The sequence below is a fragment of the Paramormyrops kingsleyae genome, chromosome 1, assembly GCF_048594095.1.
Source record: "Paramormyrops kingsleyae isolate MSU_618 chromosome 1, PKINGS_0.4, whole genome shotgun sequence".
Lineage (NCBI taxonomy): Eukaryota > Metazoa > Chordata > Actinopteri > Osteoglossiformes > Mormyridae > Paramormyrops > Paramormyrops kingsleyae.
Window position 1 is genome coordinate 63,910,485 of NC_132797.1, and position 66,866 is coordinate 63,977,350.

The 66,866-nt window shown below is 47.7% G+C and overlaps 3 protein-coding genes and 2 long non-coding RNA genes across 15 annotated transcripts in view; 2 read left to right on the forward strand and 3 right to left on the reverse strand.

The window, feature by feature from the left end:
• Positions 1 to 509: 509 nt before the first annotated feature.
• On the reverse strand, positions 510 to 4,038 carry LOC111849467 (uncharacterized). 2 transcript variants are annotated; one of them, XR_002839534.2, is made up of 4 exons: positions 3,313 to 4,038; positions 2,970 to 3,069; positions 1,722 to 2,872; positions 510 to 1,055 (listed from the first exon to the last, which is right to left on the reverse strand). It is a non-coding gene; the product is annotated as an uncharacterized lncRNA (long non-coding RNA). The 2 variants fall into 2 exon arrangements; XR_011993610.1 differs by having other exon boundaries at positions 2,970 to 4,038.
• A 25,802-nt stretch (positions 4,039 to 29,840) lies between these two features.
• LOC140578878 (uncharacterized) lies at positions 29,841 to 32,675 on the reverse strand. 2 transcript variants are annotated; one of them, XR_011983175.1, is made up of 4 exons: positions 32,423 to 32,675; positions 31,699 to 31,840; positions 31,003 to 31,176; positions 29,841 to 30,183 (listed from the first exon to the last, which is right to left on the reverse strand). It is a non-coding gene; the product is annotated as an uncharacterized lncRNA (long non-coding RNA). The 2 variants fall into 2 exon arrangements; XR_011983174.1 differs by lacking the exon at positions 29,841 to 30,183 and having other exon boundaries at positions 30,436 to 31,176.
• A 15,452-nt stretch (positions 32,676 to 48,127) lies between these two features.
• LOC111849489 (uncharacterized) lies at positions 48,128 to 52,501 on the forward strand. 3 transcript variants are annotated; one of them, XM_023822401.2, is made up of 6 exons: positions 48,128 to 48,327; positions 48,804 to 48,992; positions 49,825 to 50,051; positions 50,449 to 50,540; positions 51,231 to 51,340; positions 52,339 to 52,501. In XM_023822401.2, the coding sequence occupies exons 2-6, from the start codon at positions 48,822 to 48,824 to the stop codon at positions 52,402 to 52,404; spliced, it is 666 nt and encodes a 221-aa protein (XP_023678169.2). In that variant the 5' UTR covers positions 48,128 to 48,327; positions 48,804 to 48,821; the 3' UTR covers positions 52,405 to 52,501. The 3 variants fall into 3 exon arrangements, with proteins under 3 accessions (XP_023678169.2, XP_023678170.2, XP_023678172.2); XM_023822402.2 differs by having other exon boundaries at positions 50,452 to 50,540; XM_023822404.2 differs by having other exon boundaries at positions 49,933 to 50,051.
• A 54-nt stretch (positions 52,502 to 52,555) lies between these two features.
• On the forward strand, positions 52,556 to 60,283 carry map3k19 (mitogen-activated protein kinase kinase kinase 19). 5 transcript variants are annotated; one of them, XM_023822358.2, is made up of 8 exons: positions 52,556 to 52,724; positions 52,865 to 52,952; positions 54,260 to 54,471; positions 54,830 to 54,873; positions 55,234 to 57,465; positions 57,755 to 57,859; positions 58,175 to 58,872; positions 59,664 to 60,283. In XM_023822358.2, the coding sequence occupies exons 2-8, from the start codon at positions 52,915 to 52,917 to the stop codon at positions 59,755 to 59,757; spliced, it is 3,423 nt and encodes a 1,140-aa protein (XP_023678126.2). In that variant the 5' UTR covers positions 52,556 to 52,724; positions 52,865 to 52,914; the 3' UTR covers positions 59,758 to 60,283. The 5 variants fall into 5 exon arrangements, with proteins under 5 accessions (XP_023678126.2, XP_023678125.2, XP_072573677.1 ...); XM_023822357.2 differs by having other exon boundaries at positions 52,556 to 52,952; XM_072717576.1 differs by lacking the exons at positions 52,556 to 52,724; positions 52,865 to 52,952 and having other exon boundaries at positions 54,373 to 54,471; positions 55,260 to 57,465.
• A 650-nt stretch (positions 60,284 to 60,933) lies between these two features.
• ccnt2a (cyclin T2a) overlaps positions 60,934 to 66,866 on the reverse strand; it is a 7,192-nt gene continuing 1,259 nt past the window's right edge. The window contains exons 2-10 of one of the 3 annotated variants that reach the window (XM_023822361.2): positions 66,766 to 66,847; positions 66,330 to 66,458; positions 66,029 to 66,089; positions 65,471 to 65,533; positions 65,180 to 65,225; positions 63,496 to 63,659; positions 63,241 to 63,311; positions 61,886 to 62,948; positions 60,934 to 61,781 (exon numbers count right to left, since the gene is read on the reverse strand). In XM_023822361.2, coding sequence (XP_023678129.1) covers positions 61,714 to 61,781; positions 61,886 to 62,948; positions 63,241 to 63,311; positions 63,496 to 63,659; positions 65,180 to 65,225; positions 65,471 to 65,533; positions 66,029 to 66,089; positions 66,330 to 66,458; positions 66,766 to 66,847 — 1,747 coding nt within the window. In that variant the 3' untranslated portion in view covers positions 60,934 to 61,713. Of the gene's footprint in view, positions 62,949 to 63,240; positions 63,312 to 63,495; positions 63,660 to 64,814; positions 65,226 to 65,470; positions 65,534 to 66,028; positions 66,090 to 66,329; positions 66,459 to 66,765; positions 66,848 to 66,866 lie in introns of those variants that run through there. The other 2 variants (XM_023822360.2, XR_002839539.2) reach the window with 2 other exon arrangements.

Consider the following 66,866-nt stretch of genomic DNA (forward strand, 5'->3'; position numbering starts at 1 on the left):
ACTGCTGCAACCTCACCTGGGCCCCTGAACCTTGCCATTCACTTCCTTCCACCAGCAGCACACTCAGCAGGCCCTAGCGCTGTGGAAGAGGACTCAAACCAAGACATTTCAGAGTCTCAACCAGATATAGTGCCTATTAGAAAAATCACAATTAAATTTTACACTGTGAAATGACAGTACAATCTTTTCCTCTCAGAAATGAAACACCGGCTCACATTTCTTCTGCTTGTAACAATAAAGAAAAAACATTGCTCCCATTACAACACAAATAAGCCAGCTTTTTATAAAGGAGTCCATAAAGACATGTTACAAAGGGACCACAAATGCTCAGTGGAGCAGATAAGGAAGAAAATATGTAACATGTTGGCAACCTACAAAAAGTGTTAAAACAGGAGTCTCCAACTCCGGTCCTGGAGAGCTACCTTCCAGCAGGTTTTCTATCATACCCGGCTTCTGATGAGCCACACCTGTTCTCAGGTAAATACTAGGAACAGGTGTAGCTCATCAGAAGCCAGGTAGGATAGAAAACTTACTGGATAATAGCTCTCCAGGACCGGAGTTGGACACCCCTGGGTTAAAGACAGATGTCAGACTACTGGAGCAGCAAGAATCAACTGGGACTGTTACACAGTAAGTAGAATAATGTTTACCAGTCTTGATATAAATGTTAACATTATGCCATTTTAACTGTACACTACTAATTAGGTCACATAGTATGAGTCTTCCAACAATTACTACAGAATTTCTAGCTAATGTCACTTTGCTGGACTTAAACCTGTCTTTGTTTCCACAGATTATAGGTGAAATATTTGGCCAGTCAGGAGTTGGGAGCGCCCCAGAGGGCACGATACCCTCCACGCCCCTCTCTACCCCTCAGCCTTCAGCACCAGAGCCTGATCCTGCTGTTTTTAACCAAAACAGCTACAGACGGGGCCACGGGTAGGAAACCAGCAAGTCAAGCTGGATCATTCTTTGAGTCATACGAAGTCAATGCTGACCGGAGAACAGCTGTGCTGGAGTGCCTTGTGCGCCCAGATTTGGAGAGGTTCAGAAGGCTGAAGGAGAGGAGGAGGAGAAGCTTTGAGAAGAAAGTGGAAGAGCTCAGGGTCCACAGTGTAACAAATACTTAAAGCAAATAGAAATGAAAAGCACAACATTGTACAAAGACAAAGACTGTGCAAACCAAGACAAAAAAGTAGCAGCAGTGTGGCACATAGTAATGTGTAGATTAATACAATGTATGGCCCTAGTATACGTACATCAGGTTTATCAGAATAGCAGCATGACTTACAGTACTGAAAGCAGTGTGTGATAATATATGTTTAAGACCAAGTGTAAACCGTTTCCAGTACTTTTGGTCTATGTGCAAACTGGACATTACAGTAAAGTGGCTGTGCATGTGTATAAGTTCTGCACAGCAGTTTAAGAGGTGAATGAGGCAGTGTGGAAGATCCCAGGGGGGCGCACAGTGTTGAGGAGCCTGACAGCTTGGGGATAAAAACTGTCCACCAACCCGGCAGACCTGGCTCTGATGCTGCAGAATCTCCTCTCCTCAGGAGAGTGAAAAGTCCATGTGAGGAGTCCTGCACAATGCGGCCTTGTGAACACTGCACTTGTGAAATTTGTGTTGTAGTGAAGGAAGAGGCACCCCGATAGTGTTCTCTGCTGTTTTAACCATCCTCTGCAGGCACTTGCAATTGAATGAATTGCAGTTGACGTACCAGGTATTGATGCAGCTGATCAGAATAATATTGATGGTGCTTCTGTGGAACGTGGTGAGGATGGAAGGGAGGAGCCTCGCCCGTTTCAGCTGCCGCAGGGAGTATAATCTCTGCTGGGATTCTTGGTTATGGAGGAGGGGTGTCTGTTCATGCAAGTTCCTCAGTAATGTGCACACCGAGGAACTTGGTACTCCTTACGATCGCCACAGCTGACCCGTTCATGCTGAGTGGAGTATGGACAGGAAAAGTCTTCCTAAAATCCATAATTATCTCATGTCTTCTCAATGTTGAGAGATAAGTTGTCTCTGCACCATGCAGACAGCCGTTCCATCTCCTCTCTGTATGCAGTCTCTGCTTATCAGTCCCAGCACAGTAGTATCATCTGCAAACTTGATGATGGGATTGGTGTTATGACTGCATACAGTAGCAGCACACAAGTCAGCAGGGTGAAAAGCAGAGGACTAAGTATGCAGCCCTGCAGAGCTCCTGTACCGTGATGCTGTTGGAGGTGTTGCAACGTAACTGTACAAAACGAGGCCTCTCTGTCAGGAAATCCAAAATCCACTTGCAGAGAGTGGTGTTCAGCCCTAACCCACTTAGTTCCACAATCAACTTTTGAGGGATGAATGTGTTAAAGGCAGAGCTAATATCTATAAACAGTTGCTTGCACATGTAACAGGCTGAGGTGCGTGTTTGGCTTTGGTTTGGCCTTTATAAACTATTGCTAAATTGTGTCTCTGTAATGAACTGCCTGTTCAGTTAGAAGCTGAGGTGGATAAATGTCATCATCCAGGACCTCATTGTTAATTATGTCAGGTTGTATACTGTAGGATGCAGCAGGCACACACTGCTGAAATAATCTTCTGAATACTTACCATTTGCAGGTATTTCAGTCGGCGGAATCTGGATTTTAGAATTCCAAATACCTGTTCAATGACCACACGAGCACCGTTCAGTTTCCTGTTATTTTTTTGCTGGTCTGTGAGGTGTCCGTTGTCCCGGTATGGCTTCGGCAACTGAGGCAAGAGTGGGAAGGCTGAGTCTCCCATGATGTGCAGACCCTTTGGCATGAGGGATCAGGGATCCTCCACCAGAGCTTGAGCACTTTGGTGTTCAGGGGATTTTGGTAAACAGGACCAAGTGTGGTGATCCTGGGGTAGTAAATATGAGAAAACAGGTCATTGATAACATGGAAACATTGTTATAATAAACTATAACAATACAGTAGCCTCAAAATGTCATACACACCTCTACTTGTCCTTTAGAAAGCCGGAAATGACTCCTAAACTCTGACAGATTGTATAGAGGGATGACATCATCCACAAACCCAATAATTTTTGGAACACACCTAGAGAAAGGGATACAATAAATGCATTTTCTTCTCCTCCCCTCGCGGGTTGAGCTTTCTTTCTTTATCTAGGCTAAAATCACGCCACTTATCTTAAATTTGAGTAAAAATATTATATTACAATAATGAATCTGAAAGTTGTGGAGTTGTTAAGATTTAATCTGCCCTGTTCCGTGAGCCGAAACTAAAGGGATGAGGTTTTAAATATGATATGATGCATATTTTTAGACAGTTTCAAATTACCTTTGCTGTTCACCGAATTCTTCAATCAAAAACGGGAATTTCCACGATGTCGATTTCGTCTGCCACGAGAAACGCCAACGCGGCAAGATCGGCCATTGCAGTCAGGTCTGACACACTACAAGGAGTAGAAGCAGGGACGGATTTCGGACTGGGCCAGCGGGGCCGCTACCCAGGGGCCCTTGGGGTGCAGGGGGCCCGTGGGGCCCCTAGCCCAAAACAATTTGCAACGCTTATCAACAATGTATTTTCGTTTGTCTATTTTAGAGGGCCTACATTCTTTGATCCTCTGCCTACAAGGGCCCCTGACCCTATAGGGCCTCTGATGGAAACATGGAGGGAGGGCGTTTGGCTGCCAAGGGCCCTTGAATTGTGGTGGTTGTGGTGGTGGTGCAGGTGGTGGTGGTGGTGGGGGCCCTCGCGAACGTTTTACCCAGGGGCCCACACAACCCATAATCCGTCCCTGAGTAGAAGTTGTCCGACTTGGCTGCAGTCAATTTATACTCCACCCCTGCAGATTTCACATCACGTCAGCTGCAGACAGACCTAAGACCAAGTCGAACGTACCCATAGATTTTTTGAGAAAGCAGGAGTCAGACAGTCCCTGTAGCAACTGGGGGTTAAGGGCCTTGCTCAAGGGCCCAACAGTGACATCACTCTGCTGACCCTGGGATTTGAACTGGCAGCCTTTGCATCACAGGCACTACTGAGCCCTAACGCGCTTAGCCACACCCCATCCGCACTTCATACCATGTCATGGGATTGGAGCCTCACATCCCAGGGTTGAAATGCTCCAGTCCCCTTGACACCTGAATGTAACCCAGATATCTTCAGTTAATACTCATCTGCATAAACAGATACCATTGCAAATGGTATATTGCATAATTTACTGCAGAAAAAAAAGCTGTCTGATAAACAAATATGTAACGTAACAACCGTTCATGGCACAAGCTGACAGATGAAAAATGAAATAAGCTTTAATTTTTTTTGCCTTTTCCGCCCACCCACCTACCCTGGCCTGTGCATAGAGAGAGGAAGTTCAGTTCCAGCTGTCTGGAGGCTGTGGTGTCAGTGAGTGGGAGGGAAGACAACAGCTCACATTCAGGCCAGCTCTGACTCACCCCGGTGGGCAGAAGAAGCTGCGGACGCCCACATCCACGGCTCGCATCCCACTCGCACCCGGCTCTTTGTCGGCCTGCAGGAAAAGGACTCTGTTTTCTCTTTCTGTTGTCTATTTTAATCAAGCTGAACTCAGCTTGCTATTTTAAGAGATTGGAAACAGTTAAACAACCAAAGCTGGAGCACAGGGCTCCCCCACCCCCAGCACTTTAAGCCGGTGCTGTAGCAAAGCGTATGTTAGGGGCCACTTCACACAGTGATGGTTACCTGATGACAGTGACCATAATGTCACTACTGCCCCCTGCAGGTGAGGTTACTGCTGGCACAGCAATGACCATCACATGTTTGGGTGCTATGGGTAGTACAGTGTGATTCGACAGGTGTTTACCTCAGCTGGGAGGGGCATAAGAAAACCCACACCTTAGTGGGAGTCCCTCCACTACCCAACACACATTTGACACCAGAAGAGCAACTGCCAGGAGAGCACGGTCATCATCCTTTGGGGGGGGTGGAGAGGGGTCAGTGCAGAAAAGCCATTGCAGCAAAAATTTCAGACGTTTGTCTTCTGCTAATGCTGAACTTAAGATAGCTTTCTTATTGCACACCATTTCCCCACACATTACTTCAGCCATCCAGGTTAAACTGCACGTAATTTTCCCCGGAGGTAACGAGGCACCAGCACAAATCTCCCGAGTAGAAGCAAGAAGGAAACGGCGTAGGAGGAGCGTGCGGCCGCTCCCGGCGTAAAGGCAGCCGAAGACGGACGCGGAGCGACAGCCATCCCGGATCCGTAGCGACAGGATCTTCCAAGAAGGCAAATAAGTACACTGCGTGTTCTCATAATTACCTCGGTCGAGGTTAATCCTCCGTAACACGTACCTGATTGCGCTGGTCACCTTGCCGGGGTCGCTAACAATTAAAGAGAATGATTAGCGCCGTGTCGCGGGCTGGAGTTCCGGCGGCATCTACGATGATCTCAGTTACTAGTTAATTAATTGTAATAGTTCAGGTAATCAATATGGCTTTTTACTGTAAATAAGCAATGTTGAAGTATGACTATGTAATGTAATTACATAAATAATTTTTTAAAAGGCTCTTCTATACTGTACAATCCCCAGATTATACTGCTTTTAACCGAGGGACAGGAGAAATTTCCATCTGTGTCCAACATTACATATCATTTAAGAACATCACTCTACCGGCGATCACTTCACCGGCAGCCAACCCCCTTCAAACTCGCTATCGGCGCACATACAGAGAGGGCGAATTAGCGCTTTGTGTTTATTCTTTTCAACGTGGCCCGATCGCCAGATGGGAGCGCCTTCCCGGGACACTGGCCCTGTGACTTTTAAAGATAACATTTCAAAGTTTTTTTAACGCTGTGTTGTTAAGCAACGGCGACGGAGCATCCACCGGGAAAGCCAGACGTCTGGGTTACATAAAAAATCGGGATGATTAATGCGGCGAGAAATGGCAAGCACCTGACTACGTCTCAGCCATTGTGAGCCCTCGCCGCGGCGGGCGGAGCCGCTCTTCAGCAATTAAAAAAAGCACTGATGAAAAGAAGGACATTAATCAAGTCCTTCAGCTGAGAGGGGAGATGCGGGGCCAAGAAAGCAGAGCTCCGTTTGCGCTGGATATCAAAGTATAGTAGAAACGGCGTCGTGGTGGTTCCGGCGGAAGCGCATTTAAGCACGCAAATAAAGCACGATTTCCATAAGATTGAAATAACAGGGACAAAAGGAGCTAATAAAAGTGTCAACCTTGATTGGAACTATTCCAGAGAGACATATTACTGCAAAGCGGAAAAAACGAGAAAAGGAATAATGAACTCCACGGCGATTGTTTGCAATGGGAATTTGTGAATGATTGAGACTAACCTTTATTTGATATCCTCTGCCCTTCAGCAACACATCGAATTTCAAAACCATTCTTCATTCCCAGTCAGAGGCTGCAATCTATCCTTAGAGCTTCAGTGTGTAAAACCACAAAATTGAATTATAATAAAGCAGGAGATTTAATTAAAATCTTCATTTGGGTTCCCAAAGGGTGTCTAATACTGACAAGAACCAGGTATGGGCACGAGTAATTTTTAAATGTGTTACAGACCCATCTTGACACACAGTTGCAATCTATAGAAACATATCTAAAGCTCAAATAAAGCATATAGTCTAAATGCCCAGTTGTACAGCCCTGCTGATCCCCAGCCAAATAATCTCAGATGGATAACCCCCCCATCCCAAACTAACACTCCTGACTAAGGTGTTGTACAGTTTGTGGGTTGCATCAAAACATCACCATCATCAACATTTTGAGGCTTTTTGGATTTGAAAAAGCTGAAAAATTGTGAATTCTAAACACACACACACAGTATCATGTGACATGGTTTGAGGTTGGCCTTCGGTTTGTGCCTGTCCTAACATATCTAACAGAAGCCAGATGAAAACGCTTTTATCAAAAAAAGAAGAAAGCAAAATCATCCTCTCTCATCTAACCAGGGTTGCAATGAGCAGTCTTTTTTTTTTTTTTTTTTTTTTACTAGAAACTTCCCAGAGTAGCCAGGCTGATTGAAGACCAGCATCACACCATCTCCTCATGTGGACCCACTTGTCACTGGACTTCTCTGCCATTTTTCACCTTCTCGCACCTTTCCTCTTCTCTGATACCATGAGGGCGTCGGTATGGGTCAGTTCCACTAAACAAAAACAGGCCAGGAAGTCAGGTAATCCCAGGTTCATGAAAAACAAGACCACTAACTGAGCATAGATTCCCTCTTCCTGACCTGCAAAGATAACCCTTCAATCAGGTAAAATATAAGCGATTTATAACACTGTGGTTTGGACCCCCACTTGTGTGACAAGTTAGTGGCCGTGTGAAACCTAAATTAACAAGATTCTGTTGCCAAGGGAACGGTAGCTCAGACGAGTGAGGGATACCAGTGTTGGGCTCCAACATCTGCTCAATACATCACCTGGAACAAGAAAATATTCTTCTATTGAGTACAGCAAGATATCATGTTTGAGTCCTGCATCTTCAGTTAATGATAGCAACATAATGATCAGTACTTTGTTCATAGTAACAAAACTGCAGGTTTGTCTTTGTGACTCAAATTTCAATGGTTAGAAGGTCTTTTTGAGATTTTTGCATGAACAACATAAACTGGTACTTTTTCAGTTTAAAAAAATATATTGAAACAGTACAAACTAAACTTTGTAAGTGTTTTTTTTTGTGTGTGTTAATAGGCAATGTTTGAAAATAGCTTTATTAATTTTGTTGTCGGTCTAAAATAAGTGACATTTCTGTTTTTTTACCTCAAACTGCCAACGTTAATTAATTCATTGGTGATACTTAACAGGAGGAGACATTTGCATTCTTATATAAATATCAAATGTCATCACTCTCCACGGAGGATAACTATGAATTAGTGAATGATCCTGCAACAACAGCACCTCCCCACCCGGAGTCACTACTGTCATCTGGCTGTTGTCCATGGTTGATTAATAGGGGAGGGTCCCATTCAGAAAATGAAACGCAGATCTCCATTAGGTGTCATATGCTGCCGTACAATAAATATGTTTTATTAGCAATATGATTGACGTTTGAGGTTTTCCATGGTTTTTGTCGTTATTTATCATCTGCTTGTCAGTCTTACTGTACGACTTTTATAACTGCGGATGTGTTTGACTTGTTTTACTTTGTCTAATACAAGGTGCCCTGATCTATATAAACCACCAGAGGAGCGTCATTTGACACAGCAAAAACAATTAAGGCAGTATTATTTTTCTTGCTCTTCATTTATGAATGTTTCTGCCCAATCTCTTAATTCTCCTGTGGAAGTTTGATCTAGCTTTTTTGGCCTAAACGTATGCTTCCGCTTGCCGATATATTTCATTTTATTGCTCACAAACAGTTAACTTGTAAACCGCCCACACGGAGGAAGGGCGATGTAAGTATTTCTGTACTTTAATCGGCGTGCTGTACTGACTGAGCATCCCCTCCTCAGAGGGTCCCGAGGTCGCTTTGAAGGAGGCGGCACGATGCGCTTCTTTCGCCGACCCGGCAGCTCCGATTCCTGGATCCCGCAGCATGAAACCCTCGGTCGGACAAAAAGCGACGGAGGGGTTCTGAAACGGCTGACGCTTCTAAATAAAGAATCGACAGAGACTGTTTCTCATTAGTGAGTACCTGTTGAGAGCGGGGCGGGAGGGGGAGGGGGTTCGAGATCAAGGTGACATTTATTCTTTCATTTCAGTCTCGATATGCCAGAATTAAATCTCTCTTGACACTGCTCTCTCTCTCCTTGTCATTTAATTAACCTTAACAGGGATTAGAAAGTTATCCAGCGTTAACTAGAAGGGGGTGGGGGTGCCTTCAATGCTCTTCCAGCGAGATGTTTGCTGTTATCTATTTCCTGCACATTAGGGATAATATGCCTTGATATTTAGAGACCGTCTGAGTATTGACACGGACCATAAAAGACACCTGAACAGGATGTCTTTCCGTATAAGCGGCAATGCAGCCTTCAGCTGTAAAGCACTGTGACAAGGCATTGAGGTAAGATTAGAAACTGAGCTGTTTATTTAACACTCCCCCGTTGCCGTCCCTGTATAGCGCGTGAAATGTCCTGGCATCCATGTATAGGTAGATGAGTCACCAGCCCAAACATATGGAGATGGTGTAATATGAGATACTATTAACGGAGGACGAGACCCGCAAGTCTTAAAAGCTCAATGAAAACAGGCCCTTAAGGCGTTCTGTGTTTATGCTAAGCTCCAAAAATAATATACATATTTTAGTAGGCCTGGTCTTCATACTCTCAGAATACTGTTTTGGCTTTCAGTTGTTATTTGCTTTTTTCTTTTTCAGAGATATGAACTGCCTACTTTTTCTGTGTTCTGCATTGCAGGTATGATTTTTCTTTCGGTGCATGTTTGCATTGGGGGAGAGAACAGACCCCACTGCCGTCTAATTAGGTCCCATTACCAGAAATTAAAACCAGTGAAACATCCTATTACCATTTAAATGAGACACTGTCACAGAACAACTTTAAGAATCTTACTCTGGAAGTTCAGGAAGTTGCCTGGCTGTCTCCCGTTTTTGTCAGCAGAAGGTTTTTTTTTTTCTCGATGTAATTATAATTTGTGTTTAGAGCAGGTTTTTCTATACAGCTTGGTTAGCTGGGTTTTTTTTTTTTTTTTGGGTTTCCTGGCAAGCAGGAGTGTGATCCAGACCATTCTGGATCCTAAATTTACTGACTTACATAAGGACTGTATCCACAAGTCCTCAATTGGGTCACCATTGTGATATGGCCAGCAGCAATTTGTGTGGGGCCCTCAAGGTTTGGGGGCCCCCTGTTGGCCACAAACAGTCACTACAGTGACGTTTTGAGTCAGGTCAGGTTGGGGAGCATGTGTTGATGCAGTGCGTTGCTGCACCCGCCACATAACGAAACACCTCGCCATCCCACCTGACAACACCCCAGGCAGACACAGTTCAGTCCCACCCTCCAGATAAGGCCATCCATCTGCCACAACCATGTGTTAATTGGGTGTCCCCTTGGCCTGGTCCAGCCGCTCAGGTCCTCAGCAATGAAGATCTTGTGAGCTGGATCACCCTCAGGAAAATGTGCCACATGGCCATAGTGCCGTAATTGATGCTTCCTCATAATGCAGGTAATGTGCCTCATTCTGGACTCCTCTAGCAAACGGTCATTCAACACAAAGTCAAACCAGCGGTCCATGTCTCACAGCCATACAGGAAGACAGGGAGCACCAGAGCTCTAAAGACTCGGAACACCGTCCTCATACAAAGATATAAGGATTGCAAAGATACAAAGACTTTTTCAGTGGAGCCCCAGAAACAACAACCCCTGCCCATGGGGGGGTCACATGTACAGAAGAATTCATTTAAAATTCAGGTTTCAGCTGGCGTGGGGTAAATGATATGGCCTACAGATGGAGCGAGGTGGCCATCTTGGCTTCGGAAGCCTCCCCGTCTCACAGCAGTCAAGCGGCGACCTCAGATGCCTATTTCTGGAAGATACACCCTGCGCTGCAGCCGAGACGGCCTCTCTTCATAAATGATGAATGTGACCCCTATTTTTGTGCTGCTTTTCAATGGAGTGAGCAGCCACTGTCTCTGTGCGGCCAGAGGGGTGTGTGTGTGTGTGTGTGGGGGGGGGGTAATCTGCATGTGTGAGGAAAGGCCTGCTGTTCTTGCATGGTTCAGAAAACAGTGCATCGTGGCCTTGGGGGAGAATGAGACTGCGAGCACAAACACACACGGCCTGACCCTGCGATTCGAATACACAAGATGCTGGGCTTCAGCATTTCAGCATGTCAGGCCGTCCCCCTCCACACACACACATACACACACACACACACACACACACACACACACACACACACACATACACAGACCTGTAGTCATATTTTTTTGGGGATTGCTTATTCATTTCTATGGGAAAAATGTTAATGCTAACTATGACAACCTTACCCATTACCCAGCCCTAACCATGCCCATAAAAAACCGAACAAAGTGCAAAAGTTTCTGCATTTAAAATTTTTTAATTGCAGTCACAGATTTTTAGGAAATTCAGTTTTCTGTTATGGGGACCAGGAAAAAAATGGGTATTCCTCACGTTTGGTCCCTACAAGGTAAGGTATATCTGGAACACACACACACACACACGCACAATAAAAACAATGTGTCAGCCAGTCACGGCAGGTGAGAGAAGGCCTTGGGTCTCCAAAGGTGTTTCCTGCTGAGAAATGCCTGCGTGTCATAGGTCAGTGCCCCCAGCTGCCACATGGGGGTGTGGTTTATGCAAATGATACACGTTTAACTGACTGTGAAAAAGTGTCTGAGCCTGAGTGTGTTTCTGTTCAAGTCATTTGCAAAAAAAAAAAAGTTTAAAAAACTGCTGTTAGTGTTCAGTATAAGTTACTTTATAAATGATTTATATAGTCTTGTGTTATCCGCTATTAGCACAGCGTCAGTATGTTACTTTATAAATGACTTTATATAGTCTTGTGTTATCCGTTATTAGCACAGCATCAGTATAAGTTACTTTATAAATGACTTTATATAGTCTTGTGTTAGAACAGTGTCATGGGGATCTAGGAGTTTCTAAAGGAGGATTCAAACAAATGAGTGTTTTCCAGCAGTTTCTGCTAAAATCTCCCTCTCTGGGAATTCTGTATGAGAAGCTCCCTGTCAGTGTCACAGCATCGTTTGTCATGAAGCTGTGCTATTGGAAATCCAGTTGCTGTATTTTACTGAAGACATTTTCAGCCCCATAATAATTAACTGTCCTTTCCACTGCACAATGGTTCGCATTATTGTGACCATTTATATTAAAGAACAAAGAACAGATCCATTAATTCCTTTTTTCTTTTATGTAGAAATACATTTCCTCTGTCACATATTTGCATTATGATTCTAACAGGATAGGAAAGTGGTGGATTTTTATTTGAATTGTAGGGGTTTTATGATAACACAATAACTCCCACTATTCCTGCACATCCACCCCACCCCTAGGGGGCGACAATGGGACAGTGCATGATCCATGAGTTCCTAGTTCATAATCTGATTCTCCTTCCAGGCGCCTTGGACCTCCACTACACTACGAATGTGGCAGCAGATTCTCAGTGATAGATTTCTTAGAAATCGGTAGGTAAATACAATCATACCTGCATATGGGGCATAATGTGTTTGTGGGAGGTGTGTCTTGACCTGTCTGCCTGTCTGACATTCATCCTCATCAACGGCATTCTGCTAAAAAAAAACAACTTAAACAACATACAAACAAGTAGCTTTTCAATAATGAAGCTGATGGATCTTAGTTTTTTGGTGATTTTTTTTAATGGTATTAAATACTACCTTCTAATTAATCAAATAATTGGCATTAATTAACAATTCTGCATTAGCCTTAATGAGATCACCAAGCCTTGCAGGGTGCCCCAGCCACACAATACACAAAACTCAGGTTTGTACTCATGTTTGACTTACAAGAGCTGAGCCTGGCGTTTGGGATATACTGTGGTCCCTGTTTCTGTTAAAAGGTGCAGACAAATTCTGTGGCCTTGTATGTATTACAAAATGTCATTCCTCGACCTGCACTGTTATTTCAGACCTGTTAAATTGCATGTGAATGTGAAAGTGCTTCTTTGGTCCACGCTGTGGTCACTGCTGTATATCGTGTGTGTGTGTGGTCCAGGTATACCTTACCTTGTGGGGACCTGTTTTTTTTTCTTCCACCTTATAGAGGCCAGTTTCCTGTTCCCCCTATGGGAAAACTCTATTTTATAAAAATCAGTGACTGCAATGAAAAAACTAAAAATGTACTTATGGTTATGGTTAGGGCTGGTAGGGGTTAAGGTTGTCGTAGTTAGCATTAGCATTTTTCCCATATAAATGAATGAGCGGTCCCCAAAAAGATATGATTACACAACTGTGTGTATGTGTGTGTGTGTGTGTGTGGTTATATATATCTACCCTTTCCAAAGCATAGAGTAGATTTTGGAGCTTATGTGCCTGGTGGTCAAGTCTCTAAGCACACAGTGACTAGTGCAGCTTATATCCCGCAATTTCACTGTTAATCACCTCAGACGAGACACAAAGAGTAATGATCACCACAGACTGGCATCAAAATGCACTTAAGTCATTAAATTACAAACATATATACAGTACAAATATACAACATTAATACATTTCCAACTACCTTTACCACAGCCCAGACCCCCGGTGCAGGTTGCTCGACTCACCCAAAGAGGGCGCCAGGCTGCCCTTCACTCAGGGGCAAAATGCAAGAGTACCTGAGGGTTACACCCCAGAGGCTGTTGCTAGAAGATAACATCAGATATACAAATAGTACTATAACATCTCGATTGCTGGCGTCCTGTCCTCTTCCACTTGTATTTTCTTTGGATGCACCGCAAAAGCCAGTAGGGTTTATTTAATGACCTGCCAAACCTGGACTGTGTTCACCCCCCCCCCCCCCCCCACCCATAACAACCCCCAAACCAGCGTTTAGAATTCGCACCCACATCAAACTACACCTGTCATTTAGGGTTCATCTTCCGCACTCTGCTGTCGTAGGTAAAATGTGACACCTCGCTTCACGTCTTGTGATTAATTGCATTCCAGTGCTTCTAACTTGACCACTTTGCATTTTCACCCATGACGCAATCAGGTTGCGCTTCTGCATTGTCTGAAATCCGCGTACTAAACGTTTGCAGATTCTTTACCCACTCAGCCCTCAGTACCTCCCAGAAATTAGGTACAATTAACTCTGCAAGCTGAGTTGGGAAGCCAACCAGAGGCCCGCCTCTATCCCAGGGGAACAATGTAAATGCAGACGCAGCCCTATTACATGGGCATTCTTGGAAGCCAATGTATCAGCGTATGTCCACTCCCCAGCATGTGGGATAATAATTAGAAAGCGCTCATCATTGTTTATAGAGGAGTGGCTTGCACTGGGATGTGTTGCTCACCATCTCCCGGTATTCCCGTGTCCCAGTTCCCTCTCCGTGATTCCTGACATTCTAACTTCCTTAAATACTCCTTGCGTTTCACCTTGAGTGCAAACTATCCGCCACTGATTTATTGTGTTGGTGCAGAGTTTCCATCTTGGCCCCCGGCTTGTCACCAGCGTGCTATAATTGGGACAGCCATGTGACTGACCCAGCCAGCACTGATGTTCCCGCTGCTACGGCAGGATCGGCGTCTCTGGGAATTATTATTTTTTTTCCCCCTCAGTTTTTTCCCCTCCTCCCTTTATTTTCTCGACCACAGGAAAAGTAGGCTACTGTTCACACATTAATTGTTCTATCCTTCTGTATCTGGAAAAAAAAGCGAGAAAAAATCTTTATTTTCCTGACTGTGGGGTGTCAGTTTTGAGGAAGGGGGAAAGTAATGAGGGTGCAGGGATTTGGAAGGGTGGGGGCCTGAGAGAGAGCCCCTTTTGGGATGTCAGCAAGCTCGTCATCATGGGTGGTGACAGGCGAACGGCCGCGTTGACACAAGTAGGGCCCAGGTGTGGTCCGTAATGTGTCAGTGTCATCCTGGCCTGCCACTGCCCCCCCCCCCCCCATGGCGTGCACCCCGCTGCCTCACCATGTCAGCTTCCAGTCAGCAGGGGAGCCGTGGGAATCATCCGGGGAGAGAGAGAGAGAGAGAGAGAGAGAGAGAGCGAGAGCCAGCCTACTGCCACCCCCCCGTCTCTGGGGGGGGCGACGAGAGGAAAGGAAGATGGCAGTCGGCCGCTTCTCCTGCTACTTCTTACTGCATTTCTCCCCTTGTGCAGAGTGAGACGCCTTGTGAGTCGCATAAAACAACACTCACGCTCGTCCTGCTTTAATCTGACATATGAGGCTGTAGATAGCGCCTGATTTCCTGCTTCAAGCCCCTAGGTCATTGCAGCGGGGGGGTTTCACCGCTACAAGGCAGCAGAATCCAAACACAGTTACTGAGAAATACGCTTATACCTGCGTATTTCGTTTAATTAACAAAAATACATGGAGCCCTGTGAGTTTGCTTATTATGGATCAAATGGGAAACAGGAAACATCCCAACTGGGACCGTTAGCAAAAGCCCCGTCCACATTAATCGTGGACAGGCAACAAACATCCCGATACACACTTTGCTCATGTGCTCCTGTCATTGTTTTCTGTTTTGTTTTGTAATTCACACTGCATGGCTTGGGGTCACTTATCCGTGTTATGCCTCACGTTTTGTGGGAGCCTGGGATTACCATAGCAACAGACACCCCACCCCAGAGCACTTGAGACGTGAAAGCATCGCCGGGGGGCCAGCCCCGAGGGGCCCGCACGCATGCGGTGCTCATGGGCCTTTTCCACTCCTTCTCCTCTTCCCGCACACCAGCGTGGCGCAGGTCTCCCAGACGATCTCGTGATGCGGTAACCATGGCAACTGGCAGGACCGAATGCACTTTAATGTCATTTCTGGAAAAGGCTCAGTGACTGAAGCCGGCCGGATGAGCACCTTCATGGTGGCATGTGGAGCTCTAGTGACGACTCACAATTTACAGGCAGGTGGTGAGGGGGGCCCGGGGCTGGGTGTGCCTTGAGCCTTTAGTGAAAATAACCCAGCTGTGTTTGTTTTCCCATGCCACTTCTCGACTCGAATCGATGAGAAACTCATGGCGATTGGCACCCGTTCGTTCATTACCCTCCCGCACCATGAGTCCAAACACCATGAATGCCGTCATGTTCCGCTTCTGTCTCTAAACAGCACAGCAGGCTGTTTGTAATGATGACTCTCCATCGTCGGATGGAGCGCGCTCAGTGGGAGCGCGCAAAGTGGGAGCGCGCTCAGCGCTGCGCTTACATCTGCCCCCGTACGCCCAGGGGCCGTGATTACGACCGCGTCCTCCTGTGAGCAGAGAAAGGGCTCGTTTCGTTTCTGTGGGCAGAGAAAGATATCGAGTTTCACGCACCAATTAATAGGCGGTGGAAGACGAAAGCCGGCAGTAATGAGGAGCCAGAGCATGGCGTTCTTACCGAAGAAAGGGTTCTGGCACCTTTGTGCTCCCCAACAACGGCGGTAATTAGAGGCACAGAATTTGCGGGAGCAGAGCTCCGGTGAAGGGGGCGGGGCCCAGGCGTGGAACCGGCAGCACTGTCGCCCACAGTGACAGGCAGGCGCTCGGCAGGTAATGTTGCAGTTGAGGGGATCTGGCACGGGTGCGGCAAAGCCGGGGGGGGGGGGGTTCGTTTCACCAGAAAGGATGATTCTCTTTTGTTTAGACATTTTTTCAACCACATGCAGTCCCTGTGACTAATAACGGCAAGGCAAAAAGGAATATATAATGATCCGAAAAAATTTAAAAACACCAAAACAAACAGGTCAGTACGGTATCTATAAAGAGGGCAGCTGCTTCCCAAATGAAGGGGCCGGGCCACAGGGCAGGGGACAGCGTATTGCATAACCGTATTGCATAGCACTCACATGCAGAAGTCTGTACAGGTGCACGCAGAGCACACCGGGTAATCGCAATTCCAGGTGATCACATTTCCGTCCCATCAGCGAATCAGTCGTCTGTACTGCTTAATTGCCGCCCAGGTGGGGGCCGTGAAAGGGGCGTCAGCGTGGGGGCTGGTACCAGACCCTTACTTGCCACACAGCCGCAGTTCTGGATCTCACCGAGCTGTCATCTGGGTCCAGGTAATTTTGGCACCAGCACCCCCCCCCCTCCAACACCCCCAAAAAACCCAGCTCATCGTCGCCTGCGGCAACGCCGCTCCACCTGCAATTACCACCACATTTTCCATCATCACCCCCAATCCCCCCACACCCCCCTCATCAGGGACTGTGCACCATGCTGACTACCTGAGTCGGGGATGGGGGACGAGGCCAAGCACAGATGTGCTACATAGCCAGCGAGGGGCTGTAAAAAACTCAGCCAGTGCCAAGTCCCTTGTCTGGGACTGAGGACTTCAATTACATACATACACACACGCTGACACACACATGGACACACACAGACCACCATGCGGGCAAACCCATACACCCACATGGGCAAACACACACATGCACGCACAAACACACATGCAGGCCAACATACACACACACACACACGGGCAAACACATACACATTGAGACACACACCCCCACGTGGGCAAACACACACACATATGCAGGCATACACACATACAGGTTTGTAAATATATCTTTGTGGGGACTCTCCATTCATTTCTATGGGAAAAACTCAAATCCCAACATGACGACCTTAACCCCTACCCAGCCCTAACCTTAACCATAAATAACCAAACAAAATATGAGACTTTCGGCAATTATAGTTTTATGTTTGCATTCACAGATCTTTGTCAAAATAACAGGTTTTTATTATATTGTGGGAGACATTTATGTATAAAAATAAACCACACACACGCACACGCACACGCACACACACACGCACACACACACACACACGCACACACACAGCCTGTCTTTAGACACTTGTGTTTCCTTGCGGCCGCTGGCGAGTTATTAGTGCCGTTCGGTCTGGTGGGAGACAGCAGCTGGCAGAAACATCTGCTTCAGTTTTCCAGAGCCTGGAGATGCTGCACCGTGGCCCCACCCTGCGGATAGAGGCTCCAGCATCTGCCCCATGGAGGTCAGTGCTGGGAGGAGGGCTTATTTTAACATGAGAGGTTTAAGTACTCTTTTGTTCTGGAGTCGGATCTCAGTGCAGCTGGAGATAAATTAAGGGTCCCTTTGCCCCAGCTTTTTCTACCCACCCACCCACTCCCCCTGCAGAGCCCTACTTTAGCTGTGATTCAGGGGGCCTGTCAGCACAACCCTGCGCTGCTGGGGGAGGGGGGGATCCAGCCCACAGCACCCAGCTCTGGGGGGGCACAGCGTGGAGGAAAGCCCCCCCCCCACCACGTTCCACATTCCCCCGATCCTAAGAGCCCCCTCCTCGGTCACGTTTACACTCCGAGGGCTGTAGTATAGCGTGAAAGACGCCATACCCCACCCCCCCACCCCCCCCCCCGCCGATGCATGGGGCCCCACGTTCCGCATCTCCCCAATCTTAAGAGCCCCTGCCCCAGTTACGTTTACACTCCGCAGGCTGTAGTACACCCTGGAAGAGAGCCCCCCCCCCCCCCCCTCCCCGATCCATGGGGCATCCAGGCCATCGAGACGCAGCCACCAAGATTCATTTTCTTTCGGTAAAAAAAATAGAAGTTTTCAGAAACTTTTTTGACTGTATTCAAACTTTCATACTTTGTTCCCAGAGTAGTTTAGAGCCAGTTTCTCAGCTCTGAAAACCTGTCTCCTCGGAATGCCGAGGTGAGAAGGGGGGGGGGGGAACACGGACGACAACACGGAGGACGAGAGGGCGGAGGAGAGGAGGCGCGCGGGCCGCTCGGCGGCGGAGCGTGTGATCGCACCTCCTCCAACAAGCATCAACGCACACGGATTCATCATCACATCGCCAATTAGCAGCGAACAGAGCCAGGAATAGAAGACCGGAACATTCTAAATGGGAACGGGCGCATGGCGGACAACCACGAGGGCGGTGCGTGCCAGCAGGAGAAAGAGAAAGAGGCGGCGGCTCCGGGATCGAAAAAATTGTCGCCCAGACGCATAAAGACTGATGTATGCCGATATGTGATCATTTTGACGTGATCCTGGAACACAGACTGCTGCAGGCGTGTGTACAAGGACGGGGCCACGGGGGCTGAAAGCTGATTGGCCCCTGGAGTGTCACCTCTCCCGTCACTCACCGATTCAAAACATTTCATTGGCTAATGATAAGGTTGGTCCCCTAGAATCGCCCCAACATGAGTGCGGCAATGAAAGACACATTCAGCATGTTTGCCCTCTAGGTGGCGTCTCAGAGCCAGGACTCCTGCACAGAAGATGCTACATCACTGTAGGCAACCAGTTTATCATGGGGACAAGTCGGCGTGCCCAGGAACTCGTGATGGAGTAATAACTACAGACGCGGAGGGTGGTGGCCCGACTGCCTGGAGAGACACATGGAGGGGGGAGGTGTCCTGCTGAAAAGGAGCCGTATTAGATGCACCTTGGCCAACCCGCTCCACTCTCTGCCAAAACTCTAGGGCCATGATGATCCCAGGGCAGGGGCGGCTGCTCGGGGACCAGTCAAGGGTAACTGAGGACCACAAATACCCCAGACTCCACCAAGGTCAGAGTCATGTAACGGAGTCCTCTGATTGGGCTGTTAAATCAGGTCGCTGACGCCACACAGAAACACTGCCGTTGCCTCCCACTCCCATCCCTAAACGCTTGGTGGGTGGGATTAGCCTGATTTTTACCCCTGGGCCTACTAAACAGACCAATAAGATGGGAGGAGAGTTAAAAAAAAGTCAGTGATTGACAGTGTGAGTTAATCCCGCCTTCATATGGTGCCTGTGCCACCTCTTTATAGGTGTTGCTCTGAAACATACCCGCTGGGCAACCCATATGGCAAGTGACAGAGTCTGAGACTCCACCCCCCTCTGTCCCCACGAGTGGTGACTTTAGTAATGAGAGCCCACTGAGGGCCTGGAATACCTGGACAGTGCTCCACGCCTTTGTGACATTGGGAAAGGACACCCTTTAAGGCACAAATGCCCTCTATCATATTGCGAACAAGCAGAGCTGAAGGCCAGGCTCACGTTCAAGTCGGACATGCCACAGAAGGCCTGCATCTGGGGGAATACAGGATCATCTGTGGAGGCTGCGGGGCTAATAGCGTTTATCGTTAATTAAAGGACACAGGTTTCTCTGAAGCGTAAACACATAGGGAGGGTATTAGGACCAAGCCTGCTAAAGAATGTTACCTTATAAGGGCACAGCCAGGGGGCAGATTTAGCAGAAAGTCAGAGTCACAGTGAGGAAAGTCCGCGCAGGAAAAGCTCACAGAGTGACAGCTCCAGCACGGAGAAAGGTACCTTCACGGAAAACCATCCCGACAGTAGAGGAAAGCCACGGCACAGGCACGTGGTGGACAGATGGGCCCCGCGGAATCCTGTTCTCAGCAGAGAAGGTGTCTTGGGGCTTTTAATCATCGTGGTGTGCTGTCACAGGCCACGCCATAACATTTCAGAAGCGCTTTTCTATCGACCCGGCGACGCAGCCGGAAATAAAAGCCCAATATTCCGGCAGGTGGAATTTATTTAGCCAGTCATCCTGCAGTCACTAATTGGATTCTTGGGATGTTTCCATGTATGGGAGCCCCCCCGCCCCCCAGCCTAGTGTCACCAAAATGATCGGAACGTGGGTGCCAGAGGACTTTCTGTGTGTCCTGCATGTTGCCAAATCTCTGCGGCAGGTGAGGGGGGGGGGTTATCCGCTATCATGCCAGATGCAGGAGATCCGTGAGCCGCCGTTTCCGCAGCAACGTGCCAGACGGCGTCAGGCATCAAACCTGCGCTCGGCTATCATCGCCACGCAACACAGTCCCCGGGTCATCTCTCAAAATAGAGCTGCCTTCTTCCCTGTTTTCTTTGAGGACGCTGTGTTGATTTGGAGGTTAATCTGAAGCCCCAGACAAAACGCGGTGCGTGTTGGACAGACATAATCCTCCCTGCGTTCCGACGGCTGGCGACGGCTTAGCATATGCCAGACTGAGCTCCATGGCACCTCCCCACAGGTGCAGTTCAATCACAAACACCTTTTTACTGTAGTGGAAACAGTCTAAAAGGTGGCACATTAATAACTGAGGTAAGAAACTGCAAAACAGGAAACCTTTGGTCTCGCAAACACATAGACACTGGGAAAGAGTATGCAAGGTGACACTTGCAAACAAAGAATGATCACGCTCCCATGCATTTTACTGAGAACTGGATAACAACAAATGAAGACACTGGTGAGTAAGATTATGTGAATCGTGGACAACACTCTGTCGAGGCCGATTTAAAGATATACTTTGGGCATATTGGATGAAATATGACATGAAATATGAGAAAGACATCACAGCAATGCTGCAGGATCATATTCATTTAATGCCTCAGCCAAAAGCAAACATTTGAACAGCGAGGAGCTGAGACACTGTGCAAATGATTTTTCTGCTTGAATTACCAGATGATAGATAACCTGATGCTTTCAGAAATCAAATTACTCACCTTCATGAAATGAATTAGTGTTAACACCTAGTATGTAGTTTTTGCAATAGGTATATGTAATTCTTACCTGCTGTCAGTCTTCAGGGTGTAATTGTGATACTCAACAAAATTAAAACTGTGCTCTATAGTTACACTTTTTGTCTCCACAAACACCTCCTGTCTTCCAGTAATCAGGCACACGTTTTAGATTTTGCAGAATGCCCCTAGCAGAATGGCTAGACCCAGCTGTCATTCAGACTTGCTCAGATGTGAGAGCCTTTCCCCTCTGCTTAAATGCTTCTACCACTTTCTGCTGTTGCTGAGAAAACCAGGAGGAAAAATATTCATTTTTCAGCCCCTACTGATGGTGAATTTTAATGAGGGACCTGTACAACTCAAACATCAGTGGTAAAGGTTATATCCCTCTTGTGTTTTTTTCTGTCTGCTATCGCAGTGCAAATTGTTTTTCTGATTGTACTAATGAACCAGTTTGAGGCGAAGCTGGTGGGAGTGGTGTGGCATCACCGAAAGAGGAGACTGGTATCTCCAGAAGAGCGAACAGGTATCTCCAGAGATACGATAAATGTGTGTATCCTAAAAGCCCTGCATATGCCCACAACACATAGGCAAAGAAATAAATACCCACTCCCCAAAATGTGCACCTGCTCCAGAAACTCCGAAGAGTACCACCCATCCTTACATGTACATACTCCAAAAGTGGATACTTACCCTGTAAACACACTATGTCCCCAACTTTACCCGCTTAGTCCAGGTTGGGCTTAGGACAAAATGTCCCCATGGTACCCAACTCATCCCACCTGGGCCCTCCCTAGGACCAGACCGAAGACAGCAGGCCGGTCCTATTCACATAAACAGGCTCAAAGCAGCTCTCCTCAACATCCCTTTTGGTGAGACACTGGCAGCAGGCAAGGTCACATGACACACGCCTCTCCCCAGACGTGACCCTCCCCCACCCCTAGTTATTTTTACCTGCTGTGGATAAGCGCAGGTACCCCCATGTTCTAATGGACACCCCCCTGAAGAGTATTCTGTCACCACCGTCACCTTCTTGATGCCATCTAATAAGACTTCCAGCGCCCCCCCCCCCCCCCCCCGCATGGCACATGAAGGCTGCTGGGAGATCAGCCTCTGCCACCCCCCCAGCCAATCAAAGCATGACACCCCCCCCCCGCCCCCCAGCTTCCTGTGAATCTGTAGCGATTCCTGTCTGCCTCATGCAGGCGATTCTGCAGTGTGACGCCCCCCCCCCCCACGCTCAAAGTAACGATCAGCCCTATGGTTGGGGGGGCACCACACCTCTCTGGGTTAACAGAGGGACCCCGGGCAGCCCATCTGCTTATCTGTTTTCTCTTTTCCGCTTTCGGCCTCTGTAATGCTGTTCCTGTGACCTACGTCAGTTTCCGGACGCAATCTCATCGCATTTGCATGGTGCCCGTCTGCGGCTGTGGCTTGGGCCACTGGGTCGGAGGGGCGGCTCAGATTGGAGCCTGTGGGTCTGAACGAATCACAATGTTTAAAACAAACAGGTCAGCACGTCACCGATTCACACTCGCAAATTTGGCCAGACGGGTGCATTTGCAGGTGGTGTGAGGCTCAGCAGGTTTGGACGCTATGTATGTGATCGGAAGGTCACCTTTTAAAATCCCGCGCTTGGACCCCTGAGTAAGAGCTTTAACCCCCGATGTCTGACCCTGTTGTCGAGAAATAAACAAAATCACTTGACAGCTGAAATCTAACCCTATGACTGAGGAACTTCAGAATGTTAAAAGGTGCTAAGATAAGATGGTTGTGGTCCTGGAGCCCAGAATCATGCAACAAGCAGTGCAATGTGTAGGATTGTTTAATGACACTCCCAGTGATGATTTTAATACTACTGTTCTCCTTCAATGTTAGGCAGGTGTTGCGATTTGCAAATAGAAGTAATTTAACATTTAAGAGCTGAATATATTCAACTAAGGGTGTAACTTTGGTTTGAACCCTGGGGGGTTGAAGTCTCCGCCCATTTAGGGGGAGACATGATTATTGGAGATGGTACACCCCCCCATTCCCCCATAGTTTACGCCCATGTCTTCAATGTAGCTCTCTGTACATGAGATGGCCTAAATTCATGAAGCATGAAGCTGTGACAGGATGGTTTCCTGTCTTCCACACAGCCGGAATGGGCCGTAACCATGGCGGCGCTCTGCCTGACGCCCTGTCGCTCCTGGATGCTGCCCGGCCGGCCCTGGGTCTGTGAGGCCGCTTCCACCTGCAGAGATGGTGACATTATGCTCGCACATCCGGGCTCGTTAGGCCCTGCATGTTATTTAAGGCTCGGCCGGGATAACGATCGCGAAACGCCCTGCGGCCGCTCAGCAGGTACGTAATTTAGCCCGTTTTGAGCGGAGAGCCAGTCGCAACAGTGATTAAGACATGACAAATCGGCCTTCCAGGCACCGCGCGCCCGCTCCGCCAGACAGAGTTAAACGATCGCCCTGCACAGTGAGCGCAGCGGAAGCTGGCCCCCGGGGGGCGCCGGACCTAAGATTAGGATGACATTTCTGAAAAATCCATGAGAGATCGGCCAGGGCTTGGGGTGGGGGGACAATTAGCGGCCCAGGAAAACAGACGGGGACAATTTCTCTGAGAGGAGCGAGACACAGTTTGTGCTGTCCGTGTGGCGTGAGTCACCACCCACGCAAGCGACTGGCTGAACCGGCAAACCCAAAAGACACCCAACGGGCCCGAACCAGTCTCTGAACCACTATGCCTCCCATTGTCACTTTAATAAAGTAATAGATATAACAAACTTATAACGAACAGGTGACTTTGTTAGCGATGTTTCTCCACACAAGGTGTCTGCAGGTAGCTGACTCATTCCCTCTGGCACTGAGTTACATGTACTGGGACCAGGACACCCACTGCCAGGCCCCTACCGCCCCTGCAGCCCCCTGCGATGAGCTGTATGGGGGGGCAGAATGGAGTGATGGGCAGTGAGTGTCCTCCCCTGCACTTTGGACGAAGGTGATCTCACACTCAGCAAAATTTTATAGGATTCTCCACATACCCAAATTTTGGCTTCTATGTTGAAGCCAGCTGATTTATCAGAGTGTGAGCGTGACTCTCAGCACATGCATGTATGTCAGTGCGTGTATGAGCATGTGCATGTATGTGTAAGCGTGTGTGTCTATAAATGTGCGAGTGTGTGTGTGTCGACGTGTGTGTGAAACTGTGCGTGTGAGCGTGAATGAGTATGTGCGAGCATAAGTGAGTGTGTAGGTGTAAGCGTGAGTGTGTGTGTGAACATGTGAGAGTGTGTGTATAAGTGTGAGTGTGTAAGTGTTACTGTGTAAGCATGATTGTGTGTTTAGGCATGAGCGTGGGTGTGTGTGAGCATGTATGAGTGTGTGAGTGTCTGTGTGTTTGAGCATGAGTGTGTGTAAGCATGAATGTATGTCTGTGTGAGTGTGTGTGTGAGCGTGAATATGTGTGCAAGGGTGAGTGTGTGAATGTGCCTGAACATGAGTGTGTGTATGCATGAGTGTGTAAGTGTGTTTGAGCATAAGAGTGTGTGTAAGCATAAGTGTGTGAGTGTGAAAGTGTGTGAGTGAGTGTGTGAGCGTGAATGTGTGCTGCACCTTCACTTTTTCATTCTGCTGGCCCTTTTGTGGCATTACTCCCCTGCTGGCACGGAGTGGGATGGGGGGGGGGTGGCATTTTATCAGGGTGTGATGAAGAGGAGCCATGGAACAGCAGGGGTATGTGTGCAACAGGGGGATGGGCTACCATTTTTCACAGCACTGTCCCGAAGGCTCTGCAGCACGAGAGGAACACGGCTGGAGGGTGCAGGGGGTGGGGGGAGTATACAGCAGGCGGCGTGCCAATTAACACCCTGAAACGCACCCCCCCCCCACCACCACCACTGCCGTTGCCGAATGTTTTTTCGAACGCCCCTGCCACAATCTGCCATCTCCTGCCTCCCCCCTCCCCACTAGGAACAGCAAGGGGGGAGCATTGAACCTGTGAAAAAAAGTTGGATTTCAGGGATGTGAGATTATTGTCCCTGCCCCCCCCCCCCCCTTAAATGCCAGTGGCATTTAATAACGTCACCTGACTTCCTGAGCTCCTGAGTAACACCATGCTGTTATTTTTACTTTGCATTTTCTTTATTTTATGAGGTGGGGGGGGGGGTGGTCTGGTTAATGTAAAACACAGCAGGTCGGCCTACAGAAGAGGCCTATAGAATAGTGCCCCATCCCCCCACCCCACTCCACACCGCCCACAATCGGCCCTGGAGCGTTAGCAACACGGATTCCCATTTTAGCTCCAGATCCTGTCGGAAAAGCTCTCCCACGTGCTGCGGGCTGCCGCTCCGTCGTGTTCTGAAGCATTGGTGGTCCACAAGAACAGGGGACCCCGTACCCTGGAGCAGTCAGTCCATTAGGTGGCAACCTAGGGCACCGTCTAATGAAGGGGTGCCAATTTAGCACTGATTTCCCTTTGTCTCAGACAGGAGGCGCTGGCACTGAAGCTACGTGTGCTTCTACCGGGCCTGCACTACCTGAGCAGATCAGAGCACTCTGGGAGCTGGATAGTCGCCATTGCTTACAGGAGGGGTCTCTCTGTGGGATTAGCTCCTGACTGCAGGGATTCATGGGAAGTCCAGTAATAAACCCAGGACAGAATGAGAGCTTGTACCCCATTGGTCCAAAGCAGAGTGGGGCCACATTCCCCAGCGACACACAGCCTGTCCCAGTTCGGCTCATAGGGATGGTGATCGCATCACTAACATACAGTGTCTGTGTGACTGTGTGTTTTGCGCATAACATTTGCGAAATCACGGATATCAGAGTGCGGGAAATTGCGACATATGCTCCAGAGCTCTCCAGTGATGCGGGGGCTCGGAAATAGCAGCACTGTACCACCGGAATGAGCCACAAGTCGCCCCCGCACACCTCCACCTGCACTGCTCCCTGCCCCCCCCGGGGAGGGAATAATGGAGGCAGCAATAAGTGCGTCGAGCTTCCTGTACACAAGGAGTGCCGGCTTGGCGAGTAGAGGGTGGGGGGCAACTCCGCTGCCAGGCAACTGGCACAGCGTTAGCACTGCGGGCTGGGGGGGTTGTGGCACGATTTATTACGATGCGTGGTTTTAAAAATGAATAATCGGACAGCAACACAGTAAACAAAGTGTGTCAGAACAGGCCAAAGGAAAGAAGGATAGCTTTACGTGGAGATTTACCACTCCGAGAGGTTAAGGGTGTGAAGACAAAGTTAGGAAAGATTATCTGGAGCTTTCTAGGGCCTTTTGGAGTGCTGGACACTGGACGCACTGCTTAAACCGAGGCGGTGATTTAAACAGTGTGTCAGGCCACGTTAATCTGGGTCTATTTGCTTGGGTCTCTCCTGGGTTTGCACCTTTCGGAGAGGGGATTTGTGGGAAATTTGTAATGAGATTACAGGGGGCGATGGGAGGCGTGGGAGCTCGTGAAGGATGATTACGCTCACACAGGATATCAGTGTCTCTCCATCTCCTGCCATGCTATCGATTTTCCCAGGACAAGCCTCTAAACGGATCCTGCTCACACAATTCCTGATAGATTTGGTTAAAACTGTGGGGGGTGGCTGTTTAATCCAGGGGCCAAACTCATTTGTTTTATTCCTATTTTTCTTTTCGTCCCACTACTAGCCAGAGACAGGCTATTTTTCTTTAAAATAAAAAGGTTCAGGAGCCGACGTATTGCCTGAATGCCCATATCCCTCCCCCATTATTAAGTGGCCCATTCCATCGCTCTGCCATCCATGCGCCTGAACTGGTGCCAGATGCAGGGCTGAGGGATGGTGCATTAGCCAGGGGATAAGACATAGGTGGCGCTAACTGCAGATGGCAGTAGACTCGAACCCCAGTTATAGTAAGCAGGGCTCTTCACTGGGATTGCCCCATTAGGTATCTCCGTCTCCATGGGGGCAGGGAAGGAAGCAGGGGCTCCTTCCCTGGTGGGCTTGTGGGGGACATCGAAGCCCCAGGGACAGACAGTATGGTTCTGAGGAGATCTGCAGTCGTCCACATCATTACTGGGTGTGAAGGGAGGAAAAAGAGTCAATTAAAATGTGAAAATGTGAGAATGCACCGTTGGATGTTCCCCAGGGTCGCAGAGGGCGTTATCCAGGGAGGATCCATCGACACACTGTCCAGTGAGGGTGCTTGTGTGTGTCTGTATGAGTATGAGTGTGATTGTGTGTAATTGTGTATGTGTGTGAGTATGCGTGTGTCTCTGTCTGTGTGGTGTTTGTGTATGTGTGTGTGTATGTGTGTGAGTGTGCGTGTGTCTCTGTCTGTGTGGTGTTTGTGTATGTGTGTGTGTGTGTGTGTGCGTGTGTGTCTCTGTCTGTGTGGTGTTTGTGTATGTGTGTGAGTGTGCGTGTGTGTCTCTGTCTGTGTGGTGTTTGTGTATGTGTGTGTGTATGTGTGTGAGTGTGCGTGTGTGTCTCTGTCTGTGTGGTGTGTGTGTATGTGTGTGTGTATCTGTGTGGTGTTTGTGTATGTGTGTGTGTATCTGTGTGGTGTGTGTGTATGTGTGTGTGTATCTGTGTGGTGTTTGTGTATGTGTGTGTGTATCTGTGTGGTGTTTGTGTATGTGTGTGTGTATCCACACGGTTCTCTCCTGTTCCAACTTCTCCCCTCCCTGATTCTAGCACAAGAAGTCACCATGTCACCCTCTTTGATGTGTGGCCTCTTTCTTTACCCCCAATGCAGCGGAGAGGACGAGGCCCCAGCGTCCCTGGGCGGGGGGGTGGTGGGGGGGGGGGGGGCGCTCGCCTCCCACTCCCTCCCAGGAGGCCTTGTGCTGCCGGGCGGAAGCCCAATGGCTCCACGCAAGTAGGCCACTCGCTTCGGAGATACAGCAAAAAGGAGGAGCGGGGGGGCCCGGGGTGCGGCTAACTGGGTTAGCGTCACCGAAGGGGGGCACCGGACAATTGGGCGGCGGGGAGAGAAACCCGCACGCTGAAGTCCACTAGCTCAAGACAGCCATTATGACGATTTTACACACGCCCCCTACAATCTGTGAAGGTTCGAGGTTCTTGTGGTCCAGCATGACTCAGATGGGTTAAATGGGTCAGAATGTGTCCCACGGATGGAATCAAACAGGAGTGCTGGCTAACTGGGCCATAAAAATCTGTAAGACTCCATAAAGCAGACGTGTTTCATTAACAGATAAATGGCATCTATCCCCACACTCTGCAATGGCATTTCAATATATTTCCTGGGGGCGGTTTACCCATCACCTCCATAAGATAGAACGCACAGCAAAGATATCTCTTCACACTGTTTGCCTTAATAAGCTTGGTGTCTAAAAAAGGGATTTTCCAACATATGAATATTTATCTCGGAAAGATTGGGGCTCGTTCCGCCATCTGAAAGGCGAACGATGTCTCATTGGCTGGTGGCCGTTGCCATGGGAATGACAGGACGGGATTTCTGGTCCAGGAAGTCCAGCTGAAGTGCTGGAGAACAGGCATAATGTGGCATCTGACTATCTTCTTCATGGGGATCTGACTGCTGATTAAACCTGTGGATATTGTAGTGGTTGTGACCTGAATCTCACTAGGGGCTTACTATTGGACCTTTATGCCAAGAGTTTAGCCAAATAGGCTGGATAAATTATCCAGGTTTGATACAGAAATAGCAGGCAACACAACAGTAACTCCTGCCACAAGGACCCAATTCACTAATATGCATTCAGGTAAGGGACCATCCTTAAAGGTAACAGCAACAGTCATCCTAGGGATTGGAAATCTTGTTTGCGGGTCCAGTCGCCTTGTTGCCACACTGGGTTCGAACCCTTCTGTCAGCACACTGTCTGGAGGACCTGAGGAGTAGAGAGACCGTGCCTGAAGGCTGTCAGGAAATCGTGCATCACCGTAACGAGACCGCTCACTCGCGGTCAGAAGCCAGTGCTCACAACGACAAGGAGATTTACTGGGACCATGTGGCTGCAGACGGGGCACAGATCAGGCAGCAATGAGTCCTAACTGGGATGAATAAATGTTCTGGATAATCTGGCAGGTTTTTCCTGGCTGTCCTGTCAAGCTTTGGCCCTTTTCTCCGTGCACAGAGATAACAGGCTCCGCTTCAGCCCTTCAGCTCCGGAAAAGGGCTTTTTGTTCCGCTGCCGTGGTTAGAGAAACAGGGCTGTAAACCTGACAAACAACATGGGGGGGGGGCAGCGGGGGGGCACCGGCTCTGGCTCTCTCCCCAAGATCTGCAGCTTTGTGCTGTGAGAAGATAAACGGCACTGGGGTGCGTGGGATGCCCCCCCCCCACCCCCACCCCAGAAGCCCAGCAACAGCACACACTATCCCTTGGCGAGTTTCACAGTGGAGATTGGGGGGGGGGGGTTGGTGTTCCTTTGAGGGGGGGGGCACATGCCTCTGAGCCCCAGAGCCGCTCAGAAGGAAACGGCAGCCAGCATTCCTAGGATCGCACATCGATCTCCCCCCCAACCCCATGCAGCATTCACTCAAGCCCGTAGGGTGGACTCTTTCCCATAAGGCTTTGCGAAATATCATCCGTTACATGAAAACCTGGACCCAGGGCTGAGCACTCTGCACTGGGGGGGAGGGGGGTGTCATCCAAAGGCAGTACTTCCCAAGAGCACCAATGGAGTCGAGATCTTCTCCAGGCATGGGGGGGAGTTAGATGGGGGAGTCGGAAGGTGGGTGTGAGTCCACAGCAGACTCCCACACGTGGGGCGGATAACCAACAGTCTCCTGCAATGACTTCGGCCTTATGAGCCAGAAAAAAAATGACAATTGCTCATATCTTGTTAAGTTTTTTTTTTTTTTTAATTTTCACCCCATCTCATTGGCTGCTTCCCTGGTGGCATACAGAACTATTATTTTTAACGCCTGACATACAGCAGCACGCATAAGCAAAAGGGAACATTCTGTTGGACTGTGTGAACCAAACAAATACCACCGGGGCCAGCCCCCATCCCCAACAATGTCATTTTGCTTACCAATCTTATTTAGTAATGTACATTTTAAAGGGCAGTGACACATGTCTTAATGAGTGGTCACAGCCTGTATACATGCAGAAATGGAGTCGGCCAGAGCGCTCGAGCTGGGAGAGCATGCTGAAGAGGCTGCTGTGTGGTCTCCAGCATCGGCAGGATCTAGATGAAGAAACAAGGGCACTCAGGATTGGGGGGGGAGGGGGGGCACTTTGCTGAAGGTGCAGCTTGACCGTGGAGCGGATTCTCTCGTGAGGATGGCTTCGCCCGCTTCAGGCCGAGGACAGCGGGCGTTCAATAACACGACCTCAGGCCCCCCCAACCCCCCACCACCCCCCCGCCTACACGCGGCAGATCATAGGGACGGCGAGTCCGTCCCACTCTGAGCCGACATGTGAAGGGTAGCGCGTACGCCCACGCTCTGCTTCCGACGTGGGCTCTGTGGGAATGGGGGCTCGATCCATGGTGTAGCACCGGTGGGGAGAGGGTGTGAATGCCGTAGCTCCTGTTGGATTACAACTAGCCAACCATCGTAGAAGATCGGAGCAGCGAGAAAACGCCTCGATGGTTTTAAGTTTCACAAAATTTGGTGAACTGCCATTATGACGTTATACAGAGAATGAAATCCCTTTTGTGTTGGGGAGGGGTGGTGTTCTTAACTAAATCGTTTCACCACAGGCCTTCATATTCATAAATAAAACGAGTACTAATTTAAACAGAAAAGACGATGGTGAAATGGGTTGCCGGGTGGTCTCTCTTCTCGGTGAGGTCGTAAAGTGGTCGTAACATGGTCCTATAGGCACAACCATGTCAGCGACCGAAACGCATTGCTGTGCACAAGCCGGTATCGATCATCCCGCTGAACACCGCAAGTAAGATAGAGACCGGGACCCGAGGGGAGGAAGTGTGGAAGTTACCATGGAGACGGAGCGGGATGATAAGCGGCCCTCGGAATATGGAAGCGTTTCACAGCTTGCTTACTGTTTATAGAAACGCCGCAGACAGGTTAGCGGCTCCCCATCAAGCCGCGAAGCCGCGTGCCGCTACACCTGCTTTCCGCGGCTTTGCGGAGTGACATCTCACAGCCAGCTTGGGGGGGGGGAGGGGGGTGACGCCTCACTAATAAGCCACAGGAAAAGGTGTGTTTTCTCTCTGCTGATGAAGACAGAAGACTTAATTAGAGTCAGGTAAAGAATCTGGCTAAATGAGAACATAAGCATGACATCATGTCAGCTTACTTGTGGTTTAGATCTTAGAAAACCGAAGAAATTTTTATCAATTTTATAACATGTAACTCCATTCAGCAGGGATGTTCATGTATCTTGAGGTGAGGTTGACAGACTTGTTCAAGGTGAGGCCTCCTTCTGATGATCTGAGCACATTGCATTGTGTATATAAACCCTTGTGCACAGCTCCCCAGTTTCATGTTGTCATGTGTTTTGCACTGCAAGTCCTGTGAAAACCCTACCCTTGTCTCTTACTGTCTCTTGCATGTTATGCTGGAGGCCTTGGGGAACGTTATTCCATGCCACAGTACACCTGTGTATGTATGGTAGGACATTAAAGCCCACTTCACTTGACTTGACACAAACCTTTGGTTCGACAGGTCTGACTTTTCGTTCATGACTGAAACTCAACAAAAAGTGTGAAAATGAGAAACAGATTTTACTCCCTCACCTCTACACCGGCAGTTACACAACTGGAGACCAGCAGAATGTCCCCCTTGCCAGGATCCGATTATCCTCCCCTCTTTAATGATGGGTGGGGGGGCAGCTTCTGTCCTGGATCAAAGGTTTCCTCTACCACAGAGTTCAGAGTCCTGCTGCCATGCAGGGAAAAGGGATTCATATTATAAGCATTTTATAAGACTTTTTAGTATTTTAGCAATAAGTTTAACACGGTTAAGAAGTATCTCTGCGTTTGCCTAATCCTGCCTCCTTTCTCTGTGATTTCTGTCTTTCCAACCTGCCATTTTGGCATCAGGGTTGTTCACTTATGCATCGATTTATGACAAATACAATAAGAGTGATAAGGTCTTGATCTAGTGGTACCTATAACACAACTCATTAGCCAGAGCAACACGGCAAACAAGCCACCGAAAAATTACTTCTCAAAATACATCATCACTCGGTCATTTTACATACTGCTGTCAATTCAGCTAGTGTTTGCTCAATTTTGGTTTTGATTAATTAGAAATGAACAGAAATCCAAATTATTTGCAGCTTGATCAAGCAGGAGGCACACATTCCGTTTAATTTATTCAGCTATATGTCGCTTTGGAGTATTTCTGCTTAAATTATTCAAGCCCATCGATATCTCAGCCTTAACGGAGGTTAAAGACATTTGAAACCTGGGAACAGGGGAAATACAGATTTCTCAAATTATGCAAAAACTCACAAACCTCGCTCTCTCGTCGGCAGCCCGCTGTGGTCAAAGCACTGAGGAAGAAAAAAAAGCGTATGGTTAAGCTTTTCACACATGTTAGACTTGTACGGGTCTGATGCATATATATTGCACATTACAGAAGACAGTTTAAAGCCAGGAGTGAAGATGGTGCCCCTACTGTTAGCCAATCAGCAAGGCATCCTCGAGAAATCCCAGCATCCACTGGGGTGGGCAAGCACTTTGGCTCACATTACTGCAGCCCTTTAAAGAATGTGCTAGAACAAAACAACAGCTTTCTTCATTAGTGACACTGGCTTGCCTTTCACTGATTATCTTAATAAAATTTTTGCACCTTTGGGAAAATTTCACATACATAAGTATAGGGATATGCACACTAAACCTCACATTAAATTATTCTGTATTAATTTGATGCTTTTTTATGACTCCTTGTCCACATAATTGTAAAAATAAAAATGTCTACACCATCTCTAACTAGGTTTTTAATCTTACATCATAGATACCTATAAATAAGTTAGTTATCTGTATATAACTGTACATAGGAAGTAATGAGGTTATTGTTATACATCAGTAATTGTTGACTAAATGTGCTGTACAGATATTTCATTTCTTTTCTTTCACTCTTGCTTTCTTTCAGGTAATGTCTCTCTGCCAATAACGTCCCTTGTACATGTCCCCTGCCCCCAGTCCCCAGGTCATCTGGCACACAGGTGCGTGTCTTTATGTCCCAACCTCAGAGTCTGCCTGGAATGAGCAACCAGAACCAGGCATTTCCATGGCCATGAGAGACAAGGTGTTAGATCTGATCATCTCACTGATCGACAGACATTTACAGAACTGGTTCCACTTATTTGGGTTCAATTGCTCAAATAGCCAGACTGCCACCCAGAATCAGCTCTCTTTCTACATCAACAAAAAGAAATGAACAGAATGTTGTAAACAAAACTTGGAGGACCTCTCCCATCCCCCCCCATAGCCCCCACTGTGTCGTAAAAGGCAGAATATAACAGCACGTTATTATTGCGAGACCCCAACGACAGCCTTTGTCGCCCTACATCAAGACCATATGCTGTTTTCCCCAAAAAATAACACCGATGTCTGAGAGAGGAATAAATAAAAAGAGCAAACATACAGCGAATGAAGCATCAGCAATAAAGCCAGGAATGACCTGAGGGTCCCGGGTTAAATACGGGTGCGTTTCCATTGCCGGACAATCTCTCGTCTGGGCCGGGCTACTCTGCGCAGATCCACTGTGGACGACTGTGATCTTCGGACAACCTGCTTTGGGCACATGGTACACAGCGAACTGTGAAGGAGACATGAAGGGGGGGGGGGGGGAGGGGGGGGGTGCCACATGACAGAGCACAGAGAAGAGGAGCTGAACTTCTCACAGGGATGTTAGAACAGATTCCTGCAGTTAACCCTGACATCTTTCCATACTTATTTTATATAGAATTAATCAGATGGGGTGGCACAGTGGCACACTGGTTAGCCCTGTTGCTTCATAGCCCTGGGACCGTTGTCCAAGTGTCTGCCCTGACTCCATGTGTGTGGAGTTTGCATGTTTTCTCTGTGTCGCTGTGATGTTCCCTGCCCCCCCCCCCCACCCCCATAGTCCAAAAACATGCTGAGTTCAATTGGAGTTGCCTATAGGTGTGGTGTGTGTGACTGTGCCCTATGATGAGTTGATGCCCCATCCTGGGTTGTTCCCTGCCTTGCGCCTGTAGTATCCAGGATAGGCTCCAGAACCCCTGTGACCTTGAAAAGAGCAAGTGGTTTCAGAAAATGGATGGATGAATTTGCTAGAATTGCTCTCAGTCCAGCACATGGTCTTGCGATGATCTCTCCCTGCTTACTAAGCAAAACAAGCGTTTCGTCGGCGAGACAAGACGATTGGTTGGATATTCACATGCGATGCCAATTAGTGAAGAGCCTAGGTAGTCCCACCCACTATAGGCTTCATATCCGTGGATAATGAAACTGGAGTTGGGTAGCGGTCGCCCCGAGTGACGCAAATCCATTGCCCCGTGTCGGGTGGTGTGAATGAATGGCCACGCTAACAAGCACAATAGTCTGCGTGACGGGACATTAACCGCCCCGGACCAGGGGCGCTCCTGTCAGACTGCCAGAGCCTGTCTCTCCTCTGCGCCCCCCCCACCCCTCGCCGTCAGGGTCAGAGGAAGCCACTGTACCCAGGTTCACTTTTAATAAGGCCAGCAGAATGGCAGCAGCTGGACCCACATCTCCCAAACCGCACCCCCCGCTCCCTGGTGAGTAATGAGCATCTCCCTGCCAAATGTCAGGCGTGCCCCCATGCCCCCCGGCCTCTCTGCACCTGAGGCTCCCGACACCCCCTCACCGCCAGCCGCGGTCGAACCCCAACCTCGCGGCCACCCGTGCATGGTCATTACGGGAAGAGGGACAGACCTAGAGTAGGGAGAGCTGTAATGACATGCGGATGCTATGTTCCATGGAGCCTGTCGCCATGGTACCTCCTGGAGGGGAGAAAGTATGGAGGTGTTCTCGGTACCACTCAACCGGCGTTTCAGTGCCACCAAAATAACAAAAAAACAAGGTGGTCAGGACAATAAATAACAGCCACCATATTAATGGAGGGATAGTGACAGGCAGAGGGGAACGGTGAAGGGGATAGGGGGGTGTGGCGGGGACAACGTGTGACACGTGATCAATTTAGAGAGCTGCCCAAAAACGCCAGTGTGGCTGGATGACATTGTGTCAGCTGACTGACGATCTCCTTCAGAGCAAACCAGCAAAGACCAGTACAAACCAATATAAAGTGCTACAAACTGGTATACTCTAAGTTAAGTATATACCAGTCTACAAGCCAGCAAAGACCAGTACAGAATATTAAGCAGAATAGACTTGTATAGACTAACAATCTATGAAAGGGTTGTCAACTTTGGTTGACAAGTCTGCACATGCATTTAAATGTATGTAACAGTTTTATTACCTTGTAAATAGTCTGTAAGGTTTGCAAACTACTCCAGCACTGTTGAAGTAGCTAATTTTAGGCTTATAATGGAATAATACAGATATGCCATAAGATTTCTTGCACAAAATCTCACGGGAGAGGTGTGAGAGTTAGCAACATTGCTAAGAGCCAGTAAAGGCAAGTACAGATCGATATAAAGAGGTATAGACCAGTATAGATTGGTATACAACAAGCTTACAATCTACAAGCAAGTAAAGACCAGTACAGACTGATATAAATGGTATAGACTGGTATACACTGACAGACACTAAGCCCCCCCTTTTCAAATCTGGCCCTCGATTCCAAATCCAGGCCTTGTTTTCAAGTTTCCCAGGTAGTTAGCTTAATAATTTCTGGCTCTAATTGGCCAGAGGCTTCACAACTGGCTCTCAGGTAAAGGAAAGCTGGAAAACCAGCAGTGCTCGGCCCTTGAGGGCCGTGATTTGAATAGCCCTGCACTAACCTAACAATCTACGAACCAGAAAAGACTGGTACACACTGATATAAAGCAGTATAGACTGGTACACACTGATATAAAGCAGTATAGACTGGTACACACTGATATAAAGCAGTATAGACTGGTACACACTGATATAAAGCAGCATAGACTGGTACACACATTAGGCTAACAATCTACAAGTTGTCTAGCTGTCTCTCTAAAAGTTAGTGGCTGCTGACCATCAGAAAAAACAGCAGTCAGGGGAAAAAAACCCCTTCTGATGGATGATGAAAGACTACCCATGGTTTTTGCATTTCTGGGGGTCTCTCTCACTCACTTCCACCATGGATAACAATCCCTAACCCCAAGCCACCAAAACTTAGGAAGAAGAAACTACTGTAAACGGTTTATCCACTTTTAGTTTTCTTCCATAGCAGTTGAAGTTGGTTCCCAGCAGGTAGCTAAACGTCCACGCATCTCACCTTGGCTGCAGCGATGCGTCAAATTTGACTTCTATTATGGTCAAACATACGTTCACCTATCAAAACAGTGGCAGTGTGCTCACACCAGGTAATATTATAATAACACATATTGAATATACATTGATTTTGCAGATAAAATCATTCCCGTATTTCATCACTTTGTTTGAAATGCTCAAAGGAATCTGGTGGATGCGCCAAGGTCTGCGCATCAGGCAAAATCAAGTTTGGGGGGTATTTTTATTCACACGAGTCACCTTTCTCTCCTGGCTGTTATTAAATCTGACACCTATGGCCGTATTTAGTGGGAAAAACATAATTAATATAGCGGCAGGACGGAGTCAAAAACCAGCACTCGATGATATTTCCCACAATCCTGCGGGGAACAGATGTAATGACCTTGCTGCCTGCGCCTGTACAGAGGACACGGGGCACAGAGGGTGACAGGTACCAGTGGCTGGTTTCCACAGCGCCACCGAATGAACCGTGAGAGCTCCGGGAGGACGACCCCACTGGGCAGCCTGCGCCGGTCTGGGGCCAAGCTGCCCATCCGACCCGGTGGGAAGAGCGGCTCGCTATTCTCTGCATCATCACTTTCAGGAGCCAAACTTTTAATGATGAGGCTACAGAAATGTGTAACATCGCGAGTAAGGCGTTCAGCAGCTGTCAGGATAAAATGGATGTGTGCGCGCGACGCTAGGACGATGCCAGATTTTACGACTTAATTTAACTACTGAGAGTCATTAATTCTGATTTATAGAAACAAAAAGCCACAAGGCAGGGTTTCCGGCATAGGGAAATAGTCCAGGTTGCCTATTTTAATTTTTCCCCCTAATAAAGCATGTCTCCAGCCCTCTTATAGAGGAAATACAACAGCAAATGACCTGCTTTTGGCTCCGATTTCCACTGCATTCAAAAGGGTGGAAAAAAATGCACTTGTGTTACCTTACAGGCCGACCTACTGAAGCGGAAAGGGAAGAAATTCATTTATGCTAAATCCCACACCTGATTTTTCCCTCGAAAGAGACGGGAAGACGGAGGGAAGTGGTGACCTTCACGGGACGCGCGCCTGGGATCGGGATGGGGGAACACGGCAGGAACGCACCCCAGCAACAAGCCGCACCCTGACCTACTTTGGAGCCAACTGCTGATTGGCTGATCCTGATGAACCCTTCGCGACACCCCCATCCCCCACCCCCCCCAGGCCACGGGGCGGTTTTAATAAGAAGCAGATGCTGGTTTCTGTGCAGGGGCGGTGGAGGGTTTCCACGGGACACTCATATATACTTCAGGGATACATCACCCAGCATCCGAGTCACATGACAGTCCCGGAAGGTCGTTAGAACACTGCTTACTCCCGTTAATTAATTAATTAGCTCTATTGTTCATATGTACTGTATATAAAAATTAGGGTTAAGATTGAAGATTGAAGCACATACACTATATGGACAAAAGTACTGGGATACCCATAGCAACTACCGAAAATGGTCACATAAGCCATTCCCATTGCTGACATACAGGTGTATAATTAAGCTGTTTGATTCAGAATGAAGGTTGGGCAGCTTTTTCCATATAGTGTACTTTTCACTGCAGCCTTTTTAGGGAAATGTACACATAAGTAGATATAATTAACTGTCGAGTTATCAGAAAAATGATCTAGTGTGGGAGAGCAGTGTATAAACATGCAGCCTCCCAGCAAGTCCCACTACTGGTACCAGTAATATCTTATTGCTCCAGCTCCAAGCTGTCATCATCACCAGGAATTTCTGCTGCATACAGTACATGCCTTTCTGAAGGACACTAAAGCGGGTGATGACACACACTCACTGTATCACGGTAACAGGACACGTGCAGCACACCCCAGAGACACGCCTGTCCCTGGGGCCGACCCCGCCCCCTCAGCACCCTCACTCATATGAAATGGAATGGAAATAAAGACAGCATGCACCGCCCCCCCCCGCCCCCGCACACTAATTTCCTTGTTCAGTAATGCATATAGGAGAGCAGACCTAGCCATGGACCCCTGGCTGAGCCTGACGTCCCGCTTAATGATCCAGGAGACGGGTTGTCCTGAGCTCCGTCAGAGCCAGAGCGTAACCTGTAACAAGGCCCAGCAAGAGTGGGACCTTCACGGCATGGAATTAGCGTGAGAGTGGGAGGAGGCATGGCACCGTCAGGGATACGGGGACAGGAAACCAGGAACAGGGGCTAAGGAACACGCTGAGGGCTGCAGGATTTTGCATCTGTATGGAAGGATTACTCAATAGCAGATTGGGCGGTCACGTTCTAGAGTCTGACATAATATCATATCTGGGCTTTGGGGTTGACAAGGTCTGATACTTTTGTGGGGGGGGTGGGGGGGTGGGTGTTGCCTTCAGCTGCTAAGCTTGACCCTGGGGGGGGACATTTGACAGGGAGGCCCCCAGAAAAACCAGCAGAACAGGCTACCATGGAAAGGGGGTCACTGTCACTGGTCAGCAGGACCCGGACCCAGGGCTCAGTGTCTTTGGTGGAACCAGAAGCTCTGTCCATCTGTAAGGAAATCCAATGGTTCTGTGATGGGGAAGAAGAAAACTGCCAATGCCCATAAAGCCGGAGGGAAAGTCCCTTCTGACAGCCTCGTCCTCCCCGATTCCAATACTTACATGTGGTGGTTTATTGATCACTTTTATCATCCTTGATTAAACACAAGCAAGATGTTTGCGCCAACCACTAAGGAAGTAGAATGAACCGTCGTCAAGGTAATGGCCTGTATTGATATGGTCACACTATGCTGGGATTTATGGGACAAGATAAATGTCTACCTCGCATTTGACAGTTTCCCCCATCAGGGCTGTGTTGATGAGGGGTTTAATGCCTACTGTAACTGCTTAACGCAGAAGCGGCACTGGAGTGCGTAACCGGACAGCGCTGTGTCTCTGCGTGGTTATGTGATTCTACATGTGTGTCCCTTGTGCGGCAGCATGTCCGCGTGAGCCAGGTCTAACGAGCAGGCCGGCCCAGCCGGTCGCTAATGAACATGCGGGGGCCAGTGGAGCTTCCACAGGATGCCGGGGGGGAGCTGACAACTCCTGGGCTTCATTATGACTCGATGGGCGCCCCATTGCCCCCCGGTAACAAAGTCGACAGTATGCCGACAGATCCGGCGAACCCTGTAATGAATAGGGGGGGTGGGGGGGCAGAGCCACACCCACCACGTAACGCCACCGATTCCCATTCATTCGTTCACTTCCCCGCCACACCACCATCGGTGACACGATCACAGCGAATGTTCTGGAACGTGTCATTATTGTTCCCAATGCTCTCAGCGCATGTTTCTGCTCAGGCTGCAGCCACATGGAGCCTCTGACACATTTAACCTACTGATAGTGACTGCAGGTGCGTGACTCACTGTGGAGCGTCTCCCTGCCCAATGGTAACATACCAAACTTGGAAAGGCCTCAAGATGCCCTGAAACCCCAGGACTGTCCTCCCAACATCTCCCTCTGCATACAAATTCACTTCTTCAAACTTAATTAATGCAATTAGTTAGATATCTAAATTTCTTCCCTCCAAATGACAAAATACACAATTGTGATTCTTTCTGACCCATGTGTAATAAACATTCAATTGTACTTTAGTGATTTTCGGAGGCAGACAAAGGTGTAAATGGAACGCATATGATTATCCACTAATTGGCTAATTAAGCTAGGGAAACTGTTTGGAACAAAAACTGGCAAAACACACAGACCTCCCACACTATGTGGCAGGATAAACTTCTGTGCATATTGTGCTGAATGAATTTTATTCTTCTTAAGCAAGGTGTTATGGTTTAAATAAAAATTAAAAAAACAGAATTAAAAAAACAAAGATCACCCAGCCATGAAGAACAATAATGTGTCCTCGCGAGAGCATATAAATAGCGGGGATGAGCAGGGTGAGGAACACGTTACCGGCAGACTAATTAAACTAGGGGGAGGTAAGAGTGCAGCCAGTTGCTCGTTATGAAGTAGATGCATAACAGCACTTCAGACAGACTGCTTGGGCAGAGTGACTCCCACCTACAGTCGCTAAGCTTTGCTGTCTGGGGTAAGACCATTTGATTGACCATTAGCTGGGGGGTTGGAAAGCCATTGTCTGCCACCCCGCCACCACAAAATACCCCCGGCCCTTAATTATTTCACTAGGTCAGCTCTTCGCTCTAATTATCTCAAGTGGCCTGGCGGTCCACATAATGGACATCGGGAGGGGGGAGGACACACAAAATCAACAGCCCACAAGCCATCCAGGACCCAGTCGGCCAATGGTGTGGGACTGGGGGGTGATAGTGTCAGAGGGGCGAGGACAAAACGGGGTTTGAATAGAAATGACCCAGGAGGACTGACTCGTTAAAAGCAAGACTATTTAAACGTGGTTTCTCATGAGTCATGAGTGCACGATAGAATCGTCTGGGTTTTTTTTTTTCCAGCAATATAGTGCAATTTGAACTGAAGACCACGATATATGCTTTAATGACAGTGACACATTGTTCAGATTCCCACATGATGATGATGAGACACTCAGGGGATTCTGGGAAACGGTGGGGCCAATCTACTAAAGGAGAAGGCCTTTACCCGTTGCTGCAGGACACCCCTTGTCCATGCAGTTTAAGGCAGCAGCTGTGGATTGTGGGATTGTGGCCCTGTGGCAGTAGCAGGGCGTATAGCACCCCGCCCCCCCCCCCCCCCATGCTCCAAGGCAGGCCAGATTAATTAGAACCAGTCTGGAGGGAGTGTGACATCACCTGGCTGCTGCAGGTGCGAATATCACCGCCCGGGTCGCCTTCCAGGCAGCTGCTGGATTCCGCCTGCTAACATCAGGTGCTGTTATTTTCCAAATGAAAGAACGGTTTTAATTAATCTGCTGCATGCTGCGGACCCAAATCCAACCCCCCCGTCCCCGCAGGACAATGACACCCCTTTTAGGAGGGGAGGTGGAGTTTTGTGGTACATGTACAATGACAATAAAGATTTTCTATTCTACCATCACTGACAGCATATCTATCTATCCATGCATCCAGGCCGGGATGGTGAGGTAGGGAGGTACCAATACGTCCAAACCACCTCGAAACAGCAGCTTGTATGACAGTGCAGGCTGTTCATTTCCCACCCATCAGGGGCGATTTTTAAGGCATAAGAGGTGCCAAGATTCATACAGAGGGGTTAACCTTATCATTAGCCAATGATGTGTTTGAATCAGTGAGTGACAAGGGGAGGGGGCACTGTGGGGGCCCTGTTGCCACTCCCCCGCATATGTCCCTGCTACCCAGTGTCTCAGAGTTTCCCTCATTCAGTATATATAATGCTTAAGATAATGACTAAACAGCAAAGCCCTGTACTCCAGTCTCCATGGTGGCTGGCCGCTTGGGCGTCTTGCTTGCCCGGGAGAGTGGGGGCCTCTTTCCCCATCTCCGGGGGTGACCTCAGATAAGGAGGCCTCCTGACACGCATAGAGGATATTGCTTTTCTTTACAGTCTTTATTAAGGGTGCGGCCGTGTGGAGGCTCAGCTCGGATGAACAGACACTCTGAGAGCGCTGCTGAGAGGGGGGAGGCCGATAATGCCCCCCACCCCCGCTACAGCCCCAAAAGCGGAGGACACAACGATAACAGCAGACAGAAAGTCACTAAATATGTGACAACAGAGAAGTGTGACAGTCTGGCAGGGTGGTTGGGATCTTTTGGAGAAGGACCCTCCCCATGAAAGAGGGCTGGTCCTGGGGGGGGCAATCAGACCCTCCCAGAATGCCAAACGCCAGCATGTTTTCATGGCGGTTCACTTGGGCTAGACCCCCCACCCAACTCATGTGGCAGACCGAGGACAGCACTGATTAAATCTACACCCTGTGTGTGCTTTTTAAAGACAGGCCACCAGTTTGTCTGGAAACCAAGGGAATACAGGTTGGAGGAGATTACAGATAGGAAAGGCATTTCCACATGGGGAGGGGGGCACACACCCCACTCCCTTCTGTCAAACCTAACTCTTTAATAAGTGTCTAATGTCTGTTTTTAATTTATTCCCCCTACTATTGTTAAACATAATAGGAAACAAAAGCATGGACATAAAGGCCTCTGACAGTGGGGGGAGCAGTCACCCACATGTCCCTCTGGCCACACTGATCTCGGATCAGTCATCATGTCAGGCTAACATTAAGTGCCCTGCAGAGCTTCATTGCCTTCATCTGAGTCTTCTCTCGTCATACAGACAGGTGTGTTACGAAATGTCTGCACCACTCGCCTGATCTAGGATCAGTCTCAGCTGCTCCAGTCAGCTCTCCCAAGAGCACCATGTGCAGCATGCCGGACCTCACCCCTTTAACATGCTGAGAAGCTGACCATGCAAAGGTTTGGGTGGGGGGGGGGGGGGGGGGATGGTGGAATTGCGTGATGGTTCTTAAGATAACTTTCTCCAGGTCTCCGGAACCTTCTGCTGACCCATCACAAATGCATGACAGTTCCCAGGTGCGCAATGGGGACGAATGGCTCACTGCAACAACCATCAGGCGAGGGGAGAAGAGGACACTGGAATTAAGGGCCCAGATCTCAGGAGTCACATTCACCCCGGTGCCACAACTGGACTCCTTGGCGGGGGGGGGGGGGGGAAGAGCACAGGATTAATCCTTCCCATCTGCATGAATCGACAATGGCTTTGGGGTCCCTCACCTGGGAAGTGTCGCCATTCATGTGTTTCCTCTTCATCTGCAGAACTGCCTGCTTTACCCCTAACCCATCCACTGGCCCCATGATATTTTATTCACCAGGCAGTTCACCGCTGACCCTCTCAGCCAATAACATTAGCCGTTAGCGTGCAATGAATAAAACATTGGCCGCGTACAGGCCGCGGTGCTGGGAGATGTCAGCTGTCAACAGCAGAGGGCTTGTGTTCACTGCTGGAGCACAAACCCAGCTGTGGGGCATCTGGGGTTTCCGAACTACAGCTGATGCACTAGTTGAAGGACTGTTAATGTTTAGCTAAGTGCACTAGAGACACATCTGATTAGCGTACCCTGAACCACACAAAAACACATTTTGATAGCTCAATTAGTACAATAAGTTTAACAAATTTGCCAAACAGTAATTAAACTCCAGGAATGTGCTTAATAGGTAAACACAGCAGCAGGAAGACTCGGCCAAAGTTTTTACAACTTTCAGTAAAATATCCAGCTGTATAACTAGGTGAAGGAAACCAGGCCAACTGTGCTAGCCTGTTTGGCTAACAGTGCTTAGCCACTGGCTAAATAATGCAGTAATGTAATGGTTCGGGTGCCCCTGCCTTTTGGAAAGCGCCAAGCCCGCCTCCTGGGTGCCCCTCGACCAATCATGTTGGCCACAAGAGGCTGGCGTGAGACATATGTCTGTGAGACACCGCCAGTTTCGCGCGACCCAGTTCAGATGTTTCTGGCTTCTTTAGTGAAGCAGAAACTTTCCCCCTCTGATCGGTAAACACGCGAACACAGGTCACATGTCCAGGTGAGTATGAACTCTTGATAATGAGACAGAACTGAGCTGTAAGCTATGTTCTGAGGCCTCAGATTCTGGCATGCAACAGTGAGAATAACTGAATCCTATAGCAGATTGGTGAGCTCACAGTGACCCAGCATGCATCAGCGAGAATAACCACAACACATCGCTCCTAGGGAACTACACTCAGACCAGTGTAGAACCCAACAACGTCAGACGTTCCGTCCCAATCCAGCGCTGGTTGTCCTTGGCAAATTAATTTCAGCTGTCCCTGAGTTCTGCCGCGTTATTAAAGCCCTCAGTCACGTTCCACCCCCCCATCAGGAGATGCGGAGGGAAGGGGGAGGCCGTGTTTCATTTTCATGCCCTTATTACAGTTGCAGTATTACCTTTAAAAACATGCGTGAAGTTCATGGGGATTGCAGTGCAGAAACAGTCATGTTATTACACCCGGAGCGCAGGACTCGTATTAAAATCGAGAGAAATCGAGGCTATTTTTACACATGGAGATATGTATTTGCAGTGGGGGTGGACGATCATGCAGTGTCGGGGTTAGACCAGTATATTTCTGATAAAGGAGGGAGCACCAAAGGGTTAAACTTACTCTGATAAAGAAAAGTGTGTCATTCCTTTAGACCTGGAGTCTGCATTTTGAGGTCGTGTATGGTACAAGACACCCCCCCTCCCGGAAAGACCATTGTGTTTTAAAAGCATGGACAGGTTAATGGGGGGCAGTGCGGGAGCACCGCAGAATTGCGTGTTTCAAGTGCTGGTAAACCTGCCGCTGCCACTTACATTTCCCCGAGAAACGACGCAGAGAAGCTGCAGTAACGCAGCTAAGTGTGGCGGGGTTGCAGCCAAAGCAAACAGCAGCAGCAGCAGAAGCAGCAGCAGCGGGGCGCCGGCAGGACGGAGCTGTCATGGAGCTGCTACCGTCGTCACTTTGCGACAGGACGCCGCCGTTCTCTCGCTTGACACGAGCGGCAGAGTTTCACACGCCTGCCAAATATCTGCTGAGACCACAGGAATACTGCTGAATTATTTTCCTGGCGCTTATTACCCAAAGAGACTTGCAGAGTTTAAAAACTTTAAACCTTGACTCACTTGCAGTGAGTATTTCACCGAAGCGCTTTAGGTTATGCACTTCAGTCAAGTATGGGGGCTATTTTTAGGACCTCAACCTGCGAGTTTTAGGTCATTGACTTGCACCTTTTACATGCAGGCGGACACAAGTGAATACCCTGATTTTTTAAATTATTTTTCAGTATCTGCACACGTGGCTCTCCGTCGGGTTAGGACAGCTGCACTCACTACAGCAAAATGAGGCTACATTGTTCCAAGCCACTTAACTCAGGGCTCTATTTAAACGCAAAGCGAAACAGTGCCATCTGGTGGAATACAGTTTAGCCAGTTCCCCGAACAATAAGCCCTTAAAACATTCACACATATTAGCTAAGCAAGGAATACATACACTACAGATGCCCCGGAGCATTACTGTACTATGTCTATACTGAATAATTATTAAGAGATCGATCAGTAGGCCTACATAACATTTATATAGGCAGAAGGTAGTACACTCTTCGGTACAGGGGATGCAGTTACCCTTGTATCAAGATACACAGCGCAGACTAGCTTATCACAATCAAGACGGCAAAGAAACTCAAATCAAGATGGAGCGGATATATCCCAAAAAGCAATCAAAAAATTAATGTAAATTATACCCATTATAAACTCGCATAAATAACAACCAATTACAATCACAATTAAAAAAACCAAACAGAAAATTAAAGGACAATGAACAATCGTCTTAATTGGGGCTTGCCTAATTCTTAATTGCAGAGACTGGTGTAAATAATGTCGCATCAGTTGATGACGATAGAAAGCGGATCATCGGAAATTCGAAGTAGTAAATTGAAGCCCAACTTACAGGTGGCTCCATGGGCTATAGCCGCTTGCTGTCGGGATGCGGTCACGCTGTGATCACACAGATTACACTATGGTCAGGTTGCAGTCGGTCTGCTGTGACTGGAATGGGACACTCCTTTCTCACACACCCCCTCCAGCTTTTCCATTTCGATTCCCGTTTTGCAATAAAAGGGAATCGCATCCTTTATATCATACATACTGTTTGATACTCCTGTATTAGAGATCTGCACCAAACATCATTCGATTCGTTTGCAGGAGTTAACTCACCCCAGCCGTGCCAAGAGCATAAATAGGTTTCAGTTTTTGAATGAAGGGATGAGACATAAAGGCTTACCCTCAAACATGGCCTTTCTTAGCGCTGCATGGTTTTACAACTTAAATTACTGGTTTATTTCATTTAAGTAATTAAGTTTTACATTTAATACAACCAGAAACATATTTTTTAACCTCCTGAGACCCCACCCATTCATTTATGTCCATTTTAGTGGACATTATGTTTTTGCATCTATCTTTTCACTGATGTAAGAAAACGTATTTATTCCTGTTGTACACTAAAGAGAGCATGCTGTGAAATTAAAAATAAAAATAAATTTGAAAAAATCTAAATTGTAAGATGTCTTATTTCCTCCAAAGACAAATAACCTAAAATTTAAGGACACTTTTTTCCTTGGGTCTCAGGAGGATATATTTTAACACGGTACCGTGCCAATACACGTCAGTAACAATATACAGTAATGCAAATGACGCCAATGAATTAAATGTTACATTATATTTCACAATCTATAAAGTAGCCATCAATGTATTTATACCGCGTTATTAAAAATACATTGTAACCGACGCATATCATGACGTAAAGTGCATGTATTGTGCCGCATGGCTGTTTCCCCAAGTCAGTAGACTAGACAACACGGTAACTAATGAAATCCACTTAAAGTTCGCAGAACAAGCGGCTTTCACGGCTGTTCCCTAAGGACGCTTTACGTGCAGTTTCAGCTCCACTCCTGCCTAATTAGGCATGACGGCGCCATCAAATCAATTCCGGCTATAACTCGCTTTACGTTGAATCAAATTAAAATTTTGATTGATTATTCAGAGGTGTTTTTGAAGTGACAAGAAAGCGAAAATAAAGCGTCTCGCTTATTTTTAGTCTGTATTTTTGCCAATTAAAACAACAATGCATTTCAGAAGCAATTATAATTATTAATTTATTTGCTTTATTGGCGTATATTATCTGAACAATGAAGTGCGTGATTGATTAGACATAATTCAATTGTACTATTTTCCTGGTTTTAAAATCCAATTAAATGTTACTACGATAATACATTTAATATTACATTTTGTACAACGTTACCGATAACGCTGTTCTTATATGGTCTGTATCTCGAGATTTCTGCAGAGGGATAAGTATTGTTTATATTATAACAATTCTATATTATAACAATTCTGTTAAATGCAATTAAGAGGTAGTTGTAATAAAACTGCAAAATAAAGTAGTAGTACTACTAAACAAAAGCAAACGCATCATTCGGGCATTCACTATCAGTGTGTCGCTGTTACTGGTGTGAGTAGGTGTTTGATGGTGTAGATGAACGATGAGTTTAGCAATGCATGGTTATATAGCACATCTCAAGTTCACCGTATGATAAAACGTGTGTTATTTCGGAAATCCCCCTAGTCCCCATCGGACAGCAAGCTCCCTTCTGAAACCCCCCCGAGAAAAGACTCTCCTCCATGGACCAGCTGAAGTCTAATGGAGAGCAGAGCCTCCCGATTAAGCTCCTGCGGGACGGCGGTGTTTGTCATCGCATGTAGTATGAGCCGCGCAGTTTAGCACCACGGAGACCACGCGTTTGACCCAAAACAGTCACTACATTAAATATTAAATAATAAACGTGTTCTTTCTTTATAAGATGCTGAAGCGGGTGGCCGGACAGGAACAATAAAGCCACCGCTGTACAAAGTCAATCTGTTTCTTTTGAAGGATACTCCATGCATAAAGTACACAGTTATATAAGGTCAGATTTGGTCATGTTAAATTTTTATTTCGTTACAAAACCGTATTTAAAGAGAAAATTTTAGTTCACTGACAAAATGCTATAATAACTATACTACTTAACGAAAAATGTTCAGCAGCAGGAACGCAACTAAATAAACCATCCGAAATCAACATGGTAATGTTAGAAAGTGCTCCATTGGGTTTGAACTATATAAAACATTATAATTAAATGTAATAGTACATGTAAGCAATTACAAAACTACTTCAAGTACAAAACGGTAATCTTAGCTGTTTTTTCTTTTTTGCGTCTTTGAGATCGACCAGAATGCACTGGGCAGCCAGACTACTCCACGGACTGTTTCCATGGTAACGTAACATAAACACGAAGCAGCCTGCTTTGCATGAAAGGCTTGCACTGCAGGTGAGTAAGGAACAGCGTGCTGACCGTTCGCAATGTCGACAAACGGCTTCAGGGAACTTAAGAGAGCAGCAGACCAGAGCATCCGTTACAAAGAAACTGACACAGGACTTACTCAACACAAACTGGACTGAGGATATTTAACAACTGCAGAAAATAAAACTAATCAACTTAAGGTATGTAAAATTAAAAGCTCTCAATGACATGCCTCTACTTCCTTTAATTATGTCTGATTAAAGGACTTTTAATCAGACTTTTATTGTAAAATAAGCAACCCTGTTGCTGGGATGTTATCATTGACGTGCAGTTGCCCAGTATGTTAGAGGGCATATTCCCAGTATGAAAGCAGGGGCCGTTCCTGCTACTGTCTCTGGGAGGCGCTTTGTCTGAATCACCCCGACATGCCGCGTAGGTTCCTGTCGCAGTCACCAGGCAGCTTAGCACTTCTACAGCGAGAGGAAGGGGAATCCTCACCTTTCCCTACACCCATGTTGGTCTTTGGGAACGCTGCCCCCCGGAGGTCGGTGCAGGAGGAGCGGTGCACGGCGCCTGCGAGAAGCCAGAAAGGATAAAGACAGAAGGGTGCGATGGTGCCCGCAGCTTGTGGCAGCTACGGCTTTCATGGCAGTCTCTGTGCTTGCTCCATCGCCAGGACCCCCCCACCCCCAGCATGAGTGGGTGTGGCGGGGGCCTCATTGGGGCTGTTTCCAAGGGCACAGAGGAGGAGGTGGCAGACTGCAGGCAGGAGCGTAAGGAGCCTTCCCAGGGAGACGAAGAGAGGCTACAGAGTGAGGAGAATGACAAACTCCTTATCAACAGCAAGCAGAACGGCCTGACATGGGTGAGGGGGCCAGGGGCCGGGGACCAGTCTGGGTGGGGGGGCTCTCAGAAAGTCTGCTTCACAAAAATACAAGTGGATGTGAGCCAATGAGCCCTGAGATCAGCCTGTAACATGATGCTACATGCAGGCGTTCTCTATAACACCAGCCCCAAAGTGCTCACTGCTAATTCATCTGTATATTAACACTCAGAAAGTTAACAGCATAGTTAATAGGAGTTAGGGTACCACATTGATAAAGGCAGTATGCTAGCAATATAGCTGCCTAAGCTCCTCCCTCAAGGGACCAAGACTGCATCAGAGCTGCAGTGTCGCTCTCGGGGGATGGGTGGCTTCATATAGGTCCCCTTCTCCATTGCACGACTGCTTTCTTCCTGGACTGTCAGTGTTTTGGGAATGACCAGGAAGTATAAATCTGTTTGTATTGATCTCGTATATAATATACATTGAAGTCATACAGTGATTTGGGTTGATTTGCTGTTGGGGGGGTTCTGGCAGGAGGGAAGTAGAAGAGGGGAGGCAGCTCTCTGTTACCCCTAACAACAGGCCCCGCCTCTGAGTCCAATCCAAAGCCCTGCCTTATTCCCAGGCCCAGCTGGACAGTCTGACATCCCATAATAATCACCACCACTTGGCCTCCAGCCACAGACCAATCACAGATGCCGCTGAAAGCTTTTTATGTCTTTACCTAAACACACCAGCATCGGACGATACGTAATTATCTGCAGGGTAGTGGAATGTGATACTCCATTTGTTTTTTCTACCACAATGACAATGAAGGCTGTGTTCAGTGCTTATACCCCCATAATGTTCTCAAAACCTCCCATTGGCCCAGATTCTCGTGTCAGGCGGGGCTGACGCCACCCCATCACCTTACTCTCAACTCCGCACACTGGCCGCTCATCTTCCCTGTGAACACCCCGTGGTTCTATCTGCGTGCCAGGCCGGGGAAGACCCGACAGACCCGTGGAACCAGGATGGACCGACGCCATTGACTCTGATCCCGAGTCCCTGGGATTACCAGTGGGAGGAGATGTTGATGGAGGCGCTGCCACTGTCAGAGTAAGACGAGAAATAAACACATCCTAAGCATCACCAGCACACTGTAGGGCCGCCTTCCTGTCACTCACATGTCCTACAAGCACCGACTATAATCCCACCTGCTAATACCTCCCTTGGTACATTACACACACCATAGAGAGCCTTTTGAGACGAACAATAGCAAACCCTAATCCTATGATTCCCAGAGGCTGTTCATTTTCTTTTTAGTATAAGAACAATAAGGTCTTTGTTAGAAAGAAACTACAGGCAGACTTGACGTGTGTGGGGACAGATGTGAGTTTAGCTCCAAAATAATGCCCCTGGTTCTCCTACTGGTGCCTGTCCATCAGCTGACTTCGCTGCCCACCTGTTCCTCTCGCTCTATCTCTCTCTGGGATCTGGCCGCATGCATGTACAGCAGAAGCTCCGGCCTGCACCCCGCTGATCTGACCACCGGTGCGCTGACGGCAAAACTCATCCAGGTGGCGCTGGATCTCCTCCCACGTCCGGGTAAGGAGCTGCCAACACTGTGAGGGCCCTGGGCCCGCACCCAGATACCTGCTCTGAACGAAGCAGCACTGTAAAAGCCCCATATAGATGGCCTCCAGTCTAAGCCCTCTTCTTTACACAACAGGTGTAACAAAGACTCCTTGCCTTCTATCACTCCAGTGTACTTTTACGTTTAAGGTTCTTATTGCTATGTGAGGTTACAGTCAACAGGTTACAGTTCTTTTCCCTTAGTCGCATTCTGACCTATGAATTTAATTACAGGCAGTTCTCAACTGACGTAAGTAATCCGATCCAAAAACCCTTACATAAGTCATATGTTATGTAAGCAGGATTTTACCTCCATTGGTACCTTCTAGCAAAAACACATCAGCCAAAAATATATTAGTAATACATACTAAAGAACACACATAAAATAAATGAAAAGACAAAGATAAATTCACCGTAAATGTACTCTCAGACATATGTCCGTAAACTCTATGCATCTCAGATTTCGGTTTTACGTAACTGAGAGCTGCCTGTATTAGAGATGTTAGTATATTAAATATACTCTCTGTTATTGCAGTCACATCCCTCTATGAGTTTGGATTCTCCAAATAGCACTGGGACGCTTAATTGTTCTCCCCCAGGAGGTAAAACTTTGTAGGGCTGGTTGTTGTCTCCTCTCCTTCTTAACCTGGCTTTTGAAAACAGTTTCAGCCCCCCTGGACATGGTGTGGGTTTACACAGCAGAGCCCCCGCCACCAGCACTGTACCCGACGCACACAGGCGACTTCCTGCTCCACAGTGCAGCTGTCGCTGAGGTAAGAACACACTCACATATCACCGATATCAGTATACAGCAGCAATCAGTGACACACCCCCACAATACAGACTCTCGTTTGTTTAGGCCCTCTATGTAGATACAGTGGTTCAGATTCTGTGCATGCATCTCTTTCTCTTCTGAAATTTAAGTACCATCACTGCATACAGTACTGAATAGTATTCTAAAATGCACATATGATTGTATACCCATTATTTATACCATACGATGAATATACCATGTCAATTAGTTTATAGATGTGCATTTGCTAACTATTTATGTATCACATGAATATACCATACAGCTGTTTTGTTGAGCACTTTCGCACTATTTTGGACTTTTGGATTAGATGCCGAAATGTATTTCACTGAGTTCTTATACTTTGTGCAATGACAATAAACTTGAATCAAATCTCATCTAATCTAATGAAAAATCAAATAATTGCACTTTATCAAAACCTAGACATTAATTAGGTGTGTATATTAATTGGACACATGCCCATCATGAGAGTCATGTGAAAACCTGGAAGGAATGATGCTCAGACTGGGGTCTCCAGGGTCACTCCCAAGTGATGCGCTGCATTGGGTATCACCATTATTCTGTGTCACTAACTCTGGGGCACATCGCCATGGAAACGGGCACTGCTATTGATGAAGCAGAGGGCAGCAGCTGGTTTGCATGCAAAGGCCTGAGGGGCAGGACACAGTGGCCAGCGTCTGGGGGAAACGTTTAAATCATTTATCTCCCTTGGGGGGGGGGGTTCTTCATTCTTTTAATTACAGGAGTGATGTATTCTGCTAAAGTGGGGCGTCAGATAACCCGGGGAGTGTCCCAAGCTCAGACATAACATTCCTACATCATTTTTGCATCATTTTCACAACATTTCACCTTGAAAGGTACCAGTGTCTGTCACACGCAGGAGTACTTTACCTTGACTGATTGACAGTTTTGGCTAATTTATTGTGAAGGTTCATCTAACACACATCATGTTTCCTGCAGGATCTGGTCAAGTCATTGGAGGGCCTACACTACTCTGAGGGCAGGAGAGCCAGTGGTGGTGTGTAGATGGATGCGTCCAGATGGGGCGTCTTCAGCTGAGCCCTGCATCGCCACCCTAGGGAAACAGAGCCATCCTGTGTCTCAATATCACACACTCCATGAGGCTCCCGTAGGGGTGGGGGGCGACAGGGGAGGGGGTGGGGGGAGCCTAAGCAGCAGGTGCACTGATTGGCTATGAAGGGGTGCGGGGGGGGTTACTGCCTCTTCAAAACCTCCCAGGACAAAGGTTTGTCAGCTGGGAGCAGCCTAAACCCCATTACACACACAGGGCAGGGCACCGAACAGGAGGGGCTTTCAGGATACCGGACAAACTGGCTTCGGAACAGGTAGACCGTAGTACAAAAACTGCAGGCTGAGCTGATCTCAGCTGCTAATGTCAGCAGTGTAACAGCCCGAGGGGATTTATTTGTCCTCTATCTACTAGACTTAAAGTTGTTTATAAAAGTTCAGGTGCTGGGCTTTGCAGACCCTGAGATTCTTCACTGTAATCGGACCACCCTGGGGTCCCCGGGCAACATGAGGCAACTGGACCAGGGGACGGGATGCAGGAAACGGTGAGCAACCAGTCTTCTACTTACACACAGTCACAATACTCTCATAGTTTACACAAAAACAACAAAAGGTTTAGGTAAAGTCCATTTAAATTTGGGTATCTTATATCCGACAAGTTATCTAGGTAACGGACAAATCTCTTTAAACAAACACAATTACAACAAAGCACAAAGTTTACACATCTGCAACAAAAAGGGTTACACGTTCACCATTAAAGCTATCTACATATACAACGTAATACACACTCACAGGGACACACACTCATGCAAACCGACACTACACTGGGCCCCTTTCAGTTGCACGCACACACACACACACACACACGTTAGTGTACCTATCTAAATGGGGACCTTCCATTTCTTTCTATGGGAAAAACCCTAATCCCAATCATGACACCCTTAACCTCTACCCAACCTTAACCTTAACCATAAGTAACCTAATAAAATACAAGACCTTTGGCATTTTAACTTTATAAAATTGAGGTTATCCAAATGGGGACCTGAAGAAGTGTCCCCAAAATTAAGGAAGTTTCAGGTTTTACTGCACTTTGGGGACATTTTGGTCCTCAAATGTGATCTACGCAAACCCACACACACACTCATGCAGATAGTGGAGGTATTGAGTTACCCTAACAGTGTGGCAATGGGTATTTTACAGTGTTTGAAGGTCAGCCCATTATTTCTCCAAACAGACTGGCAAGGGCAGTGGGGGGCGGGGGCAGAGACAGACTCCCGTCTGTGTAGCTCATGTCGCTGACAGAAACCGACAACAGGTCATAAGAAGCCTTTTGAGAAGCTCCTTTGGAGTGCCGGCTGCCTGTTCTGGGCTCCCAGTCCCCCCAGCTGCACCTCCCTCAAAGTGAAATGGCGCAACAAAGCTGACATATGAGAAATGTCACGGAGGAAAAGACCCCATGATCAATAGGCAGAGAGCTGCGAGGGAGCAGCTGCGGGGCGCCTTAAATTGGGTAGGCGCTATGCAAATCGCTCCAGCAAACATCCGGCTGCAGAAATGGGTCAAAGTCATCCGGAGAGGTGTCAAAATGAATGTTACTAATTACGAGTCTAAAAAAAGATGGGGCAGGATTGGTGAGGAATCGAGAGATCAGCCCGAGCTTAGCTAATCAGATACCGAAGCCCAGCCGGCCCTGATAACATGTAAAGCATATGCAGGGTCAGCTGGGCTGATTTCGGAGGGGGCTGGGGGTGTTCTCCCAATCAGACGCTATAATGCTCATGTGGACTGTTTCTAACCCAACAAGCTGCCACTGCTAACAGCACACTAGTGATGCTGCGTCTCTCTCCTACAGCCAGGGATCATCTTTACCCAGCCTGCGGAATGAGAGTGAAGGAGGTTACAGGCCAAGTTTGCTTAGAGCAAATAACCCCGGCAAGGCTACCACCCCAAACACATATGGCCTGGATACACCCATCAAACCTCGAATGGCCCAGCCTGCCTTTAGGCTCCAGTCATTACTGGACCCTGGTTCATTGCTCCGTGTTCGAGCTCAAGTCTACACAAGTAAGTGTTGTTTACACTCATAATCAGTTGTTTTTTTGGGGGTGGCAAATCCTGGCCCAAAACCCAAATGGAATATAGAGGATTGATTCTTTCACGGCAGAGCTCCATTAAAATCTTTTGTTTTATTGCTCTCCCATCACAGCTGCAAATAAATCAACGCGTTTGTTTTATAGCAACGATCATTAAGCACCGTCAAGGCTGCACTAAAATTCAGTTAGCAGGACTAATGCAGAAAAATCTGTGTGCAAGCAAAATGGATTTCTTGTTATTTTGGAAACAAGCACACTTTCTTGCTGAAATGATCCTTTTTCAAATGAAATCACAGTGGCTTAATATCTGGATTTACTCAAACACCCAGGACTCGGGGGAAGTGAACCAGAATCTGAAGACCCAGGACGAAAGGTAAGGAGTGCCACACTGGCTTCAGTTTATTTATCTGCTCCAGTTCAGTTCACAATTACCTACTTGAAGTGATGTCATTGATTGGAGTGCCATTTAAATTTCTAGTGATCCAGGGGCTGTTGTTTAAATTACTTAGATTCCAGACCTCCGTTTGTCTCCATGTACCAGTGAAGTCAAATCTGATCAGTGTCTTCAGAATCAGTTCCCAGCCTCACTCATTGACTGAGACATGTGGTCATTATGTCAATAATGATTTCAAATGTAAACATTATCACTCTAATCAGTAGGAACAAGCTGCTGCCAAGAAGAGGTTCAGACCTAATCATCTCACCTATAACCTGTTGTCACCTGTCCTCTCAGGGATTGTTGCCATTTCTGTGTCCCAGACCTGTAAGGACCCTTAAGGTCCTGGCTCCCCTGGACAGAGGATATGAGGATATGAAGCTGGCATCCAGGGGTTCTTGTCCTCTAAAACCCATTGCCTCTTGGCCAACCAGTTCAGCATCGAGGGAAAGGAAGCAGTGGAGGTCCAAACCCCGGTCAAGAGCACTCCCTGTCAGGAAGGGAGGCAGTGAGGAGAGCAACTCCAGTAGCCTGAGCAGCCAGGCATCCTTGGACCTCGAGGAGCAGAGTGAGATCTTCGGGGTGCTGCTAGATCAGCAAGAGCATGAGGATGCTGGGCATACAGTCACGGGGGAGAGCTATGAGCTCGGCCTGCCGCCATCTTTTATAGATGACTGCAATACCTCTAGGCCAAATCCGGGAGCTAGAGCTCCTAATAATAACCAAGATGGAAATGAGCAGATCATAGGTGACAACATACATGTTATATATCACACAGAGTGGATGGACGACTGCACAGTGATGCCCAAAGGATCCAAGACAGAATCATCAAACATTGCAACACCAGTTTCTTCTGGGAAGACACAGAATCACTGTGATGTTGATTTAGCTACACGTCCCGGTTTAAGCTGTGAAGAGGAGGCTTGGGGAGATCCAGATAAGGCAAAATATTCAAAGGTGTTGACAAAGGATGATGGTAGAGCTGATGAGTGGCATTCAAACCCCAAGGTGCCAGAGAGGAGCAGAGATTCTCATGCCACAGCCTGCGGTGATGAAGTGCGATTAGCATGCAGCGTTCCAGAGAGCAAGCAACACATCCACTCAGTGAACACTGCGCTGAGCACAGGGCAGCTTAACGAAGAGAACCGCAGACATTCTAAGATGCTTAAGAACAGAGATAGAGATCGATATTCCTCCTATCACACCAATCAATCATTCAATGTGCTCGCTCACAAAGAGCACAATACACACAGCAGAAAGAGCAAAAGAAACACAATCACACCTTCACAGAAGCCAGCTAATGCCAGAAGGCTTTCGGATCTCACGATTGGTGGCAAGAGTATCCTGGAGGTTGGTCCACAAGGCGCAAAGGCAAGTGGGAAAAATACTGTGCTTCCTTCACTGTGGGACAAGCGAGTTGAGCCCCTCAGAAAAAATGTGACAGAATCCAGCGATGACAGAAAGAACCTAATTAGGCTTGAAGGTGCAGGTCAAAGGCAACCACTTGAGCTGGAACCCATGAAGGCCCAGCAGCCCAAGAGGTCTGGGATGCTGAGAGCTCCAAGAGCTAAATCAGCCATGGAATGTGTCACCTACAATGACATGTTCCTGGAGATTAACAGTCAGGGTGAGGGACCTGCCATCTACGAAATGTTTGCCACGCCAGTGTACGAGAAGCTCAGAGCTTCCACATCATATCAGAGAGTAGCCTACAGGGAGATGAAGTGTGCCCAGGCCAGGAGAAACCAGGGGCCCAAAAACAACACGTACCTTAAACCCCCAGAGATCAAGCCACATAAATCTCGAAGGGAGAAGTCCATCTCCACTAATGCCAAACAGAAGAGGAGAGAGGACAAGGTGCCAAGAGGAAAATCACACCAGGTGCTGATCAGTGACACTGAACTAGAAAGTACCATTTCTGTATCTGGCCTTGACTGCCATATTCAGACAACCAAAGCTGAGATGATTTTTTGTGAAGAAGATAAGAAAAGCAACCCTCGGGTCACACCAGAAGAGCACATGAGGAAGCGGGCCTTGACAATCATTGAGGAGGTCCTCACCAACTCCCTGGAAGAAGCATCTACCTTTCACTGCACACCTAAGGATAAATCTGTTCCTAAGTCAGCAGAAGTTCTCATCAGACCTCTAAAGGAATCATTCATCCCACAGATTACAAGTTACTGCTCCCTAAGAACCCACCACATTGTGCAAGAAGCTGATGAAAATGGACTCATGGTGAAAATCGGTGAAGAGAAGCTTGCAGTAACAGCTCGTAGTGATGAACTTAGGCCAGTTTCCTTTACAGCACAACCAAAAATTGATTACTGGACATCTGGAGACAGTAGCCGAACGGTGACCCCAGTGTTTGAGAAGTTACTGGATGCAGCGGATGAGGGTTCCATGACAGATGACCTGTTGCGCTGCCTGGCTGAGCAGCTCATATCACTGGAGGAAGGAGAAGAGACAGATCCCCCACAAACCAGTGACTCCTGCAAGGAAGAAATTGTCCATGCTTCTCGGATAAAAAAGGTGATCACCCCGTGCTTGGTAGCTTGTAAAATAACTGTTACAGAAGAATTTTAATAACAATATATGTATATGTAGGACTAGCAGGACTAAGAAAATAAGCTACCTTATCAAAATGTACATAATTCAGATCTATTTTTAGTATTATATATGAATACCTGACCAAAATCTACAGCTTACAGCTTGAAATACTGTAAGACTGCATTGAGCTGTAGCACCATAAATGTGAGTATACACGAATAGTTCCCTGCTCTGTAAAAATCGAGTGTATTATTACTGCGTCATGTGGCAGGGCGTTACATCCCCTGGTGGAACGTGCAACATTTCAGGCTCACGCACAGATGACACCATCTTGTGGACAAAAGGAGAAGTGCTGGGAAAAGGTGCTTATGGAACCGTAAGTCATTACCGGACACCATAGGAAAAAAAGATCAGCCTAATATCGAAAACAAAGTCTTCCATCTTCCAAGAAAGAGCCTCATGAGATTATAAAAAAAGGACAATATCTGAACTAAAAGAAAATTAGATCAGTATTCAGTATGCAAATAGTGTGCTACTTATAGAAGATAAAATCCAGAGTATGAAGACCTCATTTAAACCAGCTGCACTTGCAGATGGTTAGTATATTTACCTGAAAGTCTCCTGTAATAATAAACAAACAGATTCATGGTCAGGCTTAATTGACACTATTGTTTATGTCCACTTGGTCCAGGTGTACTGTGGCCTGACCAGCCATGGTCAGCTGATTGCAGTAAAGCAGGTGGCGCTAGATGATACTGACCCAACCACCGCTAACAAGGAGTACCAGCACCTCCAGGATGAAGTGGACCTTCTGAAGAATCTATGCCATGCAAACATTGTGGGTTTTCTGGGCACGACCCTCCAGGACAATGTGGTCAGCATCTTCATGGAGTATGTGCCTGGTGGATCCATCGCCAGCATCCTCCAGTGCTTCGGGCCCTTGCCTGAGAGGGTGCTGGCACTCTACACACTACAGATCCTGCAGGGGGTGGCCTACCTGCACGCAAACAGGGTCATCCACCGGGACCTAAAGGGAAACAACGTCATGCTGATGCCCACAGGTATCATCAAGCTCATCGACTTTGGCTGTGCAAGGAGACTCAGCCAGCTGACCCACAGTACTGACCGCAGCGAGCTCCTCAAGTCGGTGCACGGCACCCCCTACTGGATGGCCCCAGAAGTGATCAACGAGACAGGGCATGGGAGGAAGTCAGATGTCTGGAGCGTTGGGTGTACAGTTTTTGAGATGGCCACAGGAAAGCCCCCTCTGGCTAACATGAACAAGATGGCAGCGCTCTTCTACATTGGTGCACGCAAGGGGCTCATGCCTGCTATACCAGACAGGTTTTCAAAGGAAGCCCAGGACTTCGTCCAAGCATGTCTGACCAGGCAAGTTCATGTGTTGTCAGAGGGATTTATACTTAATATTCCAATAGACATGGGAGTCTAGTGTCATGACCAAATTGAATTAAAAACAGAAGACCAGGGGTGTCACAGGCAGTGAATGGAATAGTTGGTGTCAGTCACCAGAAAAATGCCCAGTGGGATGTGGAATCATTCACTCAGTGTGGCATAACTGCACCTGGCTTGGGTACTGAAGACTAGTTTTATATCCCTAGATATGGGTCTGTGAACTGGTACCCAGGACGGCTCTTGCAGTCCAACAAGAACTAACAAGGCAAAGGTTGTGGGTTTGAATTGCAGGGATCCCATAAAATGGAATCCTTCCCTCCATTATAAGCCACTTTGGATAAAAGCATCAGATAAATTTAAAATACACTGCCTTGTCTTTACCACCTTGATTGACTGGGTCTTTATAAATTGACCAGAACCGAACTAAAATTGTTAACTTGAGTGTAAACTGAGCTGGAAGAAGAGTTTGATAATTGAAGGTATGGGGGTTAAAACACTGTTCAACAGGAAATTGTAGCATGTCCAGCCAACCTTATTAGTCCAGAATGAATTTTCCTTTCCTATTAAACACTATGTCCCCCAAATCAGGAAGGACAACTTAAAAAAGATCCATTCTCTTTTCTTTCCTAAGTTTCTCTCAAAACTGAAGATAAAATAGTTGCATCCGAAAAAGCACCAGCAGCCCCATTTAAACTGTGACTTTCAATATGTCCAAGGACAAAGCTAAAGGCCAAAGGAAGCCTAAGACTGCCCCACTTGCTTTGCAGGGATCAGAAGGAGCGGCCGTCGGCGCAGCAGCTGCTGGCTCATCCCTTTGTTTTCCGGCGAAGCAGAGAGGGGGCCCCACAGCCTCAGAGCTGACACAACCACCCTGGGTGTCTGCAGGGCACCGTCAAAGCGGCCCTTCATCTAAACGCGCCCGCTAATGAGCTTCAGCCTCGCAAAAACATGAGTCTTAGCTCTGACAGGTGCCATAAGAACCAGCTGTCATTTAGCCAAACGCCACATTCATTTACAAATTGTTAAACATCAAGGTGTGCATTTAAGCCTTAGGCACTAGCATTTAGGCAACCGCTCATCCTGTTTTATATTTCTATGCAATTTACCAAGTCTCCTAATATCTCGTAGGATAACCGAGAATCTCAGGAGGGGTGACAGACGCATGTTCAGTTCACACACAAGGGTGAATGTCTAGGAGTTTTTTGAGCGGACTGCTGAACACAGCCAGCGATCAGTGGCAGGCAGAGCTCATTCACTGGGATGTCGATAGAAGCAGCAAATAAAGCTCTAGCACTTTGAATAAAATCATTTGGTTCTTTTCTCCACATATAAGGAAAGACATTCAGCTGTCAAAAACAAGAACCTTAAAATAAAAGCCCACAAAACATTTGTAAGGTAGCAGTAACCTTAAGATTTATTTATAGAATTTAAAGGGAAAAACCGGATGTCAAGATCTGATCTTCCTCATTGTTAAAAGCACTGATGCACCTGCATTCAAGATTAAAACACATCACAGGTCACACACATTCCGGGCTTCATTGGGAAGCACGGCACACAGGAATCAAGGAGGACTAGAGAGTAACAGAATGATCTGTGTGAGGAAACGAGATGCATCGTAACAAACCAACCAGTGAAGTAAGACTGCACAGAACTGTCGACTCCCATCCAATTATTGATTCTGCTGTTTGAATAGACAATAATCCCACATAACCATTATCAATTTACAGCGCTGCATCTAGGCTACTGCATTAAGCCAAGAGATTTTAAAATGCACTTCACAGCAAAGATTATGTAAACTTTATACTTCTACAATTGTCCATTTTAATTTTGAGGCACAGCCTTTGGCATCCAGCTTGAACATCTGAGGTCGCGGAGAGGGAGGTGGGAAATGCACAAATCTGACGACCTCTGACACGGAAGCTGATCAACTGGTAGGGTCAGAATAGTTTGAATAAATGAGTAGTGAGCCCCCTACTGGCAGCTATCCAGAATAAAGGCTGCAACACACCACTGGAATGCTGCAGTGTAATTCACCTATGGACTCTTACACCAAGTTACAAGTCTCTTTTATATATTCATCTATATATCATCTTCGTTATAATTACAAGCAGCTCCAAACCTGAGTATTTATGGTATAGCTTTAACATACAAAAATGTATGTACATTCATCTCCACTTCTGTAAAGTCACCAGCATCCTGTCGTATTCCTTTGATTGGAACATGCAACTCATACATACAGTATAAAGTTATAAAAACAAACTAAAACAATCACGCATTCCAAGAAATGAATCCCCACCCACCCCTTTCTGAGCGCCACGGCTCGTGGCATTTCCGAAGCAGCCAATCAGCTTCACACAGGAAGTCTGTTGTAGGAACACTGTTTAAATTATACAAATAAAATAAAACGAAATTGCACCTTTCATGCCTTTAAAGTATTTAGAATACTATTTTCACGCGGAGATGAAACCATTTACATCACGTTTCTCCCCCCCGCCCCTCCGCACATCATGGGGGAAAAAGCAGCACCCGCAAGTGTGTGTATGTATGTGTTGGAACGGGCAGATTCCACATGCCACGCTCAAGAGGAACTCCAATCACCCTCCTCTTTTTCAAAACATCACTCAGTGTATTTTTTTTTTCTTTTTTTTTTCCTTCTGGTCTCCCGTTCCATCCCGTGTTAAATGCCTGGCCTCACACCCGAGCCCTCCACTCCACCGCCCTCACGAGTTCATGCCCTGGGCACTTAAGAGCGAATCGAGCATATCGAAAGTGTCTTTGTAGTCCGTTTGCAGGCCGTTGGCCCCGGGGCCGGCGCCCTCAGAGCCGAGGCTCTCCACCTGACTCCTGTTCAGTTTCACTAGGGTGCTGAGATGTCCGTAGCCCACCTGGTATGCGACAGGGGGAGGAGGGGGGGGGAATGGGTGGTTAACAACAGCAGAGCCGTCAGCAGACACACACTGCCGAACAGAGGAACAACGAGAGGCACTACCTGCACTTTTAGAACTTTTGCTCGATTTGGAGTGGTGGTTGTGGGAGGCAGCATCGGGGTGGGCCCTCTTCCGGGAGGGGCCAGGACCCGTGGCCTCGGCGCTCGCACCTACCGGGCTCCGGAGCGCCCCCTGGGGGCCACCCCGGCCGTTGCCGCTATGTGTGTGCAGGTGCCCGTGCCCATGCTTGTGGTGCCGGTGGACGCCGTGCTCTCGATGCTTCTCCTTGCCCACCACCAAGGGGCTGGAATGTTTGCTGCGACTCGCACTCTCGTCCGAGGAGACCTTGATCTTCATCTTGAGCTCCTCCTTGTCACCGGGGGGGACGGGTAGCCGCAGCTTCAGGGCGCTGGCCTTGTCCCGCTTCTCGGGTGGGTGCCGGTCTGCGCAAGGTGGGGGCAACTTCATTTTGAGAGGGGAGGAGGCTGTACTGCATCCTGGGAGCTGCTGGAGGTGGGCGTGGGCCGGGGGGTGTTTCCTGTGATGGGCATCTACCAGTCCTGGGTGGGCGTAAGTGTCCCGAGCCTCCGTGTCTGAACCCTGCTCCTGTCGACGCCGCTGTCCCACTAGCTCAGCGGCGTGTTTTTCCCGGTACTTTTCCAGGGACATTTTCTGGGGCGGGGGCATGGGAGCGGCATAGGGCAGCTGCGCCAGGTGCTTCCCAGCCTTGTGTTCGTGCTTGACAGGGGGGAACTCGGGGCCCTTGTCGGGCCGCGGCGGTTGCAGTGATGCATGCAGGGAGAGCGGCGCCCCTGGTGGCAGTGCCAGGCTATCTGGTTTGAGGGTATACGCGTCGGCCCGGCCTGGATCCGCTGGCCAGTCATTGGGAGCCGTGAAGGTGTAAGTGCCTGGCATGGGTGCCAGGCCATCCAAGGAAAGGGGTCTACCACCAGGGTTGGAGGGCATGGCAACTGGGAATGATGCAGAAGCCTTGGAGAAGGGGGCACTGTTGGATGCTCCGGGGAGGCAGTCCTCCAGGGAGTGGTCCTGGATCAACGAGGGTCCCAGAAATGAGCTGTCTGCTGATTGGCCATCAGTCTTGGGCTTCTTTGCGGCTTGGGTGGCCTGATGGGTAAATAATTTATTACCACAACAATTCACAATTACAAGATTATAATTAATATTTTAAGATTATTACAATTACCATTACAATTACAAACAAAATAGGGCCAACTCTGCTTCTCCCTAGTGATTTAAGACTCTTAAGTTTTATCTTATCTTGGCCATGAATAAATCCAGGTGCGGTCCCACTGACACTATCCTGATCATTCATTCAGGACTGAGATAAATCAAAATGACTGCATTTCCCTATGACTCTCCTTGCTAGACAGGCCTGTTGTGGGGGAGGCATCCTTACCCTCCAGTTCCGGATACGCTTCAACCGGCTTGGCGTCTTCTCCAGGATCTGCAGGAACTCGTGGGTCAGCTCTGCAATACAGGAAGTGGAGGCAGGCCATTCAACATCAGGCATCCACCCGTTCAATGGAGACATGAGGTCTCAAACCAAGCAATAGATGGCTCTGAGGCCAATGAATTCAAAACAACCTGCATACACCCAAATCAGTATTATACAGTATGGAAGCAGTGCTTTATGGGTAAAAGAGAGACTCACCATCAAGCAGCTCCAAGGTGACTGACGGGTCCACATACTCCCACCAGTGTTTCCCGTCTGTGGAGACGGGGATCTCCCAGTTGGACCACTTACATGCCAAGTGAATGCACACACAGGCTATGACTGTGGGCTTGTGCTGCAGGCAGAAGGTGGTGAGGTGCAGGCTGTGGGGGAGGGGGGCAGGCAGAAGACGAGGTAACAGGAGGGGGGAAAGAGGGGGGGGGGGGTGTGATTAACCTCAGACCACCAGTCACAAAAATTAGCAGCACATCAATGCAGAGAGTCTGAGGAACTGAAACAGTCTCCATGTGTCCCTCTGTCAAACCACACAAATTGTCTGTAATGTCACTTAACCAAGCTGACATCCTGTCCTGGGTTAAATGTGACCAGAGGCACAGTGTGACCCCCCCATGCTGCTCAGCAGCTCTGCCTGGGAGAGTCTGCCACCCGGATGTGGGAAGATACCAAGGGCTTGCTCTCAGGGTCTAACATTTCACCCTGAATTGGAGCCACTCCCAAACAGGCTGCCCACACCAGTCCCACACAATCATTTCAGAATGTTTTTGATCCAATATTTGTGATTAAATGAAATCCCACCTCACAGCAATCCATAAAGAATTTCACAGGAACTTAATGAGTGACATGTGCAGTGAGGACTCAGAGGTACAAAGCAGCCATTTTGGCCTAAACTGAGAAGACAGGTGTGAGGCCCGGCACAGAACAGAACAAGCTATCTACAAGTGACCAACCCCAGCAACAAGCTGGGAGGTAACCCTGTGCCTCTGGTATAAAATTGTACAATGTCTGGACTCTCTTCTGGCTCTGAGACCACAGTACAGCCCATATCAAGCAATCTTCAATCACGGTGACTACAGCTATTCTGACAGAGGAAGATTGAATTTCTTATGGTCCACCTTCTCCAGAAAGCTCAATAAAAGTACTTTCAGTTCCATTTCCAGACATTGTACATAGCTGTTGACATTGTGATATAAAAAGTTACACTCAAACTGGAAAAAACACAAGTAACCCTTTAAGAACCATACATGTACCATAACTGAGGCCAGCAGAGGCCAACAATCATTATACTTAAAAGCTAAACAAAATGCACTATACAATTAAATGTAAATAAGTTTTAAAAAAACAAAACATCAAACTAATTTTCTTAATGATTATCAGAAACCAAAGTATACACAAATTAATGATTGCTTATAAAACTTATTGTAGCAAAAGAAATGTCCATTTAAGTTTAGTTAAATTTGAAATCACAGAGAAATATAATAAGTTAATTTTATAAGAACTGAAAATGTCTGTGTACTTACCAGGATGAGTTCTAGGTAAAGCTTACATCCCTGCAATCTTTAGCCGTTATTCAGGCTACCAAATTCCCTTAGACATATGCACTCTGTACCGAACGGGGGGTGGGGTGGGGTGGATAGAGCACCACTACACTTCACATTGTGCATTCAACCCCCCGGTGCCAACACAATCCCTCGTACAATACACCGCACCGCACCCGGGCCGGTACCACCCCCGCCCGCCCGCCCCGCTGGGGTGGCCGGGGGCAGGCAGGGGCTTCCCATGGGCCCCGGCGCAAGGAGGGCGTTGGGCACGGACAGGGGACCCAGCAGTAAAGGAAGCTATAGTGTGCTATCACAGTGCAAAAAGGAGGGGTCAGGATAACAACCTGTTGGTAGCCATGAAATAGGAAGTCTGTGCCAAATCCTTGCTCGCTGAAATAAGGAGAGAGAAAACGACGAGTCAGTCTAAGCACATGACTGCGTTTTGCTGAATTATCAGCTACGGCTTTGAGTTTTAACACACGGTGTGACAGAAGGGTGAAGACACCCCGATGGCCACCACAGAGGGCACTTCACATAACAGTACATGACCTTTAACCTCCCCGATCTACAGGCTATGCATTTACACACTTAGGCCATAGAAGGGCGACTTTGCAAGTGAAATAAAAGGTGTCTACCTCGCACAAGCTGGGAACACTTCACAACATCAGTATGTGGATGGTCAATTGTTATTTCAAACCCTGTAAGAGAAGGCACAAGGTTGGGGGGGGGGGGGGCACAGTTACACATCCACTGCAACAAGTGGCTCTATGAACAGGACACATTATCCCCAAAGCAGTCAGAAATCTGACCCCTGAGTCATACTCAGGAAGAGTAAATTCCAGTGCAGTCTATGTGCAAGGATGATGATCATATATGAAGTGCAGGCAACACTGTTTGCAAGAAACTGCCTGGTTTAACCTGACCCCAATCAAAAGTCAGACATGGAAACAGAAAAAGAGCATCTTTCGCAGTCCCAGCTACAAAAACTTCAGGCGTACAAATAATGTGATGTAACCCATCAACACCATGGACCACACTGCCTCCATCCAACACACCCTACCCCTATCCCATTGAGAACACCACCAGGAGTATTAATAAGGCATCACAAAAAGATACTCAGGTCCCAGAATGCCAAACGCAAAATAACCGCTCACAGCCCCCCACCCCCCCCCCCTTACTTGGCCTCCACTTACCTAAAGTCTGCAGCACTATGGTTTCAAGTATCACCAGCTCTTGAGCTTGCTGGAGGTAGGCCTGAAGTTCAACAGACAACCGTTACATTATGTCTGTAATGTGTCCTACCAGCCTCCCTAACCTGACTGCCAGGAGTAACCAGGCTGGTGGGCTGGAGCTGCTACAGTGCAGCAAGGGAGCATTACTGAAAACCAAAAGTCCCTCTGTGTCAGACAGCAGAGGGGGTGTGATGCAGAGGGTGACCCAGAGAGGGACGGGCCAGTGGTGTAAGACACAGCAGCCGACAGGAGCCATACTTACGTTACTTTTTGTGTCTAACGGGGGCTCTTGGGGGTTTAGACAAGCGTGCGCAACTTTGATCACATGCTCAAGTTTCCGCGGCTGTTCCTCAACCTTCGCAGCCAGGAATAAGGTGGTTGGAGAGATTATCTATTAAATAAAAAGGATAACACACAGATGATGCCAAGGCAGCATACTTAACTGATTTTGACATGTATAACTTAACAATCCAACCCTATTTATTGAACTTCAGCAACAGACTTGTATGTGACTAAAAGGTCGAACACAAACTCATGTAATGACTCAGTGAAGAAACCTTTGAAGTCATCTTGCACAAAAAAACATTTCTGGTTAAAATGTGACACCTTATACCATTAACATAACCAATCGTGTTTCAAAACAGCACATGGCTACACTACAATTATGGAAATGAAAATCAGAGAAAATTGATGCTTACATTTCTGTGGAACTTGGTAAAAGAGTGGTACATATAAAACCTATGCATGTAAACAATCGCAGTGTTTATTGTAAGCTGGGAGCTGTTGGGGCTGGAATTAA

Excerpts from the sequence above, each read along its gene's own strand:
- LOC111849489 (XM_023822401.2), top strand. The coding sequence starts at position 48,822 with ATGAGTGGGTGTGGCGGGGGCCTCATTGGGGCTGTTTCCAAGGGCACA. Across the intron at positions 50,052-50,448 it reads GAGGCGCTGCCACTGTCAGA|CAGAAGCTCCGGCCTGCACC; the intron begins GTAAGACGAGAA and ends ATGCATGTACAG. Across the intron at positions 50,541-51,230 it reads GGATCTCCTCCCACGTCCGG|TTTCAGCCCCCCTGGACATG; the intron begins GTAAGGAGCTGC and ends TTTTGAAAACAG.
- map3k19 (XM_023822357.2), top strand. The coding sequence starts at position 52,915 with ATGAGGCAACTGGACCAGGGGACGGGATGCAGGAAACG. Across the intron at positions 54,472-54,829 it reads TCGAGCTCAAGTCTACACAA|GACTCGGGGGAAGTGAACCA; the intron begins GTAAGTGTTGTT and ends TCAAACACCCAG. Across the intron at positions 57,466-57,754 it reads ATGCTTCTCGGATAAAAAAG|GGCGTTACATCCCCTGGTGG; the intron begins GTGATCACCCCG and ends GTCATGTGGCAG.